We start from the raw sequence: 67,171 nt of genomic DNA, 5'->3' as shown, positions 1-67,171 counted from the left end.
TGGTAATAATTTTCAGATGAGAAGTTTGATTTCCACAAATGAGACCGGGGAGGAGGAGGAGTAAACTCCAGCATGGTCCTGTGCATCTAGTGCAGGGGTCAGCAACCTATGGCACGCATGCCAAAGACGGCACACGAGCCAATTTTTAATGGCATGCTGGAGCCTGCCAGGACTCCAGCATGCCAATAAAAAATCCTGCCCAGCCCGCTGTTCTCTGCCCTCTGCCCTCCACTCCCCCTCGCAGGGGCAGGGAGCAGAAGCATAGCTGTGCACACGGGGTGGGCAAATGGCCCCACTCTCCTGGCACGGCAAGCCGCTGGGTCTGCACTCCCAGGCCGGAGCGCAGCAAGCTGCTGGCCCCTCCCCTGCCTTCTCCCTTCCACTGGAGCCCTGCTGCCATGCGCAGTGCTCTGTGGGTTGGGGCTGCGCACTCCCGTGGGGCAGCGTTTCACTCTGCGGGGAGGCAGACACCTTTCCCGCTCAACCGGAGCTCTGCTGCCGCCACGCGCAGCTCTCTGAGGGGTGGGGCTGTGTGCTCCCGCAGAGCAGCATGTCTAGCTTTGTGTGGAGCCTCATGGTAAGGGGTCCAGGGCTGGGGTGGTTGGATAAGGGGTGGGGGCAGGCAGGGGACAGGGTGGGTTGGATGGGGAGGGTGGGTGGTTAGGGGTGGGGGTCTCTGGAAGGGGCACTCAGGGAGTAGAGGGGATTGGATGGGGCATGGGAGTCCCAGGGTCTGTCAGGGGGCACGGGGTGGATAGAGGTTAGGGCAGTCAGGGGACTGGGAGCAAGGAGGGTGGGGGGGGGGTCTCTGGAGCATGCAGTCAGGAGACAAGGAGCTGGGAGGGTTGGATGAGTTGAGAGTTCTGGGGGTCCTGTCAGGAGGCAGGGGTGTGGAGAGGGGTTGGGGCAGGCAGGGATCGGGGGCGGGTGGGGGTTTGGATGTGTTGGGAATTCTGGAGGTCCTGTCAGGGAGCGGTTGGATGGGGCATGGGAGTCCTGGGGATCTGGCTGGGGATGGGGGTGTGGTTAAGGGTCAGGGCAGTCGGGGGATAGGTAGGGTCCAGTCCGGGGACAAGGAACAGGGAGGCTTAGATAGGGGGTGGTGTCCTGGAGGGCAGTTGGGGGCAGGGTTTCCAGGAGGGGGTAGTCAGGAGACAAGGAGCAGGAGGGTTGGGAGTTCTTAGGGGGGCAGTCACCCAGCCCTTTCCCCTGAGCCCTGACCCCCCCCACACACACACTGCCCTCTGACCCGCACATACCCCAGGCCCCTGCCCTGAGCCCTGTACCTCCCTCATACACACTCAGCCCTCTGCTTGACTCCACATCCCCCCACCTCCCAACAACTCTAGCCCTGACTCTGGCACCCACACACATACCCAGGCTCCCCTCTGCCCTGACACCTGCACCCCCCCACATACCCAGCCCTCTGGGTCCTGGCCGCCGGCCCCGCACGGCCTGCTGCTGGTCTGGGGTTCTGGCTGCTGGACCCTTGCCAGCTGGTGTCCTGGCCACAGGCCTCGCTCAGCCCGCTGCTGGCCTAGGTGAACAGAACCCCCGACCAGCAGCGGGCTGTGCAGGCCGGCAGCATAAGATCAACATTTTAATTTCATTTTAAATGAAGCTTCTTAAACATTTTGAAAACCTTTGTTTATTTTACAATACAACACTAGTTTAGTTATATAATATATAGACTGAGACCTTCTAAAAAACGTTAAAATGTATGACCAGCACATGGAACCTTAAATTAGAGTGAATAAATGAAGACTCGGCACACCGCTTCTGAAAGGTTGCAGACCCCTGATCTAGTGCTTTATTTAAGCCTTCCGTTTGCAGGTCTCTTTCCTGAACCCATATAGGCTACACTGGGAGAGGAAAGGATATACTGAAAATACTTGCCAAGTAGTTAGAGGATAAACTTCTGAAGAGGTGTGGCTCCCAGCATGGACTGAGCACTGAAGATGCCGTGTTGTCTGCTTTGCATGTTTATGATGCATCCAGTGTAAAAGCTTGTCTGGCTTGTGTGGAGTTTGTTTAATTCCTTTGTTTTCCAAGGCTGCACCCGCAAAACCAGAATCATTGATGTGGTCTACAATGCTTCCAACAATGAGCTGGTGCGGACAAAGACCCTGGTGAAGAACTGCATCATTCTCATTGACAGTACCCCATTCCGACAGTGGTATGAATCCCACTATGCCTTGCCTCTCGGACGCAAGAAGGGCGCTAAACTGGTACGTGCTGGGCTGAGAAATCTGTTCTTGATGCTATGTGAATCATGCCAGTCTGCCTGCTGGGCAGGGATTGCAGAGTCTGCACTGTGCTCCTGCCTTGCTTAATACCAGTCACTGCTGTCCGTTCTCCTTAGCGGTTTTATACAAAATATCTCAGAATCACATTCCACCAATTCTAGCCTTTGAGATGTTCTCATTTGGAGTCGCATGGCCGTTCCAAAGGGAATGTTGGTTCCTTAAAACCGTTGTTCCAGAGAGCCATCCCCATGGATTTTGCACCTGGCAGAGTTAGATTAGTGGAGGGATCTGCCCCTGAGAGCTTCCTTGGTCTTCTGATGATGATAACTTTGTCCAGTTCTGCTGCTGAATGGAGAGCGATGACAACTTGTGACGCTGAAGAAGACTTTGCAGGGGCAAGTTGGGTCCTCGCTGCAGGGAACAAGCTTCTGCTTCTAGAGCAGATTCCTGCATGTTAGTCAGTTACATAGGAATTTGGGTCCTGCCTGCAATGGAGGGTTGGTTTTTGGGGGGGGGGGGTGGAAGGGGGGGGGGGTTTGGACTGTTCAGTTTATTGTTGGATAGTGGGTGAAGATTGGCCTGTTCTCATTGTCTGATTGATTGTTTGGAGACACATTCAGATCATTACTTCAGTCTGTGTGATTGGGGGAAGGGAGATTAAGTTGATTTTTGGGGAGGAGGATAGTTCAGACTTCCAAAAGGACAAACTGTAGAAAGAGTTTCATGTGCCTGTGTAGAGCATATCCCTTGTGGAGCCTGATCCTTGGCCCTGTCGTCAAACTGCAAAGGCTGGATGGAGTTGTAGTTGCATTCATGCCTCGTATCTAAGGGTTTTGGCTAGCAGAGGTTGCCTGTTCTATGTGCACGGACAATGACTAACAGCAGTCATTGCTGGGAGACGGGGGACAGTTGCTTTCACTCATTCACTGTCAGTAGCCACCTCTCCTACCCTGTGTTCTCCATACGTGATCAGGCATGTTTTGGGCTAGGACTGTAACCAAGGTTATTGCACTGTAGTGTTCACCAAAGTGGTACTGGCAATACAAATGGCTTCTGTCTGACGTGACAATTGAATACTGTGCTCTAAAATCATACCTTTTCCTGCATAAACCTTTCTGAACTTGGAAGGAACATACAGATTATGCCACTGAGCCGAAAAGGGGAATACAGTGGGAGGCCTCCAACAAAAAGGTGGACAGCTATACAGTTAAACACAGCCTATTCTCAGTCCTTTCTTTGGCTTTGTTTCAGACTCCTGAAGAGGAGGAAATCTTAAACAAAAAGCGTTCAAAGAAGATCCAGAAGAAATATGATGAGCGGAAGAAGAACGCCAAGATCAGCGGCCTCCTGGAGGAACAATTCCAGCAGGGAAAGCTGCTTGGTGAGTCCCCAGGGAGGGAGAACTCGGTGGACTATGCAGGCATAAAGAGAAGGTGCCAGAGCAGAAGCTGCTGTTCTTAGTGTTTCTAAAATCCTGTCTGAATTAGCCAGCCTGATAAAGCCATGCAGAGGTGCAGATTGAAAGTGATGGGGGAGTTCATCTGTTTTAAGTAGGCTTGGCAGAACTCGACTTTTATAATTTTGACAGTTATCTGTGTTTGTTTTTAAGTATTTTTATCTATTTTAAATTTTTCACAGTTGCAGGAAATTATGGGGGTGTTAGCCAGTAGTAATTATTTAATGACCGTAGATGGTGAGATTCATTAAAACACAAATTATGAGCATCATGTGTCAAAATCTACCAAGTAAATATCTTTAAATCAAACTGTTAAGAAGTTCTAAAATAGCACTAGCTGGAAATGTCGCTGGAAATGTTTGTTTCATCAGCTTGTGCTTGTATGGTGAAATGGACATCTACCGATTTTAAAAACACACATCCTTCCACGTCTAGCTGTAAAATGTTTTTACCGGATATTAGCCACAGCTTTCCTTTTGTGTGTCTGGATTCTGGAGGGTCCAGCAGTTTTGGCCTTGGCGGAAAGGAAAAATTTCCCACGTCACAGCTGGCATGTTTGTTCAGCTCCTGGAATTGCTCAGCCCTGGCTGGTGGTCATTCTCTATAAGCCTTTCTCTGGTAAGACTTGCCAGTGTTGTGAAAAGCCTAAGGCCGAGTCTGCACTACAGACCTGTATCGTTCTAACTATGTCACTCAGGGGTGTGAAAAATCCACACCCCTGAACAACGTAGTTATACCAATGTAACCCCCGGGGTAGACAGTGCTAAGTCAATGGGAGAAGCTCTCCTTTGGCTTAGTAGTGTATTCAGTACTGTGCTGAAGACAAGGCCGAAGGCTGCTTGCGCATCCTCTCTGTGGTGAGCAGCTTTCTTAGGTGAAAGGTGTTGCTTGTTAAGCCCATCTGCTGTTGTGCATGGGTGGCCTGGTTTTCTGAAGTCTTCTGGTGATGAGAACACTGTCCAGTTCTGCTACTGAATTTAAATGATGACAATTGGAAATCTGAAGAGGACTTCACTAGTGCATATCTTCCCCTCACACTTGCATAGCCCCACAGCTGTGCCTGAGTAGGATCCTTTCAGGGAGATGCTCACTAACATATTGAATTGTTTGAAGAGGCCAAGAAAGGTTGACCGTGGAGGGTAAGAAAGAGTCCAGTTTGTTTGAATGGACACTGTGATGTGAGAGTCCGTAGCAATGTAGCTCCTGTTTTTTTTTCCCTGACCTAATGACTGACTTCTCATTGCAGCTTGCATCTCCTCCAGACCTGGACAGTGTGGCCGAGCAGACGGCTATATTCTGGAAGGCAAGGAACTAGAATTCTACCTGAGGAAGATCAGGGCCAGGAAAGGCAAATGAATGTACGATACACAACTAAAAGACCGAATAAAACCCCAAGTCTTGTTATAAAAGGGTAGTGTGCTTATTTGTGTGTGGAGTGAGGCAGGGCTTGGGAAGCTCCTTTCTCTTGCAAAGACTTGAAAACAAAGGGGCTATAATCAGGACTTTCTGGTTGCTCCATGCTTTCAGCCCTAGGAAAGCGCGAACCTGCAAGCCCCAGTGCTAAGATAGCACCTAGCAGGAAATGTGTAGGAGTGACTTAATGGGGCAAACACAAGTGTGGAGAAAGGGGTATTGTTAGTGGCTTGGTTTGTGCAGCAGCTCGTAGTCTGCACCATTGATGTAATTCTAGTTGTTCTAGATTGCTGATGTAAAGGGGTGTTTCTGATACACGGGTATGTTTGCTGTAAATGGGGATTGCTGGACTGGAGCAGACCTGTGGTCTATCTAGTCTGTTCTATCTCCTGTACTTGATTCGTTGCAGGAGGTGTTAATAACCTGTAGCTGCTAACCCAATATGGCACCAATGGGATCTTTTTACTGGGTGCTGGGAAAATCTCCATTTGGAAACATTTCCCGTTTTGGACACTGGTTCTGATCTGTACATTGTATAAAATGTAAATCAGAGAGCTTTGGCTAACAGGGTTTATTTAAGAGAGACCTGCTGACTTGTTTTCCTTTCAGACATCCGTTTGTGGAACAGCTTAGACACTGCGACATGAGAATCGATAGCCAGGCATCTTTTTTTTTTTTTTCTCTACCCCCATCACTGTTATCTGGACATTGTAACTTCAGTTGTAGCAGGTGCAGTATGCTATTAACTTTCAAATATCAGAGGGGTAGCCGTGTTAGTGTGGAGCTGTAAAAGCAGCAAAGAGTTCTGTGGCACCTTATAGACTAACAGAAGTTTTGGAGCATGAGCTTTCGTGGGTGAATACCCACTTCGTCAGATATTCACCCACGAAAGCTCATGCTCCAAAACTTCTGTTAGTCTATAAGGTGCCACAGAACTCTCAAATGTAACTTTTAGAATCTTACTCAGCTGTTTCACTCAATATTCTGCAGCTGTAAGTGCTCTATAGTGCTCCTCCGAACGCCGCACACCCAGTACATATTTTGAACTAGTACATTTAACCAACATTTATGGTTTCCTGCTTGGTTGAGAAGTTACTTTGCAATTTCAGTTGGTTCTATTTCAAGTTAGCCTTTGGGTAGAGCTGGTGCAGCACTGCTGAGTGGCTGGTTGGTCTCCTCCTTGACCTGAGTCTCATTACAGTGCAAGATGAACTCCCTTCTAGCAGAGGGGCCAGACTATTTCAGTGGTCTGTCTCTTTAGATAGTTGGGTACAAACTTCCCTTTCTCTTCACCTACCATCCAGTGGGCAGGAGGTTGCTGTCAATTGCGCATCTGAGGTGCCAGACTCTGAACATGATTGAACAAAATTATTTTCCAACGTACAAATGTCTGTACTGGGTCAGGCCAATGGTCCATCTACCCCAGTAGCCTGTCTTCTGACAGTGGCTGATGCCAGATGATTCAGAGGGAATGAACAGAACAGGGCAATTTCAAGTGACCATTCTCTGTCATCCAGTCCCATTTCAGGCAGTTGGAGGCTTAGGGACACCTGGAAACTTAGGGACACCCAGAGCATGGGGTGGCATCCCTGACCTCATGGCTTGTAGCCATTGAGGGATCTATCCTCTGTGACCTTACCTAATTCTTTTTAAAATCTGGTTATACTTTTGGCCTTCACAACACCCCCAGGCAATGACTTCCACAGGCTTGACTGTGTTGTGTGAAGAAGTACTTCTTTGTGTGTGCTGCTTATTCATTTCATTGGGTGACCTTTGGTTCTTGTGTTATGTGAAGGGGTAAATAACACACCCCTATTCATGAATGGTGTAGAGAAAGTGATTTTATAGACTTCTGTCGTATCCTTCCTTAGCTGTCTCTTTTCTAAACATAAAGGTCCAGCCTTTAATTTCTCCTTGTATGGAAACTGTTCCTACCCCAGTCGCTTGTTGCCCTTCTTTACCTGTTTCAATTCTAACATCTTTTCTGATATTGGTTATAAGAACTGGACAAAGTGTCCAAGGCTTGGGCGTATCATGGGTTTCTATATTGGCATTACAATATTCTGTTTTTATCTGTTCTTTTCCTAGTGGTTCCTAACATAGTTAGCTTTTTTCACTGCTGCTGCACATTGAGTGGATGTTTTCAGAGAAATATGCAATATGACTTGTGGATATCCACACATGGTCTCTTTCTTGAGTGGAAACAGCTAATTTAGGCCACATCGTTTTGATGTATACTTGGGATATTTTCCAATGTGCATTACTTCGCACTTACCACATTGAATTCCATCTGCCATTTTGTTATCCAGTCTCGAGTTTAGTGAGACTGCTTTGTAATTCTTTGCAGTCAGCTTTCAACTTAACTGTCTTGAGTAATTTCATATTGTCTGCAGATTTTGCAACCTCGGAGTTCACCCCCTTTTTCAGATCACTTGTCAGTATGTTGAATAGCACTGGTCCCAGTACAGATCCTCACGGTACCCTGGTGTCACTTCTCCATGGTGAAAAGATGCACCCCTGCCTGTTGGTTTTCATTCCCTAATAAGGTCATTTTGGCTGAAGAAAACAACAATGTGAGACACAAGATTCTCATCTGCATCAAACTAAACAAGTCGTCTGCTTGAGCTTGCTTGTCTAAGTCTTCTGTAGGTTATCAGGCTGGAAATGCAACTCCGTGCTTGAAGAAAGGTGCAGACTTCTTTGATGCATAACTGGAATTCACCCAACAAGTGTTTTATGCTTTGCAAGTCTGTTCCTTTCTCCTTATTTCTTGGGTTTGCTCTTGTGTCCCAACAAGGTGACCACCACCTTCTTGGTGGTGAGCTATTCCATCCACTAGGGGGCAGTGGAGAAGGCACACAACTGGTGTCAAATGTCTGGGCTGCATAAAGCTTTTTATTTAGCCCATGTGCCAGAAGTCACAGCCCCTGTGGCTAGAGAAGCTACTAAACCAGTGTAGCTTGCTTGTATTGTTTTCCTGCTTGCAGACAAGCTGAAACAGCTCTAAGATGGGCTCTGGCTTTATTCCTCTCAAGGAGGTATTTTATCTTTGTCTCAGTGTGATACCGGACATCGCAGATCTTCATATAACTCCCCCATGTTAGTTGTGTAGCTAGTTACAGTAATGCAGTCGTCCCCAACCTTTTCATCTGGCACCCCCCACTGCGGCGGTGGAGTACCCACCGAAATGCTGCAAAATTTCAGCGGCATTTTGGCAGCGACGCCTCTCGATGACGCCGCTTGTCGACGGCAAGTGGCGTCATCGAGAGGCATCCCCGCCGAAATGCCGCTGATATTCGGCGACATTTTGGCTGGTGCTCTCCTGGGGACCAGGACGCGGGCTCATTAAGATGCCCCCACGGGCGCCATGTTGGGGACCACTGCAGTAACGTATGTACACAGAGGGAATAACTGCATGTGAACATGGCCGTATAAACAGTTGCTGGCATCACTTTCTTATTTTTTACCTATAAACTATAACAACACTCTTGGTCTTTGTACAAACCTCTGTTAGCACTGGGAGCACCCCAAAGCATGGAGCACTTACGTCCTTATTGCTAAACCCTGAAGGTCAGGATTGCAAATGTAGCTCGGCCATCCACAAAATGAGAAGTAATACTTTTAACCAGGAGGGAGCGGACAGTCACGAGCAGGGCTGAGCTGTTCTAACAGGATGCACAGATAGCTTGTAGAGGAAACTGCTGGCAGTGAAGAGTGTCCTCAAATCCAGTTGGAAATAGTGGCAGAGAAGAGTGGAGTAACCACTTGCATACCCTCAAGAAATTAGGGCTACATGGGGAAATAGCCTAGAAAAGCTATTGCCCTTTAAATTCACACCCCAGCTTGTTTTTCAGTAGACTAGTCCTTGGTTACATTATTTTCCCTTTCAAAGGTTGAATAGTTCAGAGAACTACTAATTCTCTCTACACAGATTTTTCTTTGGAATAGGGGCAAATGTATACACTGGGCTTAAACCACCTGTATTTTTAAACCAAAAACGTTTGTGTATGTGCTTAAGATGTTGCTTTTTAATGCAGTATAAAAGGTGATTGTACAACTTATTTCTCTAGAGTCCTTTTAGGTGCACAAGAACCAAGTCCTGTCGTGTGGAAGGAAAAAGGATTCTTGAGTATGTGCAAAAGAAGTGGCTGTGTCTCATGTAAACCCCAGCCAGTGTCCTCTGGGCCCAGCCTGCCACTGTCTGCTATGTGAGAGAGTAAGAAGTGCAGCTGGTTTTGGTGTGTCTAAACTCTAGTAGGACAGCATATTCGGCCATCTTTCCCTTAGCTGCAGCTGTCTGAGACGTGGCAGGCAATGGAGGATCAAATTTACTGTTGAGGTAACTGGGTACCTCTCCTGTGAAGTTAGTGGGTCTTGTGCCTGCCTACAGCAGACCTAAACTTGGCCTAGAGGTTTGCCATACAGTTTACACAAGCACTCTTCACCATATTGCATGAATCACCTTCCCCCACCAAAGAAATGCCAGAGGTGGGCTTAAGGTAATAAAAGGCATCCTGGAAAAATGTCAGCGCCAGTACCCCATCTCTTTTCTATGCAAGTGCAAATGGGTCAGAACATTCATGGGATATTCCCTATTGCACAGATGGGGAAACAGGCAACGATTTGTTTAAGATCACACAGCAATTCATCTGCCCACAATACCCCCACAGCGCTTCACTTCATTCCTCTGCTTATTTCCCGGTCTGAAACATGCTGGAGAGGGCTGCACTGACATGGCCCATTTGATTGTTGGCCATGTTTACAGAATGGGGGGACTGCTGGGGAGAAGTGGCTCTGGAAAAGATTTGACAGTTGTGGATAGTCAGCTGATCATGAACTCCCAGTGTGATGCTGTGGCCAAAAGAGCTAATGTGATCCTGAGATGTGTAAATGGGAATCTTGAATAGGAACAGAGAGGTTAGTTGTTTTCTCTCTTTGGCACTGGTGTGATCACTGCTGGACTCTTGTGTCCAGTTCAGATGCCCACAATTCAAGAATGATGCTGATAAATTGGAGCGGGTTCAGAGAAGAGCCATGAGAATGTTTAAAGGGTTAGAAAACCTGTCTGGTAGTGATAGACTCAAAAAGAGCTCAATTTATTTAGCCTAACAGAGAAAATTAAGCAGTGACTTGATTACAACCTGTCTCCAGGGGGAGCAAATATTAATGGGCTTTTCAGTCTAGCAGAGAAAGGTCTATCATGGGCCAATGGCTGGAAGTTGAAGCTAGACAAATTCAGACTGGAGATACGATGTACATATTTGACGGTAAGAATAATAAACCATTGGAACAATTTACCAAGGGTTTACCCAAGGCTGAAGCCCGTGGGCTTTGACTTCAGTCCTGGGTCCCAGCAAGTCTAATGCGAGGCCTGGTGACTCCATTACAATGGAGTCGCAACCTACTTTGGGGTCCTGACCCACAGTTTGAGAACCATTGTGCTAGAGGATCACAATGGTCCCTGCTGGCCTTGCAATCTCTGAATTAATGTGAAGTTGGCACTTGCTTAACTGGTCTCTTCGTTCACTGAGATGGAAGGTGTGACGAACTGGGACTGTTCTTACTGTGGTCTGTGAATGCTGAGTGGGGGGTGTTGGCCTGGGAGGACGATCTGCACTGGGGGATGGGAGACTGGCTGGAGGGAAAATGCCTGAGCATGTAACGTGAGAACCCAGGAAGGGGTTGGAGGCCAGGTGACACCTCTGCTCGGGAAGCTGAACAAAGGCTGGAGAGTGAGAGGGTTTCAGGAGGTGGCTGGGGAATAGAGGGAAGCACAAACAGCGCTCTGACCCGTTGTGGTGCTCCTGGGACCCCAAGATGGACCTAACTGAGGGGGTCCTGTTGTATGTAGTGGCAAGGCCTGCCTTGGACTGTGTTCCTGTCGTCTAAAACCTGATTTACTGGCTGGCTGAGAGTCACGGTGAATAGCAGGAAACCGGGCTGCAGGGTCCTGACTCCCCCACACTCCGTAATAGGAGGGTATACAGGAGAGACCATCTCAGATCCAACATGTGGGCTTACAAGTCTCCAAAGAGGCTGGGGCTTGGAAATTTGGAAGGGACCAGGCTGGGGTTGCTACTGTAGCAGCAGCCTGTAGGGGGCACACTACCTATGCGTTTCCCCAAAGTCGCACAATGTGTGTACCTTGTTGCAAACTGTAGGGGATGCTAGTTTATTAATAACGGAGCCTTGAAATAGCCCTGTACATGTACACAAAGCCTGGGAAAAGACAGCTGCCCTGAAATGCTCTATACTAGGAACCAAATGGAAATATTTTATCTTGTTACCTTTAAATGTTTGTAGCTTTTAAATGAATGAGCCAGTTTTCTTCAAACATGGCTTGTCTTTTGTAGATTTCATTGAGACTACAAAATCCCATTTGAAGATTCTGCCATATCACCCGTGTAGTGATATGTGGTTTGGGGGGGGGGGTGGTAATTCCATGCTAGAAAAATAGCTCATTTTAAGCTGGGGCGCGGGGGGGGGGGGATTTTCATCCTGGACTTTGCATTTCCAAATTTTGAAGGTTGATTTCTCATCCGTGATCACTGTGTTATTGTCATGGAACTTGATCTGATCACTGCATCATCCCATTACAAAAACACCAAATCGCTTAAACCAGGTTAAAAAGTTTGTTTTTTAAATTTAAACTTTAAATTGTTTTAAATCTATGGGCTGTAATCGTTTGGTCTCATTTTGGTTGTGAGGCTAGTGGGCGGGTGCAGGTGCTCATGCTAGATAGTGGTCCCTTCTGACCTTACCCTCTCAAACCTAACAACTGCGGAGGGAGGCGCAAGTCAGTCAAACGACGGCTCCAGCTGAAAGACTGAATGATTCATACGAGAATCCCTCTTCTCTGTCTTATTTTAGCCTCACTGCTCCCCGTGTGCCACACACGTGTGATGTCCTGAGTTTGTATTGTTGAAAGCGATTGACATCCGCAATAAATGATCACACAGGTGAGGCTAGGGAGAAATTTATTTACCCTCATGGGAGGCGTCTCACAGCGTTTTAAGTTTCCGGTATGAATATTTCTCCTGTGTCCCTCAGTTTGGTTCTTAGATTCAGTGGGTGACAAACAGCTGGGCTGTGGCAACCAGAAGGATGTGATGGGGAACTGGCAACGGGGCTTTCTGTAGAGCACGATCCTTATCGAACCCTTTGCAGCATTTGAGTTAATCACTACAGTCTGGCTTCCGGCCCTAGGGGCCTGCTCCAATGCCTACTGAGCCAGGGGGAGTCTTTCCCTTCATTTCAGTGGGTTTTGGATCAGGCCTTTAGCTGGCGGCACTATCACATGAGCTGCCAGGCCTAGAGGACAGGTGCCGGGGGCACAGCTCGCACTGAGAGTGGCGTGACGAGGCATGCTGAGCTTGCTGCCTCTAGGCAGCCGACTGGTCAATGTCGATGCTCTCGTCAGAGGGCTGCCTCACTCGGATCTGGGGGTTCTCCTTCCGCGGCCCCTGTGAGGCTTCCAGCCGGCTGGGTGCCTTGAGGCGGGTGCCAGGCGTGGGGGGCTCGCTGGCCTCATCTTCTGTCTCTTCCTCCTCGATGCGGCCCACTAATTCGGGGCCCTCGCCGCAGCGGGGGTTTGGAGAGGGGAAGCCGCCCTCGCCCCTCAGGCGCAAAAGGTGGTGGTGGGCCCGGTTGCTCCTCCCGAAATTCTTCAGGCTGACAGCGGGGGAGGCGGCTGCAGTCAGGAAGCGGTTGAGTAAGGGTGTGTGCATGCGGGGCAGGCTGGGTGAGGCCTCCACCTGCTGGCTCTGCTCCGGGTCATCACTCATCCTGGGGAAGGAGCGTGGGATTAGGGCACGAGGTCTGAGTCAGAGGCAGGGGAAAAGGTCCCATTGATCTGAAAGGGCTTCAGATCAGCGTCAAAAGTGCGCTCTGGGGACAAGCTGCTGGCCAAAGCATGTGACATGCCTGGAACAGGCTCCTGGGATCACAAGGCCCCACCCAGCACCGACCTTCAGCCAAGCTGCCCTGGACGCTCCTGGGAGCTTTGCCTCAGTAAGGGGGCTGAAAGGAAGTGTCCCTGACTAACACATGGCCAGTGCATCAGCATCCCCTGCTTTAATATCCGAGCTTGGCTTTGGCAACTGGAGCGAGGGCTGCTGTCGCCCCTCGCCTCACAAACCAAGTTCCCGAACGCAATTGAATGGGGTTAGTGTAAGAAAAATTGTTACTCGAAGTAGCCCCGTCTCCCTCACAGCCCTGCTCCTGTGCATCCTGGAGCCAGAGCTGCTGCCTCGGCGACAGTTTTTACTCCTGTTAGCTCAGCGCCGAGGGAGCTGGAGTCTCTTTTGGCTCATGCAGAACCAGATGATTCTGCACCAAATTTGCTTGGTAAAGTAAGAGATGTTTTCCCTGACTACAAGCCCTGCAATTTTACTGCAGGCTGGGTTCTTCCCAGTTCATGCAGCTTGGTAAATAATTCAGATTATTCAGGCCAGAGTCTTCCCTCATTTACCCTAGTGCACCCAATTGTCTTCATGTTCTGCCCTCAGTTACCCCTGCAGACAACGGTGTTCACTTAGGTGTAACTAAGGGCAGAATTTCACCTGCAGATCTTTACAAATGGATGAGGAACAAGCTAGAACTCCCCACCCCCCAGCTTGCCTCTTAGATTCCAGGATCAGTTTGTGACACAAGCAGTTATCAGAAAAATCACCTTCCTACTTGTAAACTGAGTAAATCTGATCTGGTGTGACTGAGAGGCAAGAAAGGGGAGCCCGCACGGCCCTTTTCAGAGTGGCTTTTCAGGTCCAAACCCCCCTTCAGAGCAATCCCAGAGGCTCTCGGCCATAGCTGCTGCTTCCGTTCTGAATGATCCCGCTGCCCTTACCGCATATCGAAGGTGGATCCCAGGAAGGAGGGCTTCAAGGTCTCGGCAGCTGTGGCGATGGTGTAAGGTGGCTGAGCTGTGGATTCATTCCAGTATTTGTCCTTCCCTGTTAGAGGCAGGTTCTGGTACATGTCATCTACGGAGAGCAGGGACACCTAAGGGCGGCAAAGGGCAGGCTCAGCTTCAAAAGGAGGAACAGAGCATGCCACAGGCTGGTTGGGACTTTAAGGGGAGTGGGACGCGGTCTTGCCTGTGAGGGATCAGCTGATCTGATGCTCTGGCATCAGGGGTTTCAATTCAGTTTTCAGAGCCAGCTGGGGAAGCATTGGTTGGTTTCCAGAAAGGGCTTGGGGGGTCGGGGGGAGATTGTCCTCTGTGAGGGAAGAGGGTAGCAGGAGGGAAAGAGGCTGCTGTGGCAGGCCTGGGAGTGGGCCAAACCCTAGGCAGGTGGCCTGGAGAGAGACTGGGAATAAGGATCTAGATTGGGGGAAAGACTCCGGGGAGGGATCCCTGAGGAGCAGCAGCTCAGGTAGGAGCTGGGTATCCCGGGAGGGTCAGCACTCAGAGCAGGCGGAAGGGGATTGCAGGAGGGGCAGAGACCCTTCTATTTTGCGTACCCCTTGGGACTATTGTCTGTTTGTTAGCAGTGCCCAGGCAGGGGTGCTGCGAGAGAAGGCAGGCCACGAGGCTGACCCTGACACATGTTTTGTGCATCGAAGGCAAAACTCCCCCTCACTCCAGTGAGGATGTTGCCTGAGTATAGAGTCAGACCTGGAGGCTGCATTTGCATAGGGTCTCATCCTGTACCCACTCCAGCCAAATGCAATGGGGGCAAAACTGGACACCAGGGAGAAGCATTCTGTGACAGAACAATCCTCCGGCTCCACACTTTCCTAGCGTTTCTCCTTTATTTGTTTCCATTTCTCCTGTGGATTTTTTTATGGCTGGTGCATGGTGCCAGCCTAATTAATCCCAAAGGCTCATGTCTGCCACCCACCGCATGGGTGTTAGCAGCGCTAGCTTCTCCCTGTCACACGGGCGCCATCCCCTGGGGCTCAGCTTCATCCCTGTTCTGGAGAGACCCCAAAGTTGAAGTTCAGATACAGCCCATTCATTCTGGGTCTTCTCCACTGCAATGCCAATGACGATCACTTGTGATGTCAGTTTTGTGATGTGGACATCTGCCTGCTGAGAGCCCCAGTTCACTGGATCTAGGAACCTCGGAACGCCTATACAAGGGCTGGATTTGAATCTGACTTGGAGGCAAAAGGCCCCCTGTCCAGCCCCTAATCCTGGCCTGTAGCATCTCTGTGCAGCCCTGATTATTCCAGTTTGATGGAACAGCCCCTGAGGCGTCGAAGATGTGCTCCCGGCCAGCACACCTGTCTCTACACCACAGCCTCTTTGGAGGGACGGACACACCTGCAAGTTCCTGTCGATCAGCTTGTTAGTTTCAAAGTCATCGTCGTCCTCTCCAAATGGGTTAATGATCTGTTCTGCTACCTGGAGAATGAAGGCAGAACACCCCATGAGACACACGCACTCAGACACCAGGCTAAGGGGTCTCTGATGCTTGTGAAACGCGCTGCACTGACAGCTGTTACTATGAATGGCCACTGGCGCATTAGGGGCTGCGTAGTCTGTACATACCCTGTCCCTTCCACAAAGAGATCACAGTACAAATGTGGATGAGGATGTGGACTATGCATCTGAACGCACACAGTGCAAGTCCAGCTGAAGGGCCAGTCTCAGAGCCATGGGCACTTGCTTTCTGGTCTTTTCTGTTTCTCCTCTCATTTCGGTGGTGGATTTTCACTTGAAGGCTTTATCGAAAAGGAGCCTCTTAAGCAGGGATTTGCAGCCCTGGAGGCCTCTGCTTGCCCGCAGAAGAGGTACAGATGGGAAGCAATGCTGTAATCTTCCCTGATGCTGAGATACATCTGCCCTGAGCTGGAGAGACCCCTTCTAGGGCAGAGAGGAGAGCTCAGTCCCAGGGGCCCATTCTGTCATTGCTCAAAGGGTCCACATGAGAGGGCCAGTCAGACAGAATTAAGTTGCGTGAGGGGGACACTTCTCTCACTAGGTTTGGGCCAAGATCCCAATTCATCTCTCACTGAGTCCATCAGATCGGAAAGACTCACTCACCTGGGTTGCATCCACACCTGTGACTGTGAGACACAAGCTCATTGCTGCCAGTTGGCAAAGGGTTCACTGCTCGGTGTCAGCAACTCCTAATGGCTGAAACACTCGCTGTGCCTAACAGATCACTTTCATAGGATTTATCCCTAAACTACGGGGCTTTGCAGGGCCGTCCCTAGCCATTTGGGTGCCCTATGCAGTCCCCAAGCCTCTCCCCCCCCCAAAGTCTGGGAGGCAGGAGCTGTGGGGGCCCAGCGTGGCCCAGAGGATTAGCGGGGGACCAGGTAAGAGACAGGGCGGAGGGAGTTGTTCAGGGCCCCACATCCCCCTAGTAATGGCCCTGCCCCTTGCAGGGGCAGGCCGGCCGAGGGATAGGGCTGGTCGCTGGGGCTGGTGCTGCCGCATATGCAGCATCCAGCTGCCTAGGGCACCATGAAATTTGGGGCAGTGGTGCCCTACGCAGCTGCATATGCCTAAGGACGTCCCTGGGGCCTTGCAAGGTCTCCAGTGAAAGCCAGGATCATGTTGGTCATTCATATCGTTGTGAAATGCATACACTGATGCGATTTTAGTCATTGTGCCTATATACTGAATATCTGACCTGGGCACGCTGGGAAATATCGTTGAAGATGAGAAACTACTTCAGACAAGGATGTGAGCTGTTAAAGTTAAGTTTTGACTCTGCTAAGCCTGTTATCCTGCTGTTTTCCACATAAAAGTTCTGCTGCTAATATTCTTGCTCATGATTCATTTGGCTCTTTGGACCTCGGCTCTTTGCCAATAAACGTATTTGTGTTAGAAATAACTCAGTGTTAAGTGAAGTGCGACTCCTCACTGGATTCATCGAGGTGACGTGCGCACTGTTCTCTTTCCGGGACAGCGAGCCTGGTGCCTAGAAGCGTCCAGGGGCAGGTGCTGCACACTGCAAGGAGCGCCGTGAGGACTTGGGGGTGGCTGTGTGTAACCTAGCACTAGCCTGCACAGAGAGGGTGAGTCTGTAGAGTCCCAGAAGCAAGGGCTTGCGGGGCCAGAGGTTGTTGGTTTCAGGGAGCTGAACCCCGGCAGAGACAGACAAAGCTGCTTCATGCTAAGGGCAGGCAGTGGGTGCCCCTGGGGAGCGTCACAGTGACCTAGAAGTGAAGTGCCCCTCATTGATTCCCCTGACATCCCCCAGTGCCCCACGTCATGTTCACAGGGGCGACAGGGGCTGCATGGGAGTCTGACAACCAGGGGCAAGGTCAGATCTCCCACCAAGCTGGTGCCCAGCAGGGTCCTGCGCCAGGAACGTGCTCACCTTCAGCCAGCCAGCATAGAAGAAGAACTGCAGGAGGGTGGTCAGAGGGACGTACAGATCCAGATCCTGGTCCTGATCTTGCTCTGGGTCCAGGGGCTCCAGAAACTGCCGCCCGATCACACAGAAGGCGAAGAAGGAATAGACAGCGATTGTGACTACCTGCAGCAGAGGCACTTCGTTAGCCAGAGCCGGGTGGGGAGGAGCCACTGGCTACTCCCAGTGCACATGGGAAATCCTAAAGCTGGAACTACTGCTTTGGAAAATGAGACTAGATAGAGTTTGACAGACAGAGATAGATGAGAGTAACACTCAGATCCCACCACTGGTGAGTGTGAAAGAGTCTGTGACACGTCTCACAAGAGTAGCTGTGCTGTGTAAGTTGGTGTCCTGGCCAAATTCCGACTCAGGGTGATTCCATGCTGCCACTCTACACCCTTCCTACAGTTTCATTAGGAAACGGGATTCTTCTTCCCTCCCTGTTTGAACCCCCACTTGTCCAATGTTGCTGTGTGCTGTTAAACAGCTGCTGCACCCTACCCCAGAGGTGGATGCAGTGTAGTGGTGGGTGAAGCGCCAAGTGCTTTGGGATGAAAAGTGATAGAGAAATTCAAGTTGTATCTAGGAAGACATAGATCTACCTCACCATGGGTCAGCCCCCAGGGCCCCACAAGTGCTCTGAAGATGCTGCATGTAAAAGGTCATCTCTACCTTGTAGAACTAGCCTGAAGCAGCTTACATGTGAAGGGTGTTTGGCTGGCAGGGAAGGGAGCTGTCGCTTTGATTCCCTTGCTGAGATGTGGCAGGCTGGAGGGGCCAGTTTCCATGGGCCATGTGGTTCCCACCTCCGGATCCCATTGGAGGTTTGGGAATGGAGGGTGAGTTGAAGGCCAGGCATGCACTGACCTGTGTGTACACCAGTGGGATGCTGATCCAGTCATAGTGGAACAACATGCTGCATTTGGCACGGTACAGATTCAGCTCCTACGCAGAGAGGGGAAAGGGGGGGTTATCACCTGGGTAACAGCAGCCTTGGACAAGCTCCCCCCACCAGCAGGTGACTGCCCAGATCCCAGCAACAAGCCCCCAGAGCCACACCCCCTCCCATCCCTTGACCTTCCAGTCCCCCCGAAACTTACATCTATGAGTAAGCGGAGGGCCACGTCGTCCCTGACCCGCCCATCTCGCCTCGCCTGGGCAGCCAGGTTGGTGAACCACACGCAGGGGATCCAGTACTTGTTAAAGTCTGAGTGGAGGCTCTCAAACTTCTTGCGCTCTTCCTGTGTCATGAAGCCTGCAGTGTGGGAGATGGCAGGTAAGGTAGAGATTCAGGGTCCCTTTTTCAACCCCTTTCTTGGCCCCTACTCAGCACTGGTGAGAGGGACCAGACTGTCTGGCCTGGTTGCAGCAGCCCTCAATCCTCAGAACAGATACGGCGCAGGCAGCAGCAGGGCAAGCTCCCCACACAGTCCCCAATCAAGGTGCATTCATCTTGAGATGGGGGACACCCTCTCCAGAAGGCAGATCAGCCTCCATGACCCACTCAGTCCTTGATCTCTCAGTGGGATGCTGGTGTACTGGGCCCACCACTGGTTCACCATCAGCGTGACGTAAAAATCTTGATCTCTCTGCCAGCAAGGGAGTTGGCTGTGTGGGGTGGGCTTTGTGATGGGCACCCCTGTTCTTATCAGGAAGTGGACTGAGACCAAAGCTCATTTCACACAGGCCACCAGGCAGCCATCAGCTGATAGCAACTCCCAGTTACTAAAGACTTGGGCTGGATCTGAGCTCTGCCTCCCAGCACCACCCCCAGAGCTGTCCAGCCCTCTTTCTGTGACTCAGCCAGCCATGGGGATCCTCTGGGACCAGTTCCATCCCTCTGCCTCAGTAACTGGTGATGAACTAGATGTGGTTTCACTATTAACCTGGCCTCCTAGTTGCCCAGGAAGGAGTCGCTCCAGGGTCACAGATTCCAGACCCCTGGAGAAATGGTCCCTAGAGTCTACGTTCAGTGGCAGGAGTAGGAGACTCCAAGGCCACCACTGAGCACATCATGGCCTGCTGCTGGGATAGGCTCAGGAGTGACCGTGCTCTTATTCCTGGTGGAGAACAGGCAGCATGGCCTCAGATGGGACTGTAGCAGGGGAGGCTGATTCCCAGCAGGAGCACCGAGATTTCCAATCCCACCCTGAAATCCTGGCCCCGTGGAAATCAAGGCTAGTTTTGCCATAAACTTCTGCCAGGCCCCACCCCCTCCCCATTGCTCCCTGGGCTAACAGGGGCAGGGTGCCCCTGTGGCTAGCATTCTGCTCAGCCACGGGGGGCACTGGATTCAGCTTACAGTCCCTGCTTGCTCCGAGTCTGCAGCTGCCACAGAGACTGCCTTGCGCTGCTCCAGGTTGCTGGCAGGAGTAAAATCAGGCCTCATGAGGGTACAAAGCAGAGGGAGAAGTGGGTCCCTTGGGATGGGAGGGGGACAGGAAATTGTCTGTGCAAGAAAACACCCTGCCAAGCTAGGCTTTCCCTGGACACTGATCTTAACTCCAGCCTTGGCTGCGCCTTAGCAGATAGTTGCTGGCTGTAGCCTGGAAACTAACCAATGCATCAGTGCTCTGCTCAGGCCCTGAGATGAGCTCACCTGCTTCTACCAAATGGTCCATGGTTGGAAACCTCTTGAGCACCCTGGTGCTGACAGAGCGCAGGATGAGCACGGAGGATAAGTTGGCATAACGGATGAGCGAGCGCCGCAGGATCCTCCCCTTTTCATCCTTCCCATGGACGGTGCTGGAGATGACGCACATCAGCTGGTCAGGCAGCGGGATGCTAGTGTACTGAGCCCACCACCGGTTCACGATCAGCGTGACGTAAAAACCTGCCCAAGGAGACAGCCCACGGGGGCACGGTTACTAGCTGGGGAGGCCCAGCAATGAGAGAGACAGGAGCAAATGGGTTCGTTAACTAGGGATGGCATCTGATGACGTGCAGGTTGTGCTGAGCGTGAGGGGCCAGCAGAGCTGCAGTGGGGGACGTTGCTGTGTTGCCTTGTCTAGATGGGATGTGAGTGTGCGGGAGCTCACGTGTGCTAACGGACAGGTTTTAAAAAACAAGTGCAGACAAGGCTCATGGAGCCCCATTTCCAAAGGAATCTAGGCACCTAGAGACTGACAAGTACTTCTGAAAATCCCACTAGGTCCCTCTCTCAAGCTCTTTGAAAATCTGTCCCATTGCCTTCAACATCTGCTAAACTGGGTGAGTGAAAACCTATCCCTCCTCCACTGGCCTTAACGGGACCTGTTCAGCATGTCTGAGGCCTTCACCCTAGAAGACTTCTCCAATGTATTAGTTGGAAGGTGTCAGCCCGCATGTTAACATCAGCCCTTTGAATCCAAGTTTAAGCCAAGCCTGAGCAACAGCAGGGCGAAAACTCTCTTTGTTCCCCCTTCACGTAAGAACCAAAAGGTCCACACGGAAGCCAGGGCAAAGCAGACCTCGCTTAGCTCATATTCCCAATGCAGAAACAAAGCTGGTGTTTGGGGGCAGGGCCAGGAATGCTCCACCCTTTCTACACACTGTAAAGAAGAGACAGATTTTCCCCTCGGCAGGCAGGAGACCTGTCAGTTTCCACCCGTGACTAACTGTACCAGCACTCTGATCACTGGACCACCAATTAATTCCATTGCTGTGGCAAAGCTGGGCCTAACGGAGGAGGGGCAGGAGATCACGACAAGGCTAATTAACCCATGAGCACAGAAAGTAGAAGAGGCATGGGAAGGAAGAGCAGGGGGATAGACTAGAGCAGAGAGAAGCAACATGACTGACCCACCCACCTACCCACTCTCAGAGCCAGAGCCCTCTTCCTCTCAGAAACCTTCTGTCTCCCGCCTCCATGGCTGTGCGCACTAAGGGTTGCATGCAGCTGTAAGTACAGAGCTGCACAAGTTTGTAAGGTTGGTGGGGAGAGCGCTGTATATAAATTGCACAAGGTAGGTAACCAGAAGACGGGCTCTAAGCGGTTCATGGCTAGAAAAGAGACAGGAGTGGGAAGACACCGGTCACCATGTTTGTCTGGTTTCTGTGGGAGACGGATTTCTCTGTGGCAGGAGAAATAAAGAGGAGCTGAGCTGTTTGGAGGGACATTGTGCTTTTCCTTTGACTCATTTCCCCTGGCAATAGCAGAAGGCTCAGGACTGACATCCGATAACCTACAGCTGGGCTTGAATGAACGGCTCAAGGATTTAGCCAGACTCTGGCTGAATTCCTTAGAAGAGATTTGTAAAGAGCAGTGAAAAGACCGGAATCCCTGAGGGAACAGCTGGTAGATCCATCAGCTGATCCCTTTCAGGGATGCTCAGACAGGGTGAAAGTAATTCACCCTGTTGGTGCGCACACCCTGTGCCAACCAGCTCTCTGCACAGGGGTGAATATCAGCCCTGGGCACCAGGGGGCAGCCCGAGGGCGGGCAGCCACCCAAGCTCATCAGGTTAGCAGCTGCAGGAGTCACCTCTCAGAAAGGAGCAAAGAAGTTCCTCATTTCTCCTGCACAAGGGAGGGGCGCGGGCACTAAATAATGTGCCAGTCATGTCAGAGATAAGACCGTTCCCAAGGCACGGTGGGGTGGGGAGAGCTGTTCAGGGGCACCACTGCATTCCCACAAACATCTCCCAGCAGGGGAAGCTTTGGCTGGGTGAGGGCTTGTTTTATCCGGTAACTGTCTAATCATTAACCCCTCGCTCCCGTTCTCCAGTTTCCCCACTCCTGCTCGGTGCCCTCTCCCACCCCTCCCTTCTATCCGTGCCCTCTGCTCACACATACAACCGTCTCTCATGTTTTTGCAGGACTTCTCTTCCCCAGAGGATCCTAAATGTGCTGCACTTATCCACAGGGGTCGCTGAAATGCAGCCACCTCTGGGGCAGAACAGCAGTGCTACGTAACAGCTCAGCAGAGCATGTGAAAGAGAATGCTGCAGGGGGACTAGAGAGGCCGAATGGACTATAGTGGGAGGAAGTGTGGTCAAGTGGCTGGAGGCAGGATGCCTGGGTTCTAGCCCTGGGTCTGCCTCTGATATGCTGTGCCGGGCGCTCGGTTTGCTGGTCTATAATATAATGGGGATGATAGTGCTGCCCCTCCTGTGGCAGGTGCTTTGAGATCCTGGGGTGAAAGGTGCAAACGATTATTGTCACCTGAACTGGAACTGGGCTAACTGCCCATGTGTTTCTGGGGCCTGGAGCCAAAGAATCAGGGTCCCTTCCACGACTCATGCCCTGGCCCATCTGATCCATTCGCTCCAGCCTTAACTGGGCACTAAGGATGGAAAAGAAAGAGGGTAGACCCAGGAGGGGGCACTTTACCCAAGACAAAGGACATGGGGATGAGGTCCGTGGAGCGGTTGCAGTACTGAGCCACTTTCACATAGACCCGCTTCTGCTCTTCAGTCAGCAGCCGCCTGCGGGGACACAAAGAGCCGGGATCAGGCGCTCACCCCGGTGTGCGTTATTGCCTGGAACCTCCAACTCCTCTGTGCTCATCTTTAGAGATTCCCCTTCCTCTCACTGCCCCTTCACAGGAGCCCTGCCTCCTCCCTGCTCTCTCGCTCCCCAAGTGACACCCCCGCCCCCGCCAGCCTGTGATGGATGGCTCCTTGTGGTTTATTTCCACTCCGGCTGTCATGTGCCAAGCCAGGGATCTTTCACTGATGGGGCCCTGCAGGATCTCTCCAGTGACAGGTTTTCCCTGAGACTAATATTTCCAGATGTTTTCCAGTTAAGTGGATGGATACTCTAATGGCAGGCACTGTCCATCAGCAGAAACGGGGTTAATAGAAGAGAATCAGCAACAGCAAGTGGGTAAAGGACACAGGTATTTCCAGCAAGTCCGTGTGCAAGTGAAACAGACTGACTGCTGCACGAGAAGGAACAGCCTACTACTGCTGCTGGCTCATGAAATCAATCCTTCTTCATAGGTCCTGGGTTCTGTCCCTGGAGTGTGGACAGCCCACGTGGGGAAGTCGTTCCGCATACTCACCGGTAAGTGATGCTCAGCATCGCGTACAGCATGACAAAGACAAAGAACTCCTTGTAGAGCAGTTTGTAGATGCTCCCCTTCCACCTGAAGAGCAGCTTGGAGAAGCCCCCAAACTGGGCGTTGGCCACCTTCAGCGTGTAGGAGACTGTCATGGCTGCCTGCCTCCACCCCCTCTGGGCTGCAGCGAGGAGAGACAGCATTAGAGTGAGCTTTACCCTCCGCCTCGCTGGAGCTCCACTTGTGAGTAGGAAGCTCTGTTGTCTCAAGTGCCATGGCTGGAGGTCACAGACCGAGACTGAGCCCACTTCGGGCCATCAGGCTGGGATCCAGCAGCCAGCACGCATCTCCAGTGCAGGCCTCATAATCATCCATGGCCGCAGACACCACACTCGTCAGCCAACTGCGAGCCCATGCTCGTTCAGCCACCAAGGGGCAGGCGTGCGCCTCGATGCACACCACCCGATACATCCCATATAGTGGGTGGTGCACGTGTAAGCCACGCTAGGTGCACACGTCTCTGTCGCCCTCTAGTCGTTGTTCCACATAAGAGGCCAAGAATCTACTACATCTTTTAGCTCAGGTAGTAGAGGCTCATGCTGAGGGTCCTATGTTCCATCCCTGGTGATGACCCACCATGATGTTGGTGGGGAAACCATACACGTGCAAGAGCATGCACACCCAGAGCACCAACTGTTACTAGATGGCACCAGCTGATCGATACCCAGGTGAGTGCACACACCTGCACGGCAGGACCTGTTGTTAGCAGACAGTACCAGCTGAGCAGATGCGTCTCTTCATAAGGCCAGTTTTATTAGTACAGATTGGTTCCAATTCAGCCCAGCTGTGATCAGATACAACTGGGCTGTGCTCAGTGGAGTTACAGCCACACACCCCAGGTCTGGATTCGCACTGTCCCACGTAACACAGCTATAATAGATAGCTCTAGGCTGCAGCCTGGCCATTACTGAAGTGACACTCTCCCTGCTTCACATGTAAACCCACAGCTGGTGCAGGGCCTGGTTTGGAGGGAGGCTGGTGGGCACAGAAGCCCCTACTCGGGGGTGGTCTCGCTCTGGGGAGTACCCATGCCGTATCGTGCAGTTGGGTGAGCACCTGCTCTTCAGGCAGGGTAAAAGTCAGCCCCTGCCTGGGATGGTTTAGCAGTATCCAGGGAAGGGGATGCAGCCCAAACAAGGGGGTGATCCCTCCACCTTCCCACCTTGCTTCGCAGAGTCCCTCTTAAAACCATTTAAGGAAAACAGTGCAGCTTCGGCTCAGACACTAGCATGGAGAATACACACTATTTGTTTCTGTTCCAAGAGCCGGTTAGTAGTAACAGCTGATTCTCCCACACGCTCCCCTACAAGACACTGCTAGTCCAGAACTACTTCAAGGGTGACATTCACAAATGAACAGCCCTCGGACCCCTGCTCCTACCCACACCAGTTGCTGCTCCCCTTGATGGGAGAACCTCTTACCTGCACCAGGAGTCCAGCCTGTCCCTTTTTGTCCCAACAGCGTGCAGGCAGCGGCAGAGCCTTTATGTTCTCCCTTTAAATACTTCCCCATGGCTCATAAACCGCATTCCTCAGGGTGATGGATTGGGGGTTATTGCCAGGCAGAGAACAGGGAACTCACAGGGAGGGTCACACCAGCCATGCCTCTTCCAGCTGTAGAGTTGTGTCCTGAATTTAACTGAGCCCCTCTGGCGAGGTGTAGCCAGCACTCTGCCTCACAACAGTCCCAGATCGTCCTGCTGTCCTCACGCAGGCCTGCCTGGCGCACGGCACATGGCCACTAACATCAAATGGGCATTGCCTGCTAACTCCTCTTGTAGCAGAGATTCAGGAGAGATCCATGCACAGATGCATCCTGGGCTTCCTGCTCAATCCCCCCCAGTAGCACCAGGCATTGCTGCCAGGAGCAGGGGCCTCTGTGTCATTTCCACACATGAACTGCTGCACTGTGGGATGGCGTTGGGAGGACCAACTGATCCTAATGCAGAGGCAATGCTTGTAGCTTCCATCCATGCTGGAGGGAACCCGGGGAAGATGGCTCTGGTTATAGGGAACCCAGGCCTGGAAAATGCCTGGTTTTGATTGCGTGTGTGGCAGGCCATGGTGTGCATTTAGTGCATGCTCAAGGCTTTCCAAGCAGGGTCATGCAGAGAGAGATCAGGCTGCTGCTCTGTGCCACTCTTTGCTCCCATAAGATTCAGCAGAATTTAAGATTTGGATTGTTTTTTTAAATAAAGTTTCTAGCCTTTCTTGTTGCAAAGAAACCTTGTGAAGGTAACCTGACACCCCCTCCAGTCTGCAAGGAGACAGAGACAATGGTTCTAAGGGTGTGAATGTGGGTTTATTCTGGAGCCTAACAACAACAGTGAACATTGGAACATTAACACTTTCATTACTGACTATTGTAGCCGAAGCATCCAGCTCCTCTGGGGCTGTGGTGGATTTTGGGATTAGGAGCAGAGCTGGAATAGGTGACCAGCCCAATTTCCACCCTACGCTGAGCCCTGGTTTTAAGCAATGATTTAAAATTGTGCCAGTATAACCTAAACTGAGAATTTCAATTGATTTCATTCAACTAGTACAAACCTCTTATTCCAGGCCAACCGTCTTGTGGTTGTTGCTGTTTGTTTTTTGTATTAGCTCAGGGGTTCTCAAACTTCACTGCACTGCACCCCCTTTCTGACAACAAAAATCACTACATGACCCCAGGAGGTGGGGACCAAAGCCTGAGCCCTCCCTGGGCAGGGGGGCCAGAGCCAAAGCCCAAGCCCCACCACCCCAGCTGGAGGGGTGGGGGCAAAACCATAGCCCATGGGCTTCAGCCCCAGGGAGGGGGCCTGTAACCCTAAGCCCCGCCACCACGGGCTGAAGTCCTCAGGCTGGGCTTTGGCCTCGGGCAGTGGGGCTTGGCCCTGGGCCCCAGCAAGTCTAATGTCAGCCCTGGCACCCCCATTAAAATGGGGTCATGAGTGACCCACTTTGGGGTCCCAACCCACAGCCAGAGAACTGCTGTATCAGTTTAATTCAAGTGCGAACAGGAATAAGCAAAAGCAAAATAAGTCCCTCTTATACTGAAGTAATTGTGTCCACACATGGCTTAAAAATGAGCTCAGCTAAACCGACAAGGCCCTAGAGAGAGAAAACATGCTAGCAGCATCCACAGCGTTAGCACTAAAGCACTAGGGCATATTCTTCCTCAACGTTGCCAACTCTCATGATTTTGTCAGGAGTCGCATGACAATTCTTGTTTTCCTTAAAGCCCCAGCGCCTGGAGTCAGGTGGATCTGTGATAGTTTCCACCTCCATTCTTTAAGAAAAAGTAACTTTTTAGCCCTCGTGGCTGAGGAGAAAGCTTCAAAATGTGACCCCCAGCACACCCTAAAGGCTCAAAAAGCAGAAGGCGAATAAAACAAACCCCAAATCAATTATTTTTACATAATCTCATGATTTTAAAGCCAATCTCATGATTTTTGGTGATCCCAATTCACCTCCCTTCGCTTCAGTGAACACAGGAGAAAAACTCCAGCCAACCTTTCCACTTCTCTACCCGGCAACCCTGAAGGCATTGAATTCTTCTGCACTGTGCTGGGGCAGCCTGGCCCTTTAAGAGCTGGACCAGGCCTGTGTAACTCATCTAATTAGCCCTGCCTGTCACACCTGGGCTGAGGTGTGGAGATTAATCAGTAGAACCAGCTGAGTCAGGAGGGGCTGGTTTCCCGATAAAGAACAGCAGGGAACTGCACAGAGGGGGCTGCCCAGGGGGAGAGAACTAGGGTGAGGGGGGTAGTGAGTAGGCTCCCCGCAGGGAGGCCTGAGTCTTCAGAAAGAGGCTGCAGACAGGGATAGCCTAGGTGACACCCCTCCACCCTTGTCATTATAGAAAAGATGGGGAGTGCAGACTTAATGGGGATTTTAAGAAACTTTGTTTTGGGAAATAGTTTTGTTCTTTTAAAAAACCCAGGCTGGGGAGCAGGGCAGTAGCTGAACCAGAGAAGAGTTTGTTGGGTAGCTTGAGTGAGTGAGTGAGCCCCAAAAGTGGGGAAACCAAGGCAGGGTGCCAGCAGAGTGACCTCAGCCCATGAAGTGGCTGCTCTGTTCACAGACACCCATTCTGGCTTTGAGAGTCTGAAGTTTGGCATCCCTCAAGCACATCTTTATTGAATGACTGAGTTGAGTGCTCTTTGGGGGAAAGTGACCATGTTTGTTCAATGCCAGGAAGAAGCCAGTTTCTCTCAGCACGGTGGATTTGAACTAACTCCCCTTGAGATTAAAAAGGAAAGTTGAAATGGAACATAAAATAGTTTCCAGCCTCTTGAGTGAGGATACCACACTGCTAAACTAGTTACAATGCTCTCTCTCTGCCGGGGGGTTGTGGGGGGAATAACAAAACACAATGTAATGAAGCAGGCCTGGTGGAAACCTAACATGTCAAGCTAGGATGACCAGCACTGCAGCTGCAGGCAGATGCACAAAGAATGTCCGGCCATCCCAGGAGCTTTCTGGGGTTTGCTTTCTAGCGTGGCATCCATGGCCCGGTAATGCTCTCACCTTCCTGCCTGGATGTGTCCTCCAGCTGCATTTCCTGCTGGAATCCTCACGGATCGCCCTCGGGGTACTGACCTGCTAGTCAGTGCATGTTAATGAAGATATTTTGAAACATGTTAGATCCCATTAAAGCCTGATGTGCAATTTCTTTGTTTAATTTACATATGCAGATTAAGTATATTTTTCTGCAGCCCCTGTGGGTCTTATATATTTAACTGGCATTGAGAAAACTAAATGCATTATCTTGTTAACCATTTTTTATTTCTGTGAGGTGGGCAGGGGAAGAGGCTGAGCTATCCAGGTGCTGTGGTTTAAAAGACTCTTCCGTTCCTCAAACCCTTCTGGAAGGAAACTGTATCGCCCAATCGTCTCTGCTGTTCTAATCCCTCTCACTTCCACACCCTGTTGGATATTGATCATGCCTTGGTGCTGAGTAATCACTAGTTTGCTGCTGCGTGTTTCGGACTTACCCTGAAGTAAACCCCTGGAGGAAAGCATTGATGGGATATAAATAAATGCTCAAATCAAAACAAAGCAACAACCTATGGGGTGGGAGCTCCTTGCCAAGCGGAGATTTCTGAGCACGTGGTCCTTGGATATTTCTCATCTCACAGCCCTGCCTTACCTCTAGTGCTGGTATGGCTGATAAGGCCAGTTGGAGTCAGCATCTTGCACCCCTTTCTTCCCCCTGTCCCCACTCAGATCTTTGCACCCGCTGAAGCTGTGGGAGCTAGGGGAGAATCCAGCTTGAGGGTTATGGGAGATCCAGGCCACGCTGGCACAGGTCCCCTTGGGAGCTAGTCGGTTCCCCGGGAGAGGGCTGCAGGTTTGGGGTGTGTCCGGTGAACCTGCTTGGCCTTCCAGTGCTGAGGCTGAGTGAATGTTAATGAAACGTTCCCCGTAACTCCGCCATTCCTTCCTGGGGCCAGTATGTCTCTCCACAGAGGGTTAACGCCAGCCTAGACCGCTCCTTTCCCTGGTGTCCTGGGACGTCTCAGTTCCCAGAGCCTGGTGCCCTTGGAGGAAGGAAGGAATTAACTCCCTGCCACCCACTGCTCCACAGGGCTGCCCAGAGGATTGAGGGGATCTTGGACAAAGCAATTTTGGGGGGCCTTTCCATAAAAAAAAGTTGCAATACTATAGAATACTATATTCTTGTGGGGGCCCCTGTGAGGCCCGGGGTCTGGGGCAAATTGCCCCACTTGCCCCCCCCTTTTGGGCAGCCCTGCTGCTCCATCTCCCGCACAGCCCTTGCTCTCTCCCCTGTCTCATTTCATCCTCTGCCTCCTTGAGCCTTTGCGTGCCCAGATTCTTTGCACTGGCTGCAGCGACTCTTCCAAAGAGGAGCCGTGGCAGCTGAAGTGAAGGACGGTGGGGTTCAGCCTATGCTCATGTCTTCCTCTGCTTGCAGGGGTCAGTGGACGTAGCCCTTGAACTCTGCCTTGGCCCTGCACTGGGTAGGGGATGATTTACAACCCCTCTGCTCCCATCTCCTCTTTCCCACTGGAGCACAGTTCAGAGAAGAGGTTGGTAAACAGCCCTTATTTACAGCAGGCCTGCTCTGGTGACAGCTTCCCTGTGCAAAGGGTGCAAATCACCCACTGCTGTGCCAGGCCGGGCAGGGCGGCCCAGGAGAAGTCCGCAGCGGTGGGAGAGATACGCAAACGCTGCTGACGCTGTCCCCGGCGAGGCTGTGAAAGCATCGGCCTGGCTCAAGACGTTGCCCTGCACAGAGTGATGTGGGCTGGCCCGAGTGGAAACGGGGTTCCTCCGCATGTCCCCAGGATAGGAGGCGGGACCCCAGCAGCGGCCGCGGCTGTTAGTGTCACAGGCCTCCTAAAGATAAGCTGTGGAGTCAATCGCCAAGAAAAGTTGGCTTCAGGTTGAAGCTATTATGGCTGCTCATAAAACCATCCTTCATCCTCAGCTGCTTTGCCTGCGGCCCTCGGGGAGGGGTCCCCTTTGCTGGCTTGCCCTGGCTCCAGCAGCATGCCAGCTGGCTTCAGGCAGGGTCAGTTCATGGCTGTCCCAGCGGGTGAGGTCTGCGCCCTGCGGCCCACGCTCAGTGCCAGGGGGCAGGGTGGGAGCTCTGAGCGTGTCTCTGGCTGGTTCCAGGGCAGCCTGAAGTGGCTCAACTGGGAATCCCATCCCACTGCATCCCCAACCGCTGGCAGGAAGGAAGTGGCAGCGAGGAGGGATGGGCATGCAGCTGGGGTTCAAAGGAGGAAAACCAGGAGATCCTCATTACTCCAACAAGGATAAAATACCCCTCACCAGCTGCCTGCCTCCCCACACAGCCTGCGGCCCTGACACAGCTCTGCACTGGGGCCCCTGGAAGCATGAGCCAGAGAGGCCAGACAAGGGTTTGGGGACTGGGTGGTTGTGGCTGGATCTGGCCCTTGTCTGAGGCCGACACCCATGTGGCCCAGCAGTAGGGCCAGCCAGCTGCAAAGCCTGCTTAGCTTGGCACTTCTCGGCTTCACGCTCTGCTCTGCACGCTGAATGAAGCCCCCCGGGGGCCATGTCAGCTTTACCCCACAGAGCAGCTTTACCCCACAGAGCAGCTGGGGCACAGAGAGGAGCAGACGTGCCCACAGCCCCCCAGACAGGAAGTGGCAGAAGAGGAATTAGAATGTGGTGTTCCTGGCTCCCACTCCTATGCTCCGGCCACTAGCCCACACCCCTGCCATGCTCAGGCTTAGGGAGCCCTGGAGCCACAGGATGTGGGGCTGATGTCAGCGACTCTTGTGGCAGCAGGGTGGGCGTGGTGACCGGCTGCCTCATAAACAACACACGCAGGGCCAAATCCTGAGCTCCTTAGCCTGAGCCAAGAGGAGCGGGGAGCTGGCTTGTCCTGCTTTGCATCTTTCCAGCATTTTACGTCCCTGCAGCAATAAATGACTCACCTGCCAGATGTTAAAGGGCCAGGAGCTGGGAGCTCAGCTCTGCTGCCACCCTCGTGCCCCAGGGCACTGTTCTATATTAGTGCCGTTGAGTTTGGGGTACCAGGAGCTGTGGCTGGTTTCCTCTCTGCCCTGCAGGGAAATGCAGCGACTCTTTGAAGCAGCACTGCCTGTCTCTGGACAGCAAGGGCTGTGAAGACACCTCACCGTTGGGTCTCTCTCCTCTTTCCCCCGTGACCCTGCTCTGTCCCCAGCAGCACAGCCTTGGATTTCCAGGGCCTGATTCTCCTCCCACTCATGCCAGTTTTGCTGCCGGGTCACCCTAGTGGCTTTGATGGAGATATTCCCGACCTGCATCCTGAAGGCAGGAGCAGAACCAGCGCCCTGGCCTCTACCCAGACCCCAGGCCACGGCTGGGAACCTGGCAGAGGCCTGCTTGGGTCTAATTTTCAAGCCTGAGGGAGACCAAAACCTGACCCAATCCGTCCCGTCAGTGCCACCACCTCGTTCTTGGGGCTCGGCCAGGCAAGGGCTTCCCGCTCCCCATGCCTGCGACCTGTCTCCGGCTGCCCCCTGCCCGCGGGGTCGTGCTGACGGCTCCGTGCCCCCTGCTTGGTGCGCGCGTGGTGGAGCAAGAGGTGCTGCGGCTCCTCGACATGCTCCCTGCACTGCGTGCCCAGGCTGGCAGGAGCAGGGCTCGCAGCTGCCACAGTGCCGACCCCCTCGTCAGGAGGAGGGGAGCTGCGCCGCACCTGAGAGGGTCGGATGGTTTTCCAGGCCATTCAGGGAGCAGCACAAAGCCCTGCTAAGGATGGCTGGCCCTGACTGCCAGTTGCAGGCAGCTGAGAGAGCCTATGATGGGGTGCTGAGACTCAGGCTCCGCATTTGGGACAGACAGTGTTATACACTCCTGCCTGGTGGGAGTGTGTGGGAAGACCGGGCTGTGACAGGCAAAGGGGGCGGGGGGATTTTGGAAGGCAGCACGTCCCGCTCTGCAATGAGCCAGCCTAAGTCATTTTCAGACGTTTATACCTCATGTACAATTGCTCTCACTCCAGTCCAATGGATCGACATGACAACAGTCGTTTGAGTGACAAGCTATCCATTCACTGCCCTCCAGCTGCATCCTGCCCTAGCTCCCACCCTCTCCCACCCCCAGGAGCACAGGATACGGCCCCAGGTTCCCAGGACACCCCTCACTCGCCAAGCCTCAGTGCAGGTCAATGTTCTCGTACTCCTGGTGGTCGGAGTCCTCCAGCTCAATGGCAGGCACCAGGTTGTAATAATCCACTGCCTGGCTCATGTAGAGCTTCTCTCGGTCCACCGAGTCCTTCAGCACGTCCGTCACGCTCACGGTCTCCGCTTCCGGGTCGCTGCCCGCCAGCTCCTGTGCTGCTGCCGCCACCGGCGGTGCCCCCTCGGGGCCCGTCTCCTGGCTGAGGCTCCCTTCGTTGACCAGCACAAAAGAATTGTCCAAGGCCCCCAGCTTGATTTCCACCTCTTCATAGAGGTCCCTGTTGCTCCCCAGCAGGGCGGTGGAGGGCTTCAGCAGGATCTGGTTCCTCAGCAGCGTGTTCTTCTCACTCTCGGTGGGGGCAGTGGGCAGCTCACACTGGATGTAGTGGTGAGGCTCTGCCAGCCCCTTGGCACTGTTCCTCTCCACCGTGGCCAGGTGGCACTCCAGCCTGCGACTGAGGGTGTAGCCCGTCTTTCTCTTCTGCCTGCAAAAGCACCAGGCGACCAGGGCTAAAATGACCACCAGGGGCAGGCAGATGAAGAGGGCGGTCAAGCTGTGTGCCCGGCAGAGCTCCTGCTTACGGATATCTCGGATGTCCATGCTGCGGTAACGCTCTGGGGTGCTGCACACCACGACAGGGCCCTGCATGTCCCTGCTGGATGGCTCTCGGGGATACTTCTCCAGGTCACCAAACAAGGCGCAGGTGCAATCCCAGCTATTGTTGGTGAGGCTGAGCCTGGTGAGAGAGGGCTTAAAGACACCTGAGGGAAGGGAGGCCAAGTCATTGAAGCCAAGGTTAATCTCTTGGATTTGAGTGGAAGCTCTCAGGAAGGATTTGGGCAGCTTGCGAAGCTTGTTGCTGTCCAAATGAAGGACCCTCAATCGCGGGGCATCTTCTAGGAAACTTTCTGGAAGCTTTTCCAACTGATTGTGATCCAAGTGCAAGATCTCCAGCATGACGGGCGCAGTGGATGCATTGACAATGTCCAACACGCCGCAGTGCGAGAGGTATATCTCTCTCAGGCCTGTTACTCCACCAAAGAGGCTCCAGTCCAGGGAGTCAATTTCAGTCCCGGTGAAGTTCAAACAGCATGTCTGGAGGGCTGGAGCTGCCTGAAACTCAGAGAAGGCCATGGGTGTACTGCAGTTGCAGCCTTCTTCCACAGTTCCTAGAGCAAGTTGTGTGGCAAGCAACAGCCGAGTCCAGAGTATGAATGCCCACAGCTCGCGACCTATAGCAAAGAGGAGAGGAAAACAGATTAGTGATTTGTTCTGAGTAAAAAGAGGTCTGTAACTAACTCACAACACTGATCACCGAGTGAGCCTGCAGTTCGACCCGTTTAATGCAGGGGTGGCCAACCTGGGGCTCCGGAGCCACATGTGGCTCTTCAGAAGTTAATATGCGGCTCCTTGTACAGGCACTGACTCCGGGGCTGGAGCTACAGGCACCAACTTTCCAATGTGCCGGGCGGTGCTCACTGCTCAACCCCTGGCTCTGCCACAGGCCCAGACCCCACTCCACTCCTTTCTGCCCCCTCCCCTGAGCCTGCCATGCCCTCACTCCTCCCCCCCAGAGCCTCCTGCATGCCTCGAAACAGCTGATTGGGAGGTGCGGGGAGGGAAAGGGAGGCGCTGATCCGTGGGGCTGCCAGCGGATGGGAGGCGAGGGACGAGGGGGGAGCTGAAGGGGAGGCTGCTGACGTGTTACTGTGGCTCTTTGGTAATGTACATTGGTAAATTCTCGCTCCTTCTCAGGCTCAGGTTGGCGTTTAATGGATCAATTTAACTATTGGAGAATAGTTTCTTCCTTCAAAAACTTTCCAAACTTTATCTGTACAAGATTCACTTCACCCAGCTCTGAAATGTGGGTGTCTCTGGGGTGGAACCCCACACCGTACAGCAATTCTGCAAAGCAACTTAAGCTAGGAGGTGAAAAAGACTCCTATCCTAACCGAAATACAGGGAAACAGCGTGCAGGTACCCAGATGAGAACTTAGCAAAGGCTGACCCACTCTGCTGCTTTTCTGAAATGTGCCACGGGATCTTTAACAACAATGAATGTTCAGTGCCTCCTTTGTACATGTCATTGGAAAGATGGCATCCCCCCAGCAGCACACCACCCCCTACTGGCAATGCATGTTTAGCTACTATCGCTACTTACAGGTAATTTGAGGGATACACTATTGGTCACATCTTCCAAATTGTGCCACCTTTAGCATCTCACATTAAAACATCCTGCAGCAGGGGAGAGGAAGGGGTTGGGGTGACCCCCTGTCCTTCTTCTGAGCCCTAAATATCTGTGACCCACTAGCATCTCCCAGGTGCATCTGGCACGAATGGGGGGAAGAGGTGAGGGGGAACTGGCTGATTGGGAGGGACTTTCCTTTTTCAGCCACTAACTAAATTCACCCACCTGCTCTAGCCCCTTCCCAAGAATGAAATCACCTGCCCCCAGCACACTGTGGCCATCTAAGACCTCCCTCTGACTGAGCACGAGACCCGGGCTGGTTCTGGCAGGCAGCTGATGTCAAGCGTCTAATACAGTTTCTGAAGCAGCCCAGCCCCGGCGCAAACAAACACAGGTAGGAGCCTTACCTCTGAGCTGGCCAGACACTGCTGCTCTGCGAAGAGTTACCTGCACCAGGTAATCAGCTCTGCGCTCAGGAGCACTGGGGAACACCCTGATTACACCTGCTCCAGAGGAGAGCAGTTCCCCAGGCAACGGCTGGGCAAATGTGAGCTCTCGTACTGGAAAGGGGCGTGTGTTGTTCAAACCACAAAGACAACGTGTAGGAATCACCCTCCCCAGGGCACAGAGATTGACTGGATACCCATGACCCTGCAATACTTGGCCAACGAGTGATCCAGATTCCTAGGACCAGTGGCCTGGGGTCATCGGCGTCTATGCTGCTCCGACAGGACCATGGACTCAAAGGGCTCATCCACACACACACAGTACATTGCAGAAAGATGCCAGGCTGAGTTAGATCCTGCTGGGAGAGAAGCCTGTGGTTTCAAGGAGTCTAGGGATTTCAGACTTGATGCCCTCCACTGTCCTCTCCAGAAGATCCAGAGCCCCAGCTATCTGCCTGTTCCTCTTCTAGCAGCCGCATAAACTCCGTCCCATGGCTATGGCCATTCTTTCAGGGAACCAGCTGACCTGAGACCCTTCCGTTCACACCGGTGGTTGGAGGCATTTCTCTAGGATACTTCCATACAGCACAGCCACTTCTCTGAATGACAGCCAGCCAGGGCTTCCCCACGCAGCCTACGGGGGCAAATCCTGCTTCCCTGCCTTTGGTGCAGAGGGCCTTCAATACAGTGGAATCAGTGTGATCCTGCTAGGCAGAGCCAGGGGCACAATATGGAGAACTGCATAGAGGGGTCTGCACCCCAAGAATATCCTGGATTGGGGGTCCCTGCGCCCCAGCATGCAGGAGCGAGGGCGTAGCGGCAGGGATCTGGAACAGGTGGGCTCTCCTCCGGAGGTGACCTCACACTGTCTGCATGTACAACAACAGGACCAGAGAAATTAACAAACTCATATAACGAAAAGCCACCCAGGACTCCAGTCTGACAGGTCGGACCTCAGTGACCCGGAGAAGAGCTTTGGGCAAGCTCGAAAGCTTGTCCCTCCTACCAGGCAGTTGGTCCCTTGAAAGAAATGACCTCACCCCTCTTGAATCTCCAATATCCTGGGACCGATAACACTGCAGACAGGTCTGACCCTACCTTCTCTTCCACTCCACGGCCTGTTAGGATCCCAGCTATCCCAGAATGCCCTGCTATGGACAAACGGCCAACTCAGCGGGCAGGACTTTGTACTGATGGGCCACGGCAGTGCAGCGGGGGTAGTGGGTGTTGAAATCTAGATGCCAGGCTTTAAAGAGGACAAATCAATTCAGTGAAGCTTTACTGGCGTGACAAGCTATGCAAGCATTGCTGCAGGGAAAGAAAAGATCAGTCCCACAGGTCTCTGCTGGAGAGTGGGTTCGATCCGCCCAGGAGACGGCTGTATGCAGCGCTTGGAGTTATATGGGCGCTGCTTGGGTCCCCTCGTCTGGAGTAACCGGCGAAACCTAGTGGGTCCACTGGTGCATTGCGATGGTTGTGGGGCTAGGGAGGCCCATGCCCTGGCCTGTTTCCCCATTTAAGGGTCAGACGTTTACTGAGGAAGCATTCAGGGGGCTTGGGTGACTCCAGCTCCAATCAATCCTGCCCAGATACCAGCACCTGGGCATTGGTACCTCCTGGTGACTGGTCAGCAGCTTGGGCAGAACAGATTGGTGGGTGTTAGTCCAGTGCCCAGGAGCCTGAACTCCCCCCTTGGGTCAGGGTCGAGGTTGGCTGGCAGAGGTGTGTGTGGAAAGCTCCTCCTGTCGCTACCTATGTCCTGGGGAGAAGCAGGTCTTCAGTTCCCTGGGCTGTCAGGCTGGGCTCTGGGGGAGAACGTGCCGAGGGAGGTTTCCGAATGCTTTACAATGTCCGAGATGCAGGAAAGGCTCAGGAGCCGAACGGCTGGAGGGCGAGGAGGGAGATCCTTGGGAATCAAAGCCCCAGGCAGCAGGACCTGTGGTGCATCCGCTCATTCTCCGGAGCCAGCAGCACAGCTGGGGCCAGGGTGTCAGTCCGAGGGCTGGAGACAAAGACCCATCACAGCTGCGGTGCTGAAGGTAACACGAGCCCCAAGCCACGGTCACTGTTTCCTCTCTCCCCGGCTCTCTCTCCGCCAGGCCACACCGGGATGGCCCTCAGCAGTGGGGTTATCAGAGACCCCACCACGTCACCCCCAAATCCATGACTCCCTAGGCTGGTGGGAAGGTGATTCTACCTGGCGGTCCTGGTTCCGCACCTGCCTCTCCCCTCCACCCCCACCCTGCAGTCTTCTCTCACCCCTTCTTTCTCTCCATCCACTCCCAGCGCTTCTCTTCTCCCTTTGCCCCCCCGTCAGTTCTCATTCCCTCCCCCTGGACTCTCTGCCATGATGCCTCCTTATGGCAAGGCTCAGAGACCCTGGCCCTGGCCGCCTCAAGGCACAACAGGCGGAGGGATGACGGCAGGTCCACGCATAATGTCTCTGCTACACACCCCGGCCTGTGTCTCCAGGCCCTCAGCAGAGGGGCTGCCCATACAAGCAAGCGTTCACATGAGGACCAGGGATTTCCCCCAGGCTGCCCCCTCACCCCGTGCTTAGGAGGAGCTCCCTGGGAACATCTGCAAAACAAACTCATTCTCCCCCTTTAGATCCCTCCCAGCTTGCCATTGCCATGATGCCTCCGGATGACAGCTAATTCGCTGGTGTGCAGGGAGCCCTGCCTGTCACACTGGCCAGTGTTTCCTTTGTTCACTTGTACCCCACCTGACGTCTCTTGTCTTACATTGTAAGCTCTCTGGGGCAGGGGCCATCTCTTTGCTCTGCGTCTGTACAGCTCCGAGCACCACGAGGTCCCAGTCCTAGATGCTACATGTAACATGTATAGGAATAATACTGTATGCTGGAGACATTACAGGGCCCCGGGCTCCATTCCCTGCCATTGTGCGGGACAGGAAACGGCAGCACTTTGGCCAGTGTTCCGGTTACCGTCAGCTGGTCTGAGCAGGGGTGGAACAATGAACAATCTCTGCTTATCAGGCACACCATCCCCAGCGGAACTCCTGCTCAGCCAGACACTCCCTGGGCCCTTCCTGGCCGCTGCCCATGACGTCGGCTTTACCTCTCCGCCCTGCTCTCCTTAAAGACCCAGGCCTGGTTTTTGACCAAGAGCCTCTTACGGCTTAAACCCTGAGCAGGCTTGTTCTGGAAGCCGGGGTGGCGAGTCCTCAGTCATTCGATGTGGGAAAACGGGGCTCTGGTCCCAGCTGTGGGAAGGACTCTTGTGAGCAGATCTCACAAGGGACCGTGTGTTACTCAGCAACTTTTCCCTCTGCTAATTAAGAGGCAGTGTGCACGAGGGGTGTGCGTTTTTGTGTGTGTGTGCCTGGGCGGGTGGATGGCTCAGGGGACCAGGATGGGAGGCAGAGACCTTCACCTCCAACGCCAGTCGAGCCTGAGGTTGGGGGACATGGGACTTAGGCCGGGGGCCCCAGGGGTCTTTCACCACTAGGTGGCTTGTTCCAATCCAGCACAAGCCAACTGGCAATAACGCCCCCACCTCGAGCTGGTAGCCCCAGCAAAAGGCCAAGGACAGCGACCGACGCTGTCGCGGCTGGCGGGAGCCCCCTGCCGATGCCCTGGCTGTACCTGGCCATGGATACACCGAGAGCCCCAGGCTGCCAGCAGAGCAGCTTTCACCGGCCGGAAATTCACACTGAAAGCAGCCGTGGGGATGGGCTCTGAAAGGGGCCCCTGAGCTGCCTTCCTGGTGTGTTTTCCCTGCCCCGTAAGAGAACCAGGCCCCATGGCCCAGCGCTGCTCTCTTCCTCTCTGGGCTGAATCTAACAGGCTGTGGTACAAATCTGTCAAAACTGAGGCTCTCCCAGGAAACGTGGGGCCCCTGGGTGGCCTGTTAGCAGCTTTTCAAGGCGAGGAGCTTTCCCGGGAGGGGAGGGGAGAGCCAGCGGCAGCGCTGGAATCCTTCTCAGCCACGAGGCAGGTCCCTTTCCTCGCACTGGCTTTCTGTTTGCTATAGTGACACTGTTGTGTTTGGCGAGGCCTGTCCCCAGGCAATGGCCCAGGGCCAAGCGCTGGCTTTGATCACCTGAACAGGACACTGTGCCAGCAGTGGACTGGTCACCCCGCTCAGCCGACAGATCCAAACCTGGCCCCTGGGATGCCAGCTGCACACCGGCCCCGCCTAGAAACATTGGTTTTCTGAGACTGTCCCAAACATGAGCTCTGTGCAGCTGGGACCCGGCCATGGCAGAGGCTGGCGCTGCGGCTTTCCAAGCAGTTACCACCAACAAACTTCAGCCTTAACTCACGTCCCCCCATCCCCAATTCACTCAAGGGAGACCGCGTTACACGGCGGGGGAGCTGTGTCCCCCCATGAATCGCTCGGCTGAGGCCTCCAAGCTCGTTTCACTGCTGATACAAAACAGACCTCCTGAAGGAAGGCTTTAGAATGAACCAGATACTGCAGGGAAATGGACGGGCGAAAGGTGCTTGTTACTGAGGATCTGGTCAGACCATCTGGGCAGCCCTCACCTGATTTTCTGCAATGCCGAGTGGCAGCTAAGCCTGCTCAGCAGCTCTCACCGAGTCCCCGCACCTAGTTTTGGTTCCTCTCTGAGCCCAGCCCATGAGAAGCCTAGAACTGCTATCCCCTCTCCCAGACCCAGTGACACCCCTGCCAATTCAACTCTTCCCCCTCTGCGTGGCACAGAGTGGCACACACACCCAGCAGGGTCGTGGATGGCAACAGCTACAAGCAGCTCGCTGACACAGCAGGGAAGAGTGCAGCAGCAACAGGGTATCCAACCCGAGTGCAGCTGGACCCCAGCTCATGGTGATCAGCACAACTCCTGCTCTGTTCACGGTCCCTTCTGCCTCTGTAGGCCCCATATGGGGCTGTGCCACTGCTACCTGACACAGCCAGCCGGCATGGCCAGAGCACGGGGAGTGGAGCCGACTCATGGTACCTTCCCTCCTGCCTCTGAAGCACCGACTGGAACTCCCACTCGCTATGTGCAACTGCAGAAGCGGTCCCTTCCGCAGCCCGTTCCCCTTGGCTGGTTACAGCATGCTGCACTGCTGCTCCTCTCGGATCCCGGGGGGCCTGGTCTCTGAGCTGAGGAAAGCACTTTTTGCACTGACTTTTCACTGCATCCCCTTCCACCCCAGGCGCGTACTCATTGTCACAAGGGCTCCAGAGAATACATGGATCCTGGGTTTGCACCAGAGTAACTGAGAGCAGCATTTGCTTGACTTGTGCATGGGTGTACATGAAAAATCATTAAGGCTGTCACCAGGTTAGAGTCAGATTTCACAGACACTGGGCAAGATTTTCAGCAGTGACCAGGCCAGGGGTTCAGAGCCGGCCTTAGGGGAAATGGTGCCCCTGGCTCTCCGGCTCCCCGGCCCCTGCTGGCTCCCTGGACTCCCCATTGCCCCAGGCTCTGCTGCCTTCCCCGCACATTGCCCCGAACTTCTTTCTGCTACCTCGGTCCCCAGGCCTGCCCTATTTCTTGCCTCTTGACCACAGTTCCCTGGACAGTCACTCACCCGTAAGGCCAGCCCAAACTTTTTACCAGCACTACCCTGTTGTAATTCATTATTTCCTCCCAAGACCCCAGACAGCATGGAGGGCGCCATTTTGTAGAGCAGAATGGTCTCCTCCGTGCACTGTGGTCTCACATGGATGGTGCGTGCAAGGTCACAAAATGGCATCCTACATACATGAGGGGTCACCGCCACCCCATCTGCTGGGAACTGCTGGACTAGTGATTTAGGCAGCCAAACTTGCAATTTCTTTTGAAGAGGCCAGTTTTTCACAGGGGGGTGCTCAGCACTTCCTGAGAAATAGGCCTAGGGTGACCAAATGTCTGGATTTTATAGGGACAGTCCTGATTTTTGGGTCTTTTTCTTATATAGGCTCCTATTACTCCCCCATCCCCTGTCCCGATTTTTGACATTTGCTGTCTGGTCGCTCTAAATAGGCCCCCTGATGTGTTTCACTTTGGGCTCCCAAAATCACTAGCCACTTTTGAAAATCTTGGCCTCTGACAGCTACATTCTTGCAGCCCCAAAGTCCTACATCCCTTTTCAGCAAAAATGCACTTTGCACATCGCCAGCACCTTCCACCCAAGGGTCTCAAGGCACTTTACAAACATTCCCGAATATAGCTTCAAATCTGCCTGTGACGTAGGAAATTAACAGACTTCCCACCTTACGGAGACTTGCTCAAAGTTACAAAATGAGTCAGCGGCAGAAGTGGGAATGGTGCTTCACTTGCAATGAAAGAGCTGCTGGGGCTCAAGCCATTTTTTTATTTTCATAACTGAACTACCAGGTCCAGAGATGCCAGACCCTGAACTGCCAGACTCTGAGCTGCCAGACCCAGAGGTGTCGGGGCTCTGAGCTGCTAGGCCCGGAGGTGCCGGGCTCTGAGCTGCCAGGCCCGGAGGTGCCGGGACTCTGAGCTGCCAGACCCAGAGGTGTCGGGGCTCTGAGCTGCTAGGCCCGGAGGTGCCGGGACTCTGAGCTGCCAGGCCCGGAGGCGCCGGGACTCTGAGCTGCCAGGCCCGGAGGCGCCGGGACTCTGAGCTGCCAGGCCCGGAGGCGCCGGGACTCTGAGCTGCCAGGCCCGGAGATGCCGGGACTCTGAGCTGCCAGGCCTAGAGGCACTGGGGCTCTGAGCTGCCAGGCCCTGGCACAAATTAAACCCTGCTGATGATCAGAACGATTTTTTCCCAGCTCCTCCCTAGCAGCAAAATACCCGCCAGCCCCCAGCTAGACTGGGGCCCTGAAGCCTATTGACCCCGGAGGAAGAGCGCCCCCTATTGAGTCACCAGCCCAAGCGCTGGGACACCCAACCCCAGTTCCCCAGGCAGGGACGGTGCAGAGAAGGCAGCTGGTGCTCGGCTTTGGCCGGGGGAGCGGGGTCCCGGACAGGGAGCCTCGGGGGGAGAGGGGTCTCCGCGCCCGGCTGCTGGAGGGACCAGGTGGCCCCTGCCCTCGCCGTCCCCTGTGAACGGAGCCCAGGGAACACGCAGGCCCCTGTCCCTGGACAGCCCGGATCACGGACCCAGCCAAGCCCGAGCGCACCCGCTCCCGGCAGCGGGCCAGGGCCGGGTCAGTCCGCTCCGCGCCCACGGAGCCCAGGGGGGCGCGTAGTCCCCGGGCAGCCGGGGCCGATGGGGCGGGCGGCGCAGAGGGGCTGGAGGGGGGCGGACCCCGGTCCCGGGACAGAGCCCCCGGGCGGCCCTCACTCACCTCCCGCGGCGGGTCCCATCCTCCCGCGGGGGCTCTCCGGGAGCCGAGCGGCGGGGCCCCGTCTCAGGTGTCCATGCCGGGCTGCGCTCCGCGCTCGCTCTGGCCGGCCCTCCCGGGGTGTGGCTCCGCCTGGGCTCGGGCCGCCTGCGGAACAGAGGCGAGTAACTCCCCGCCCTCCGGGATTTCCCAGGCCGGTGCCCCAGAGCTGGTTCCCTTCTCGCCAGCTGTTCTCCGCACTCCCCTTCCCAGCCTCCCCCCGCACTCCCCTTCACTCCAGCCCCTTCCCCTTCCCAGCCTCTTCTCCCCACTCCCCTTCTCTGCAGCCCCCATTCTCCTTCCCAGCCCCCTCTCTAGCCCTTCTCCATAGCCTCCCCATATCCACCCCTCATTCCCCAGCACCCCCTTTTCCAGCCCCCGCAGTATGCAGTCTTCCTCTGGTTCCCCAGCCCTTCAATATCCAGCCCCATCCCTAATCCACAGCCCCACCACCTTCCTTTTTCAGTCCCCCAATATCCTGCACCTTCTTTCTTCCCAGCCCCCAGCATTCTCCTCTTCCAGCCCCCAACCTCCGCCACCACCCCCCAGCCACCGGAATTCCTCAACTTCGGCCTCTAGCCCCCCAACTCTCCGGCCTCTCTCCCTCCAGCGCCCGTGGCCCTGCTAGGCATCTGGCTAAAGTCCCCGACCCCGTGGGTGGTGGAAAGCAGCTGTGTGTGTCTCTGTGGGTCTATTTCACCTTCAGTGGGAACCCACCCAGAGCCTGGAGACACCAGCCCAGGCAATGTGCACAACTCCGTGACTGACGGAGGGGTGTAAAAAACGGGAGCCCTGGAGAGAATCTGCCCTGGGGAGGGTAATTAACCCCTGGGGCCCCACTGCCATTTTTGTGTACACCGGTGCTCCTGTGCAAAGGGCCGTAACTAGGAACGATGGTGGTGGGGGGGAACGGCAGGGGAACTTACGATGGGATTTGGGGTGTGGCAGTCGCGGCCCTGGGGGAGGGCGTGGCTGGGACCCCATCACTTGGGATAGACCAGCTGGACAGAGCACTTGGAATTGCACTGTAGGGCCAGGAGGAGCTCCAAGGGGGTTTCTCCATCTCTAGTTCCCTCCATTCCTGGTTCTGGGAAATGCAGGGGGCAGGATCTGACTGGCTGCTGACCCAAGGGGTGTCCTTCTGTCTGTGGCCCTGATCCTGCAAACACCCACTTGCTTAACTTGATGTACACAAGTATTTCTGTTGAGTTCAGTGGGACTAAGGCCTCAGTGGTATTTAGGTGCTGAGTGGAGAGAGTTAGGCATCTAAATCCTTGTGAGGATCTGGGCCTAACTCCTTTGGGGAAAGTTAAATGTGAATGTAAACGCTTGCAGGATCGGGACCAAATAGATGAAAGATCCTTCCCTCCCATTGTGTCTATTGTGAATGTTCTTTTTTTCAGTATAAGCAAAAGCCCAGGAGCACTTGGAACTGGAGAGATAAAAGCCCCCCAGGTTGAGGAAACAAAGCAGAACAATAAGGAAGATTATTAATACGTAATAATGAATAAATCCTTGCTCCAGCAAGTAATAAAATGTTGATTCTCACCATGACTCTGGGTGGAGGCAGATAAAAATGACGGTACAGCTAGGTAAACCGAGGCTCAGGGTGCCCCAGCGCCCTGAACCTTTAAACCATCCTTTAAACCTGTGCAAAGCTTGTGCATCAAACCAGGAGCATTTGACACCCACTTTGAACATATGTAAGTGACTGTGCAAGACTGGAGGGAATCGGACCTCGGCTGACAAGCAGGAGAGTGTGTGTGTGTGATGGAGCCCATATAATACTGGTGTGGGTCTGACTGTACTCACAGGCCTTGTCTGCACCTTCCAAATCCTGCTAGTGTAGACACAGTTATACCAGCAAAAAGGAGCTTTTGTCGGCACAGCTCATCCCAGTTTGAAATTGGACAAAAGCGGGTTTTTGCCAGTATAACTGCGTCTACATGAGGGCTTTTGCTAGCCCAGCTACGTCATAAAAACAATGGTACCCAACCAGCACTGCACGCCAGCAAAACTTTCAAGTGGAGACCTGGCCTAACATGAGATCTGTGTCTGAGCAGGCTCAGTGCAAGCTAAATCTTTCCAGAAGCCTGAGGAGGCTTGGTGTGAGCTGACTGCTCCTATGGCCTTTTCTTCAAGCGTTCTGCCTCCTAAGCACCTATTAAGCATTCCAGAGATCACAGCACATGCCTGGAATAAACTGTGCCTTACTATGTGCTAAGAGGTTGTTATGGCTCATCATTTAAGACAAAAGTAGATAGGGACCAATATTTTAAAGGGTTTATTTATTTGACGTACGTGAGGTACCCCTGCAAATTTAGCACTTACACTGGTTTCTTCGTCTTTTGAGCCTTTTACAATTAAAGGAATGTGACCATTAAAAAGGTGCAGTACCTGGAGATTTTGTTCCGTGTGTGCACCACCTATCGCAGTGGGGCCATGGTCCATGGCTTCCCCCTTACTGCTGTTACAAGGGGCAGCTAAGATCACTATAACTGAAAGAGGTTAGGGGCGGGGGCAGAATCTCTCAGTTCTCCAGTGCGTTAGCTTTGTGCACTGGCCACATGTTGGGGCTAATCAGTTTCATGGTTTCCTTTGCAGAGGCAGGTGGTTTGTCAGTTTCCCATCTTGTCTGCCTGGTTCTTTTTCACAGCAGGGAGGGAGGGAAAAACACCTTTAAAAAACAGGAAAATGTGGTTGTCAAGCCACAGATATTGGCAGGGAGACCCCGGTCTTGAAACAGCTTTCAACTCATATTTGAAAAGTGACTGGGTTTCATTACTGAAGGAATCCACTGAACTAGACCCCACCTGCCTGTCCAGTGTTACTTCTCTTCCCGTTGCCTGAGTGACCCCGTGACTGTCCCCACGAGACACTGCCGACACATCCGATCTATCGCCTCGTGAGCTCAGGTGGGTCAGCAGCAAGAGCTGATGGTAGCAGATGAGCAACAGGCCTTGCGAAAAGGCAGCCAGGCTCTGTCTGCAGCAGGCAGCAAACAAAACAAACTCCATAGCAACCAAATGCCGAGCGAGCGTTCTCTTGACTTGGGATTTCAGAGCGGGTGAAACAGAAACAGCCACAGTTCCTTACTGGGTGTGATGCAGGAACGAGAGTTTGAAGGTTACAAGAAGAGGGTGCAGAGAGGAATGGTGGTGCATTAGGTAGGGCACTAGTGTGGGAAACCTGGTTTCAAGTCCCTGCTCTCCTACGGTCTTCCTGTGTGAGCCAGGGGATGTCCCTTAGTCTCTGTTCTCCATCTGTACAACGAGGTCATAGCCCTGCCCTCCCTCCTGGGGGCTCAGATATTATGGAGAAGGGGACCAGACAAGGGCTGCCGATGGACGGCTTTTGCTATGCAATGCTCAGTGCTGGAAGCAGAGAGGCCTTCCTCACAGCCCTGCAAACGTGGCCGAGTGGTTAGAGCCTGGCTGGGACTCCAGATCCTGGGTATTCCTAGAGTTTAAGGCCAGAAGGGACCATTCGGATCATCTCTTCTGACCTCCATGACAACACAGAGCTTAGAGCCTCGCCCGGCGATCCCTGCATCGAGCGCGAGGCGTGTGGCTGAGCTATCGCGGCTCTTTTAGAACAATATCTGGGCCTGACTTAAAGAATTAAAATGACAGAGGCTCCTCCCCACCCCTAGGTCAGCTGTTCTGATGGTTAATTACCATCACTGTTAGGAATCAGGCCTTATTTCTAGTCTGAATTTGCCTAGCTTCAGCTTCCAGCCACTGGATCTCATTCTGCCTTTTCCTGCGAGGTTAAAGAGCCCTTGGCTGTCTCGGAAACCGCCTCCCCTCTGAGATGCTTGTAGATCATGAGCAAGTCCCCTCTTGATTTTTTTTTAGATTAGATTGAGTTTCTTCAGACCCCCTTGGAAGGGAGGTTTTCCAGACTCAGATTGTCCTTGTAGCTCTTTCCTGACCCCTCTCTAATTGGTTACCATCCTTCTTGGAGTGCGGACACCAGGGCTGGACACAGCAGCCAGTAATGGCCTCGCAGATGCTGTATCCAGGGGTGATGCCCACCCCTCTACTCTGCCTGATCAGCCATTCCCAGCTCTGTTGCTGGGTGGCTCAGAAGAACTCACGCCCCAGCTGTGGAAGGGGGATAATGATCCTGCCCCAACTTTGCAAGGGATGCTGAGCTCCGGGAATGAAAAGCACTGCATGAGTCAGGGTACTACCCTCATTCTGTAGGCTGCCCTCCCACCCAGAAGGGTTCCTGCTCTGCTCTCTCCATGAGAGCTGGGCACTGGGACAGGGGCACTCCCTCCTGAAAACCTCAGCCCTGGTCTGGAATGCCCTGTGTCCTCCCCATGGAAACAGGTGCCTGGCGGGGGGCTCAGAGTGGCTGAAACCACATCCTCTCACCCTGGTGATGGCCCCGGCTGCCATTCTGCATGCACCAGGTGCGGGCAGTGTAGTGCTGTGTGCAGCTGTGGGTGGATCCCAGACATGCCAGGGAGGTGCACCCCCCCTTACCCGCTCCCTTGCTCTCACGGACACTTCACCTTTCCTGTTTTTTTGATATCCCCTGACTAAAATAAAAGCTGGTCCCTTCCTCCTTTCAACCTGTGCCTTGGGATATTTAGCTGCCCCCTGCATGGGCCCTGCCAGAAGCTGACAGGGTGGAGCTGGGCCCAAAGGCTCATCTCTCTCACTCCTCCTTTCTCCCTCCCCCTTGTTTCTGTTGCTGGCTTCGCCTGGGTCCCATGGTCTGGTGATGCTTGTGGCTCAGACGAGGCTCCCCCTTCCCCCTGTGTTATGTCCCAGCTCTCCTGCCACAAACTGATTGTAACACGGTTCTGCCCTCACGCCTTGGGGGCCGATGAACTGCAAGGGCCCTGCATGGGTTGGGGTGGACCATGTCCAGCAGAAGGAGCTAATATGGTCACTGACCCTGGGGCCGATGCATTGATGTGTGGAAACTGGTGAAGCAAGAGCAAAGGTGGGTTATGAAATGGGGGCCGTGCCGACCAGGCCACAGTCTGGGTCCAGCATACAACTTTGAAAACGCCCCTACCAGGCCCAGGTGCTGGAACTAGGGGGGCTGCCACACCCCCAGCTGGAAGTGGTCTCCATCATATATGGGGCTTACTGCTTAGTTCAATGGCTCTCAGCACCCTCAGGATACAAATTGTCCAGCCTCCCCGCTCCCCAGGGCACCTTCCAGCCAGTTGTTGATACGTCTGAATATAACATGGCCTGCTGACGTAATGTGCAGCCCCTCAACCTCACGCTGGGGTCTTGTCTGCTCTCACAGGCTAAGCCGGCCTGGGCAGGGGCAGCCTTTGGATGGAAGATGACCAGGAGAATATTCAGGCTGGTGACAGGAAGGGGGTGGGTGATGCAACAGGAGGCACTTTAGCCCCTCTGAATCAATACAGAACTTACTGCTCCAGTGTGATGCTGGTGAGGGGGGAAACCAAACCCAGCCTTCCCCGCCCAGCTGCTGGGGCACCTTCCAAACAAGATAGGAGCAGGACTCGCCGGGAGAAGAGCTCTGCGCAGCTCAAAGGCTGGTCTCTCTCCCCACCAGAACTCGGGCCAATTAAAGATATGACCCAACCCACCTGGTTTCTTTCGTGTCCTGGGACCAACACGGCGCCAGCAGCTCTGCAAACATATACACCCAGCAGGTCAGATTCCATCCAGCGCGGGTGGGAGGTGTGTGTGTGTGTGGGTGTGGGTGTGCGTGTGTGTGTACACGTCAGATCTGTGTCCCTCCACCAGCGGGCAGCAGTACCCACAAATCTAAAATATAAGCAAGGCAGCAGGTGTGTTTCCTGTACACAGGCACAGCCGGGGGAGGCTCCACACACAGGTCTGATTCTTTCTAGCAGAGGACAGTAATGCCTTGCACATTATCTGGTTTAATTCCTACCAGCTGGTGCCAGTAGCAAATACACCCATGCGGACACAGGAGCAGATTCCTCCCCGCACCAGGCAGCACGATGCCTATGTGTTGTCTCATGCATGCAATCACCTGCATGGTGTTATCCATATGATAAATTGCAAACCCCTACAGCAATGGAGATCACAGTCAGGTGCCTTTGGCCACCTCCTCTGCATCGCTGTGCCCACCCTTCCATTTCCTCTGGGACTTACTAACACCCCACGCCTCTGAGCAGCCTTAAAGAACGAAGTGCCCTCATGCCAAGGCAGCCCACCAAGGAAATGATTCCTTCTTTCCTCCTAATGCGGAATTTTATAGTTACCCGACACTCAGGCCATGGGCCAAATCCAAATCCTTACTGCAAATCTGGGCGAAAGACCTTGCTCCAAAGCCATGGTGTGACCTCTGACCTTGGGGGATTTACATGTGACCCTTCAAACACTCAGACATCACCTCCCAGTTCTGTGTTCTGGGTTCACTTAAAACATCACCAGATCTTTACACCTTCTGCTCTTGGGCTGTATGGGGAGGTGAGTCCTAGTGATGGGAGCCCAGGCCTGGCACTGGCTCCCACTTTGTCTTTGAGCAAATCACTTTATCTATTCATGCCTCATTTTCCCCTTCTGTAAAATGGAGACACTGATACTTATCTCCCAGGTGGCTGTGAGGTTTAATTATGCAACACTTGTTCGGTGCTGGGAAGGTGGAAAGTGCTTTGCAGGTGCTAGGCTCCGTGCTGGTACATGGATTTTATAGACTCTTGTCTTTTGTTCCCGTAGGACTCCTGGTTCAGCCATGTTTTGTCATGCGGAGTGTAACACAGTCCTGGGTTTATCGGAGCCTCCATCCAGTTTGATCAAAACCTCAGGAACTGAGCATTTGCATCAATAATAATACAAGCTCCATCCTCTGTTTTCATTGGCTTGGATTCCTTTGAGGAGGGGAGATTCAATCAGTGACCAGTTAATTAAATCTCTCTGTGGTCCCATCACCAGAGTAGCCAAATGCTTCATCATTTCTAATGTATTTATTCTACCACCACCCCAGGGAGGGAGGGCAGTGCTGTTATCCCCTTTGCACAGGCAGGGGGCTTGGCCGAGGGTGTCTGTGGCTAGCAAGGACTTGAATCAAGATCACTAGAGTCCTAGGCTACTGTTCTAACCTCTGGGCCACTCTTCCTCCCAGCCTTAATGCCCCTTGGCATGTAGCTAATGAAGAAGGGGCAAAGGTGCTGAATGAAAGGGTTCAACATAACCCAAGGGAAACTCTCCTCAGGAACGAAACTGCTGTCATGTTGTTGACACATGAGCACTGCCATGTGCCCTGCCAGCTGTGCCATGCACCCTGCTGGTGGGGTGGGTAACAACACGGCCCCTTAACTCGTGTAAATGGGAACGGATTGGAACAGTTTAAGGGGAGGCTTAAAAATGAATGAAAAATGGCTCCTAGAACAGAAAAAAACTATTGAATAAACTAGAGGCCATATGTTTAAAGTCACCACAGATTTCAGGGCTGCTCCCCACTCCACAGAGCTTGCTGCCTATCTCCTGGTTCAGTCCTATCCTGGCAGAGATCAGTGCAGTGACAGCTCCATTGGCCTAGGGCTCCCAGCTGAGCTCTGGTCTCCTGCTCTCAGGAGTGTTATCCTCACCCGAACCACCCCTTGTCCTCCAGCCAGGTTCCCAGTCCAAGGTGATCCATTGGCTAGTGTCTGCAGTGTCCCTCGTGGTGGAAAAGCATCAGGAGGCAGGTGGAGTGAATGCGAGAAGGGTTCTTTCCTGAGGCTGCTGGACACGGGCTGACCCTGTGGCGCTCTCTGAGGAGCCCATCTTGTGCTGCATGGCGACACCACACAGCCTCTCTAAGTCCTGGTCTGGCCTCTGCAGTCAAGAACCGGCCTACCCTAAATGAACCCAGTGCTGGCCTCTGGGCACAGCTGGCGTCTTTTAACTGGGGAGGCCACATTGCTGGGGGGCAGGAACTTCTCAGCCCTGGGGGGCGGCCCCAGACCTGCTCTCCTATCCTAGACTGTCCAGGGTGCTCCCAGGGGAATCACATGCCAGGGTCCCAGTGACACTCATGCACCGTCTCCAGCTTTCAACCCCCAAGGACAGGAGTGCAGAGGCAATGGCAAAACGCTGACACTAGGCTGTGTTATTGGGCCAGGCGGTCACAGATGCTGTTCTGGGCCCTGTCCTGCTGCCATTGATGTAAAGAATTGGGCCCTGGGGTTGGACACCCACTTCTGGCCGAGGCTTGTGGTTTCCAGGGACGACTGGGTGTGTGAAATTCTGCCGTCCTCTGGGCTAAGAAATTGCTTCCCCAGCCGTGGCCGGGAGGAGAAGGGGAGTGTCCCGACTGCAAGCCAGGATCAGCACCGACAGGCCAGTGGCTACGCAAGTGGGGCAAAGAGCAGAGCAGGGTGTTTCTTGGGTCCATGCACCCAGGAGGAAGGAGCCTGCCCCGAGCCCCCCGGGTGACTAGGAGGGAGGCAAACCCAGAGCACAGTGCTGGGCTCTGAGCAGCCAGCAGAGAGCACCCAAGGCCTGTGACTCAGACCCCAGCCCAGTTATGCCGGGGCCAGGAAACAAACAGGGGGATGGTATCAGGGTCACCCCCTCCTGCCAAGTGGCCAATTGATGAGCAGAGCAGACAGGAGCATTGGGGGCTGCAGGCACCTGGCCGGCCAGCCTATCTGGGGGGAGGTTCCTGGGCTGGGGCAATCCAGGGAGATCCAGTGGCACCTTTTGCATTTCCCAAATGCTGCGATGCGAGGCTGGCTGGGCCCCCTCCTCCTGCCTCCTTCCCAGGCCTGTGGGGCTCTGACCTGAGCCCAGTGCCCTGCTGAGCTGCACCCCTGCCCCGGAGGGAAGCTCAGTCTCCACGGCCCATTCAGTCCTTGATCTCTCTGCTAGGGACATTGGCGATCAAGCCTCCAGCTTAAGTACTTATCTGTGTACCCCCATTACTGGGGCATCTGAGCACCTAACAGCTGTTAACCCTCTCACACCCCCGTGAGGCAGGGCAGTGCTATAATTGCCAGGGGACAGATGGGGAACTGAGGCTAAACCCCAATGGGAGCTGGGCACCTAGTTACCTTGGAGGATCTGGGCTTAAGTGACTTGGCCAAGGTCACGCAGGAAGGCTGTGGCAGAGCAGGGATTTCAGCCCAGGTCTTCCCAGGCCTAGCTTAGTGCCCTAAGCACTGGGCCTTCCTTTCTGCTGCCCCTAGATGCTGGCCTGTGACCCCGGACTCCCATCCCCCACAGGCCACTGAGCAGCCACGGATATAGGCCCAACCTGATCGTAAGGATGAAAGGCTCCAGCCCCCTTACGGGCAATGAAGCTCTGCTGGGGCTCCTCCAGCGCTGGGGCTCTGTTGTCTTGTCAAGTCAGCTCCCTGTGGAGAACATTCCACGCAGCTGGGGCTTCCACTGGAAAGTCCAGGGTTGCCCCGTGACGCCTCCTGCCCCCTCCCGAGCCTGGAAACGGGCTGAGGGTGGTTACGGCTGGGTGGAGAGGGTTAGTTTCTGTGAAGTGGTGAAGGTCCCCTCAGCATCTGTTCTTATCGAGGGCGGGGCTCCCTCGTATTTGTTGTGGTGGTGGCTGGTATGTTCGTTTCCTGTGTGACAGCTGGAAATGTGAGAGAAACAGAGCAAGGGGGACAGACGGCGAAGAATCATTGCTAACGCTCAGTGCCTCCTTTTCTCCATCTTTAAAATGGAGGTGAGGCTAAATGCATCTGTGCTTGCGAAGTGCTGAGCTCCTTGGATGCTGGAGCTAGGCAGAAAGTCATTCTAGTATGTAGCTCTCTGCAGCCTCAAAGAGCATCCTACACTTTAAGTTAATGAAGCTTTCCTGTCCCCTCTGGGAGGTGGGTGGGTAACACGTCCCTTAGTGGATAGGTGGGGAAACTGAGGCACAGAGCAGGGAAGAGACTTCCCCAGAATCACACAGTGAGTCAGGGGCAGAGCCTGGGAAAGGCAAAGGAATTGGTTCTTCGCATTCGCTTGCACTAAGGGCCATTGACTCCTCCTCAGTTGCCCAGTGAGCTGTGGAGGCCACAACATTGGGTCCATTTCTTTGGAGGAGTTCCTTGGATGGAAAATTGGGGTGGTCCAGGAAAGCGAGGAGAACAGTGGGAGTGGGGAGGGGGGGTGAAGTAAGTGATGCTCCCTTGAGAAGTCTTGATTCTTTGAACCCTAGAAGAGAGATTCCTGGGACCCCACCAGCCCGCTTCCCATGTTGATACGTGACTGGGAAGCCAATTAAGCCCCTTTTGTGTCCTCTACATCCTGCCCCCCCTTTCCTAGCTCTGATTCCTTCTGGAGGGTAATTCATCTCGCAACCAGCTGTGGCAATTAGCAGTCCCACCAGGGGGCGAACTGCGGCAGCAGTGGTGGAAAACCAGCCTGCCTGGGAAAGGCAGCTCCTGATAGCAGGGAGGGCAATACCTTGACTCGCTAGTGGAGGGCAGCATCTGCTTACCATCGGCAGCTCAGTGCACTGGAAGAGTTGGTACTTGGGCCTCTAGCTTTGCTGGTGACAAAATCTTGGGCCAGGTAGAGTAAGAGCCCCACTGGAGATCTTGTACATCGGGAGCAACTCCCTAGCTGGAGAAGGAGGCGAGGAATCCTCTGCCCGCAGGTCACCAATGCTCACGCCGCCAAGAGATGTGTGATTCTGTTACTGAGCCGTCAATACAGGAATGGCAGCCAAGACCCGGCCCGTCTGTAACTCGGGATCCGCTATGGAGTGCTCAGGTGTCCCCTTCTCTGTACGTATTTGCCTTTCCTGAGTGATGTCTGGCATTTCCCCCGCAGGGGAGTCCTGCTGGCTGACATGGTACAGATAGGGAGGGGGCTGGGCGTTGTGGTGCAATGGCTGGCGGTGAGCCCTCAGAGACTCTTAGGACATGCAGGCTGGGCCCTGCGTCATTGGGAATAAAGGCAGGGATCTGACATGATGTCATTAGAGCTTTGTTGTCTTTCTTGGACAGGCTCCTTGAACAGCTTCATGCCCCAGTATCTGGCGACACCAGCGTTATGCTAGTACACGGTCAGAGAAGGAGTGGGAGCTGGGGTGGAGCTGAGATAAGTCTGCCAAGCACCATGTAAGCGGCTCGTTCTGTAAGATTGGATCAGGGTAACAGCATAATGCACCCACGTGGAATGCTTCTGCAGGGGGGTCAGCTCCCCAAGGCATCTTCATTCTGAAGCAGAGGTGATCCTGCAGTCCGACCCCCGAAGCAGCCCTTTGCCAGGGAATGGATCTGCAGCCTTTTTTGTGCTGGTTTCTTTGAAGTGGTTCAGCAGTTTCTAGGCCTGCCCTTGTGAACTGAATTTTCCTTCTTTGGGTTTAAAGGGGGTTGTCAGGTCAGATTTAATCCCCACCTGGAGGTTATTTGGTTTAATACTTTTTTTTAGCATGGCAGTGGAAATACCCAGCGGTTTTTGCCACCCAAACACCGCAGCAATTGCACCAGTGAGGGCAGGCGACCCCGAGCAGGGGATTCGCTGGTCTGATTTTACTCCCAATGGAAACTGAAATCTCAGCGGTTAAAATTCCCCCCAAATGTAATAGTCGCGGGCAGGGGCGGGGGATTTCTACGCTGCCCATGTCCCTCGAGCAATTCACTCGGTCGGAATTCGATGGAAGCGCCTCTCCCGCCCGAGACAAGCCTGCCAGGCCCCTCGGCCCTTGTCTGTGAGCGCAGCGGTCTCTTTAAGAGCCAACCCCAGTGGGGCGGGGTTACGGGGTGACGTCAGGTCCCTTCATTGATTAAAGACTCCGGGGTTCCCTGGCTGCGCGGCTACAGTGTGTGAAAGTTCCAGGGCGGCTCGCCACGTGTGAGGGGCTGGAGGCGGCTCGGCCGGCGCCCCCCATGGAGCTCGCCTGCTACACGCAGCATCACCCCTTCCACTGCAGCCTCATGGGCTCGGATCCGTACCAGTCTTTCCCCGCTGCCGGGGCCGCCCAGCCCAAGCCGAGCCGGGCCAGAGCCGAGCCCCAGCAGCCGGCACCGCCGCAACCCGGAGCGGCCGAGTCCACCCGGATGATAGCCGACCCGGTCAAGGGCAGGCTTTACTGCAAGGGGCGCCTGCTGGGCAAGGTACCGCCGGTCCCGGGGCGCTCGGCGAGGGGCGTGCGCGGGGGGGGGGGCTGCTGGAGAGGGGGTCCTGTGGCCGAGTCGGCGCCCATGGGGGCAGAGGGCCCTTCCCATGGCCTCTCCGTGCGGTCGCGGGGCGAAACTTTGGATCCATCCCCGAGGCCTGGCTGGGGCTCTGCTCTGCGATCCGGCCCCAGACCCCGCACGAGTAGGAGCTGCTCGTGGGCTGCCGGCCGATGGGGGGGTGGGTTGGAGCCCTCCATGGGCAGCCTGGCTCCGTTACCTGCGTGCTTGGCCCTGCGGGGGGTGCTGCGGCTGTGAGCGGGTGAGTCACCCCTTCTTTCCCGCCCCCCTCCCCGGCACTGGGCAGTGGGAGACTCGGGCTCTCCCCGGGCTCGGCTGCCCGCTGGTAGTTTTAGGGACTTGCTCTGGGGTGGGATCCTGCAAATCTCCCCCGGGCCTTCCCTGTCTCCCCCGCCCCCGAGGAGCCCCCGCAGTGCCTGGTCTCTTTCTGAGACGGCCTCCGGTTTCATTGCTCCGGGAGCCTTCTCAGGATCCAGGAGCTGGAGCAGGTGTTTGGCTGAGACGCACCCAGGTTCCACTGCCTGGGATGACCCCAGTTGGCATGTGGAGGGAGGTGTCCCCGGCTCAGTCCTCTCACTCGTATGACTCCATAGCTCATTATTTTTAGAGACACCCCCCTCCCGCGCGGCTTTTGCCCCAGGCGGAGCTAGCGGAGGCTTCTGGTGAAATGCTGCCTTCAGCATAGCTCCGCAAACTCCTCTTAGCACCTCCGTTTCAAAGCCCTGCCAGTGACCTCGCAGCCGCGGGGAGGGGAAGTACTGAACAGTGCTGTGTTCTTTGTTCACCCCTGGCCAGTGCCTCATGGTTGGGCCCCTTGGCTGCTGGTGCTATGGGGCAGAGGCCGATCCTCCGTGGAAGAGCCTCTTGCCCGCCTTCTCCTTGCCTTTCAGAGCATTGTTCCACCAATGGAAAGGCGGGCGCATGGTGTGGGAGTCTGTGGCTTTGTGCTTGCATCATTGCAGAAAAACCTGCCTGGATGGTTCTCTCTCTCCTGTGGTCTAAAATCTTGGCCTGTTCTCACTTCCCTCCCATGTGCAGGACTTTTCATTTGCTCTCAGGGAGAAGACTCACAGTATTGATAATGTGATGGGAGGCGAGGCATGATACAGGCTTTACAGGAACTGATTTTAGAAACTGGCCTGACTCAGGGCTGGCACTCCAGGTTTTAATAATGGGGCTTCTAGTATGACAGGAAACCAGATATTGTCTTTCTTCAAAGCCCATGTGTTCCTGAGAGAACCTCCAGGAAGTCAGATGGCAGTTGTTCTATCCTGACGGGTGGAGCTGTGACTAAGTGAGTCACTGGCATGTGTTGAGTGCTCTGGTGACTTCCCTGAGAGCAGAGGGGAGGATTGGGGAATGGGTGACCCATGGGTAATGACTGCCTCTTCCTTTGCAGGGCGGGTTTGCGAGATGCTATGAAATGACAGACGTCAACAGCAACAAAACCTATGCAGTGAAAGTTATTCCTCACAGCCGAGTGGCTAAACCACACCAGCGAGAGAAGGTATGCATGGAGGTGATGGCAGAGCCATCAGCTCTGGGGAGAGCAGAGATTTCAAGCTTGCTTGGAGCAAGGTCTTTGCATAGTGATGGGGCTGCTGGTTGATGGGCTGCTTCTTCCTTTTCAGATTATGAATGAGATCGAGCTGCACAGAGACCTGCATCACAAGCACATTGTCAAGTTCTCGCATCACTTTGAGGATTCAGAGAACATCTACATCTTCCTGGAACACTGCAGCAGGAAAGTAAGTGGTAGGCTTGCCCCGTGTGGCGCCAGGGCTGGCATGATGCTGTTGGGATCACTGAAGTGTGGATTTGAGGTGTCAGTCGTGTTGAGGGGGGACCGTGCAGCAAATCTACCTGATCTGTGTAGTGTAGACAAGGCCGTAGCTGTGTTTTTGTTCCCCAAGTCCCAGCAGGCCCCTATTGACTCAGCCATGCACGGATGCAGATCTCGCTTTCTAACGGATGCTTGAATTCACACTCAACTGCTTGTCAGACGTGCCCCTTTCGTTTTCCAGTCCTTGCCTCATGTGTCATCGGCTGGCTGACTGGTTAGCTAAACGCCACATGCCAGTCTTGCCTAACTACACTAACCCTGTGACTGGGCTGTTCGTAGATCCTGTACGTTGCTTGAACTGTTCTAGTCGGCTCTCTTGCCAGCAGCTCACTCCCTCCGTGGACTTTCTTGTAAACACCAGTGGGGCTGACCCAAAATCCTTCAGTACCCCAGAGCTGCTAAGGTGGCATCTTTGGGCCTGCCTGGACCAATTCAAGCTTTTCCCAGCCAGTTACGCTGGCAACTTCTCAGAACAGCCCCTGTGTAAAATGAGCAGCTCACGGCCACGGCTTCACCAGAGGCAGTACTGAAGGTCCTCCGGCCTGACAGAACATTGTGCTCCAGGAGCAGGTGGCACCTCTTGGTTCTAGAGCCTGAGGCCAGAAGAAATCGCTGGTGTGGTCTAGTCTGACCTCCTCCCATATAACATTGGCCAGAGAACAAACACTCGCATACGGGAATCGAACCCACAGCCTTGGTGGTACCAGAGCCAGATGAAATCAGGTGTCTGCACACTGCAAACTGTTGCTTGCACTAGAGTGTCTCAGGCCTCTGATAACGGCCTCCGTACCTTTCTGGCCCAGCGTCGCTAACTGCTTTGCTTTTCCTCTTCCAGTCCCTGGCTCACATCTGGAAAGCCCGGCACACGCTGCTGGAGCCAGAGGTGCGGTATTACCTCAGACAGATCATATCAGCCTTGAAGTACCTCCATCTCAAAGGCATCCTCCACCGGGACCTCAAACTGGGTGTGTACAGTGACCTCAGGCCCTGAGCGCCTGTTTGGGGGGCTGCGGGGGGGAGGAGAACCCTGGGTAGGGTCCGTCCCTGCGCTGGTGTCCTAACACCTCCCTTCTGTCGTAGGCAACTTCTTTGTCAATGACAACATGGAACTGAAAGTTGGAGACTTCGGCCTTGCTGCCCGGCGGGAGTCTATGGACCAGAAGAGAAAGTAAGTCCCCTAATGTGCCAGGCTTTCCTGCTCGCCTCCCCCGATACTTCTTTCTTCCTCCCGTACCCTGCCTGGGAAATTGACCACCACCCTCCAGCCCTTCCCTTGCTGCAATCAACTGCTGGCCCTGCCCGGCCAGAGGGGAGGGGAATGCGCAGGGAGGATGGTGCCTCCTTGTCCCGGCCCCATACTCAGGAGGCAGTGAGGGAAGCTGTGTGGGGGATCCGAGGCTGGAGGGAGCTTGGTGCTGGGTCAGTAGAGTGGGGAGGGGGAGAGGTGGCCTATGGATGCAGGGGGAGGGACCATGGGCGTTAAAGTGGACCCTGAAGGGATGGAGCGAGGTGCTTACTGCGTTCACTTGAGAATGGAGGTGATGGAGTCCTGCTGCTCTGGATGCAGAAGGTACGTGCTGGAGCCCAGGGCTTGCTCTCCTTCCCCATCGGACAGAGGGCTGCGTGGAGGAGGACGCCAGCCAGGGCAGAGCTGACTTGTGCTCTGGTTCGTTACTGTGCTGCTGACCGTGGTCTGCTCTCCCCATAGGACGATATGTGGCACCCCCAACTACCTCGCTCCTGAAGTGCTCCACCGGCAGGGTCATGGGCCGGAGTCGGATGTGTGGTCTCTGGGCTGTGTTGTGTAAGTTCCCAGCTCTCGTTGCAAAGCAGGGCAGGGCTGGCAGGAAAAGGGGCTGGAATGATGCTGTCCTGGGCAGCTCCCTGGGTAATCAGCCAGAGCCGCTCCCCAGCACAGATGAGCGAGCTGGTCTCTGCTCTGGCCTGCGGCTCAGCAGCAGAACGGTTTGCACCAGTACCGGTCAGATGCTACTGAGAGCAATGGGAGCTGCTCAGGCCTTGCTGAGGGCCGAGTTTAGCTTGCAGAGGTTTTATTACTGCCCATGGATTGGAAGCAAAGCCCAGCTGGACTGATCCTGGCACATCTGCAGGGCTGGCAGTTAAGGGGGGAACCGCTGTGCTTGTAAATGGCTGGCTTTTGGGGTGTCATCTGATGAGCCCAGCGACACAGGACCCCTGGGTGCCACAGAGTCTCCGTGTCACTGCAGACAACACCTCTCTTCAGAGGTGGAAACAATGGAAAATGTCAGGCGCGGGGGGCGGTCACCAATCTATTTATATGGGCGGCTATTGCTCCCCGCAGTGCAAATCGTAAACATCTCACGTGTGGCTGCTTACCCTGGTAAGCCACCGGCTTCCTGTTGAACTTTCCATTCACTCCGCGGCTTGGACAGATGCAGGCAGAAGGTGGGCTCTCACAGCAGTGAGCTCAGCTGCGGGGGGGCGGGACCCAGGCAGAGTTTAGCTCCGCCCCTGCTAAATATAGAGTGACTCAGCCGACATTCCTGGTTCCCAAGGCTCCCTTATCTCTGCTGCATAAAAGATTGCAGGGAGGCGGGCGCCTTCTGGATGTGACTGCAGCCTCTCGCTCCCCAGAGGGTGGCATTTGCTGGCATAGGTGGCACTTAAAGCCAGATGTGGCCTCTTGTCAGCGCCTGAATAACCTCTGGGCCTTGTAATTGCTGGGCTGGGGGTGAGTCAGGCCGGGGCGCGGTCAGGGGGCCGGGGGATGTGTGCCCAGCTCTCACCCCCACCACCTCTCTCCAGGTATACCTTGTTGTGTGGGAACCCTCCTTTTGAGACCTCGGACCTCAAGGAGACGTACAGGTGTATCAAGCAGGTGGAATACACCCTCCCGGCTTTCCTCTCCACGCCAGCGAAGCAGCTGATCACGGGCATCTTGAAACGCAACCCGCCCGACCGCCTCACGCTGGAGGAGATCCTGGACCACGAATTCTTCACCAAAGTGAGTGGCTCTGCTGCAGGCAGCTACCCTACCTCCCCACCCCGTCCAACCAGTCGGAGGAGAATGAAAGCAGGGTGGGCTTGGTCTCTGCCCGGGTGGCAAACCTCCCAGGGTGTGTCTCTGTACACTGTGCTCTTCCCATGACCCAGTGCCCCTGCAGGCTGCAACGGACACCAACCTGCAAGTGACAGCTGTCCCTAAGCCCAGCCCATTGGCCATTAACATCACTGGCTCTGTAGCCTTCATGTGCCTTCTAAATCCCCTTGTATCCATTTGAGCTGCATCGCTCTTGGCCGTTCTGCACTCCTGGCCCATGTGGCTGCACCACGTGAGTGGAGGCTGCGTCTCAGGGCTAGACGATTCCCAAGTGTAGCCCTTTCAATGCAGCTCCCCAGAAAAGTGAGCTGCCGCAGGCCATCGAACGAGCGAAGGTGGCCACTGCCAGCAAAGCAAGGGTGCTGTTGTCTTGCTGTATGACGTGTGATCCATTGAACCAGACAATGACGTTCTCTCTGTCTTCCCAGGGTTACACACCTGATAAGCTCCCACCCAGCAGCTGTGTGATGGTGCCCGAGCTGAGTCCTCCCAACCCGGCGAAGAGTCTGTTTGCAAAAGTCACCAAGACGCTGTTTGGGAAAAAGAAACCCAAAAGTAAGTTCTCTCCCTCGTCTGTCTTGGCTTTGGTTGCTGGGTAGCATGAAGCCTGTTAAACCTGATGGAGGATGGCAGGCCTCACATCTAGCTCCCTGGAGCTCAGCTGCTCTCTATGGAAATCTGGGGTCTGATCTTCCCTGGAAGCTTTTATTCCGGCGTTCTGCTGAACAGAGCACTGCTCCGAGCAGGCGAGGCCCCGTTCTGTAGGTTCTGCAGAATGTGCTCAGAGCTGAACTTTTCATTCCAATCCCTCTCCCTGGGGATGGAAATGTTCCCTTGCAACTTTGCAAGGTCAGCGGGTGCATGAGAACCAGGAAATGAAACTGACTAAAACTACCCAGCCTGGTTTTGCTGGCCCACCTGAGTGAAGTGCAAAACTGGAACGGAATCTGGGTGGGAGAAAGTAAACAAGATGTCAAACTGCTTCTGCTCTCGGCCAGGACCAGCGAAAGGACTCTAAATATCTATCCTCTGACCCACCAACTCTGCTGGCCTCCCTGACCATCTGTTGGATCTGCCCACTAAACGTCTCCTCCTTCCTTCTAGTTAAGAACGGCCCCTCTGAAGAGAAGGATGACATCTCCAAGTTGGTGGTTGGGCTCATGAAGACCTCTATCTGCAGGCAGATGAGCTACAAAACCATGGAAGGGAATGAGGTAAGAATGGAGGCTGTGAAAGGAGTAAGTCCTTGTCCAAGGAGCCAGCGAGTCTCCCCGAGGTACAAAGTGTCAGTGTCCTGGCAGGGCAGCAAGGTTGAGGTGGAATCTCAGTGGGAGGAGGTGGGGCTGCTCCTGGAGTGGGGCCCCAGGTGGGACAGTGTCAATATGCACAACCTTTCTCCAGGTGACCCTCTTGACATGTCAGAACGCCAGTTGCAGCCCTGTGGAGACGCTGGCAGAAGAGGGCTCACGGAAATCCATCTCCAGGTCCATTAGGGGGACAGCAGCCAGCAGCTGTGAAGGTGAGCGAGGCAGAAGCCTGCTTCCAGTGCCCCCTATATGTATAGCCATCCTGTGCAGAGGTTCTCGAGTGCCTTGCAGCTCCACCGCTGGCCTGCTGGGTGGGAGTGGCGGGGAGACCCAGGAACTGCACTGGGCTGGGGGAGGGACACTGATCCCAGTCTGCCCCACGGGGGGTGATGCTGACATTGCTCTTCCCAGCAAGGAGAGGGCCATGTCTAGAGAACACTTTGTGCCCAGCTGAGGGTGGAGGGGGTTTGAAGGACAAGTTACTGTAGACCCCAGATCTCTCCTCCCATGCTTGACTCCCTGGTTCCGGCTGATGTGGTTTCCTGTTGTGAAGACGGGGGCCTAAACTGAACCCCTCTATTCCCCTGTTGACCTCAGAGCTGTGAGTTCAAACAGAACAGTAGCTCTTTGTGGCAGCTCCATAAAATCCCACCTTTGCCTTGTCAGGATGGGACATCATCTTGTGTCTTGGAATCTCATTTGGCTTCAGACACAGCGCGCTCCTCGGCAGCAGCCGATCGGGCTACCTGTCCTTCAGCCTCTGAGCTGATGGGTAGCTCTCTGCAGGCTAGGAGGTGCCGTCAAGCTGCCTCCGGAGCTCAGGCGTTACTGATGGATCTTTCTCTTTCCCCACAGCATTTGAAGAGTGCGTCACAGCCTCTGCTGTCACTGAATCTGCCATCGGGCTTCTGAAGAGCTGCCTGTCCTCCATGCCGCCAGGTAACGCAGATTCTCAGAGCGTCCCCCTGCTACCCCTGCATATGGCTGGTGTTGGCATGGTCAGAAAAGGCTTCCATGGTTCTGGAGTGTGAACCCTGAGGCGGGGACAGGGGGGATGTGTCCCCATGGCTGCCCAGTGGTACTTGTGGGACTCCAATGTCTGTAAGACACTCAGAATGGAGACTAGTGCCTCCTATAGGGAACTAGCTACTTCCAGTGCGTCTTCAAGCCTGGGGTTGTTGCCTGGCCTAATAGACTTAGGGAGGAAGATGTCTGGGGTGGGTAATGTGGCTGGAGCAGAGGACTGGGCCTTTGGAGACCTGGCTGGCTCCAAATCCGCCTGCTGGGACCAGCAGAGGTTCAGGCCATCCAGTGCTTGCTACCATCCTCCTACATCCCGGGTGTCGCCCCGCTCACAATCCCTTTTTGCCCCCTGCAGCCCAGCGGAACCCTGCCTCTCTGGCTTGCCACGAGCACTTTGCCTGGGTGAGCAAGTGGGTGGACTACTCTAACAAATATGGCTTCGGCTACCAGCTGTCCAACCACCGCATCGGGGTCCTCTTCAATGACGGGACGCACATGGCTCTGTCAGCCGATCGGAAGTAAGTGGAGGCCATGGGATGCCTGGATGTCTCTGCTCCGTGGGGGTGGGGAGCGGGTCTCCTGGCTTTTGGCTGCTGGGCACTTAGAACTCAGTGAGAAGGGGAGAAGTAAGTGTGTGTGTGTGTGTGTGTGTGTGTGTGTGTGTGTGTGTGTGTGTGTGTTATATATAAGAGAGCGCTCTCTCTCTTCCCTCCCCCTGCCAGGGCTTTCCCTGCAGAACCGCAGCCTTCCCCTCCCCAGGGGCTAGGACGAGCATGGCTACAGGCCCATGGGGAGCGGGAGGCAGTAACTGTACATGCTGAAGGGTGTGAACTCCAAGGAGCGCATTCAGGTCCCAGGGGATATGACTGCTCCATCCAATGAGTCTCTTGGCTGCCAGAGACCTGGCTGGCTGTGAGCCTTGTTCCTAGTCTCCAAGCTGACTTGGGCTGGGCGAGAGGAACCGATGCGCTTCTCCACGGGTCTAAGATCTAACGGGGCTCTACCTCTAATGGGGCTGCCAGACTATTGCTGGCTCTGCTGCTTATGCTGGAACCCCCCCCACACACACACCAGCTGAGGGTGACTTGGGCTCCCCCCAGTCTGGAACCTGATGATGGAGCCCATGCACATTGCACTGGTGGCAGTACAGGGACTTGCTGCTGGAGATAGAACCTCACCTAGTCTACTCCCCCTTCCTAGGATGGTACATTACAACCTGACCAACAGCAAATACTTCGCCTTTCCCATGTTGGCCATCCCAGAGCAGCTGCAGAGCCAGACGAGCGTCCTGCGGTACTTTGCCTCTTACATGGAGCAGCATCTCATGAAGGTGAGTGGCCTCTGGGCTGTCTAGAAGCAGGTGGCCTCCTGGCAGAGCAAGCTGGCTTGCTGAAAGGGGAGCCTGTGGCTCTGCAGGCGGCATTGCATAACCACCCAGAGAAACAGCTGGGTGTGCTTTCCAGGAATGCGCTGTGGGCGTGCTCAGTGGGGAGCTCAGCCGGTGGCTCGTGCCTGGCCTGGGCGCTGTCTAAAGCCTCGCCGCAGTGCGTGGCTGAGACGCTCGCTGGTTTTTTGTCCTTGACCCAGCTTGCAGAGAGGCTCCTGCGCAGGCAGGAATTGGTGGCTAATGTGGATTCTTCTCCTAGGGGGGAGACCTGCCCAGCATAGACGAGATTGAGCATCCTGCACTGCTGCTCTTGCAGTGGGTGAAAACTGACCAGGCCTTGCTGATGCTCTTCAGCAACGGGACGCTCCAGGTACGTGTGGGGTCCTGTGGATAGAGGGGGGAAGATGGCGTCTGCCTGGCTCGCCGGTCCCTGGATCTCTGGGTAGGGTTCCCAAGGCTGACTCTACGGTGCTAGCCCCCACCCCTCTGCTGATGGCTGCTTTCCTCACCTGCAGGGAGCAGCTGCTTTCAGTGCTTCCACACTTACCCCGGAGAATCTGCTTCAGGGCTGCAGTTCTCACACCAGGGCTTAGGAACCAGTTCTAGTTATGGGCGATTTCTTAGTATTCCCCCAGAGCTCTGGGGCTCCTATCCAGAGACACCAGGCACAGTGCAACATCCGCTTGGTCTCTTCCAACCTCTTGATTGGAAACCTCTGTAAGGGGAAGCGGGCTCCTTGGCTGAGTAGCCAACCCAGGGCTTCCCAGCGTGGGACCCGTAGCCACATGTGTCCCTCCCAGCTTTCATTAGCCTGGAGGCTCCCCTGCTGCTCGGTCCAGTCATGGCACATGGGCTGCCCTCCTGATCATGGGATGGGGTGTGGAGCAGGCAAAGCTCCATCGCAGGTCAGGGAGAAGAGGCTGACTGAGGCCTGAGGCTGGAGAAGTAACTCGTCTGTCTCTCCTAGGTGAACTTTTACAATGATCACACCAAGGTGATCCTCAGCAAGCCAGACCATTCCTGTCTCCTGACCTACGTCACCAAGGACCGCAACTCCTACACGTACAAGCTGAGCAGCATCGGGGAGCTGGGCTGCTCTCCAGAGCTCCAGTACCGGCTCAAGTACGTCCTCAAGCTCCTTCAGGAGAGGGCTGACACCTAAGCTGGGGCCGTGGGAGAAGCCTCCTTGGATTCGAAAGCCTTCGCCTGTCGTGTCAATGGAATGAGTGACAGCTCTGGCTGCCCACTAGAACTTTCCTACCCCGCTAAATATGGCTGGGCGGAAGGAACTTAGATAGGGGCATCTGGATATTTTGGCTTATCAGCAGCTGGCCTCAGCGTCCTTCATCTTCTGATGCCTGCCAGCTGCTTATACTGAAATCATTGCCCTGGCATTTGTCAGCTGACTGCTTCAATCCATGGAGGAGAAGGGGAGGTGTGTAAGGGGTGAAGGTACATGTCACATTTACTCCTGTGTAATCTTTACACAGCTCAAGTTGTGCACGTGGTTGGGTAGGGGAATCTCCGGGGGACAGCTCTTCCTTCTCCTCCCAAGCTGAGGAGAGAAGGAACAAACCTGACTTTTAAGGGAGAGAAAAATCTTTGTCCAGTGTTTAAATGCCTAAACGTTAAGAGCCTCGTGCCTGTCCAGATTGGTGTCCTCTCCTGGCCTCTGAGCTGGGGCAGGGGGAGCGGAGAGCCACGCTCCATGTGGGCTTGGTGGAACCTCCCTGCTCCTGCCCTGCCTGGCTCATGTGGGGAAGGCTCCTAGTGAAACCTGCCCAGCCTGGGGGTGGCTGGAGTGAAGTGGACGCTGCTTTGAGCTCCTCAGCAGCTCTGCTGGCTTTATGCTGAGCTGCTACCCTTAGGGACTCGCCATGTCCCTGTCTGGCCCTGGGCTGGGCGTGGGATCTTAGCTAAAGCGAGCATCTTGCTTAAAGGCCTGAGAGCTGGATGGGGGCCAGGGCACCCAGGAGGGGTGGGAGAGCCTGCTGTACTGGGAGGCAGCCCAGCCTAGGCACAGTCAGCCCAGGAAATACTTTACTGAACTTGGAAAGATCTGAGCTTAATGCTCAGGGTGCAGCGGGAGCCTGATCACTGCGGCAGGAGGGGGGGAAGGATGGTGCCTGTGTGCTCGCTCGCTCTCTGTGGGAGGGCATAAGGTGCTGTCAACTTCCCACTGCCAAGAGCTCAAGGCAGAGCCTTTGTCAGCCCAGGCTGGCTCGCCTTCTGGCCATGTGTGGGGAACAGGAGTCCTGCAGAATTGTTACACTAATGAGGGGGCGGGGTCCCCCTCGTGCTGGGGCTCGGTGCGGACGCATCCCCTGCCTGTCTTACAGCTTGCACCAGGGAATGTGACTTGCTGCGGTACGGACCCGAAATGCTTTAACAAAGGACCCGACGATGCCTCGGCCAGCTGGGACCTAAACAGGGTTGATTTTTTTTTGGTCTTGTTTCCAAACATGGGTGTGTTGGCCTGATGAAATTATTTATGTATTTGTATTTATAGTGAATTATTTATTTCTCCCTTCCTTGGTCTGTGCAGGGCCCTGTGTGCTCCGTCCCTCGCTCAATAATAAACGGGTTCCTTTTATAAAACACGGTCTGCTGCCGCCCCTCTCTGTGCCTTCTTGGGGAGCTCAGCCCTGGCTGGGGCAGTGCCGTCTCTCTCGCTGCAGGGCAGCACCCTGCCAGGCAGCCCCTGGCTTGAAGATGGTTCCTGTCTGCATGTGCACTGAGGACATTAACCTTCCCTATGCGACTGACTCGCATGTATCCTCCAGTTCCTAGAGCTCCTGCTCCTGCTCTTGCCTGGGAAGTAGCCCTCAGGCTGCCTCCGGAAGAGGGTGAGCACAGCACCCAGGATGGGTGCAGGGTGCATTATAGCAGAGGAGCACTACCCTAGTGTGCTGTTTAGCAGCTGCTCTGTACGTGCTGCATCAATGCTGGGTGTAGTCGGAGCCTGGGGTAGGATTAGTGCTCCCATGGGAGGGGGCTGAGTAAGGGTGCTGGAGAGACCGCACCCTAAAATCAGTGCCATCCCAGTGCTGATTTTCAATGCTGTCTTACACACCCCACGGCCATGCTCACCTATGCAGGATTGATCGCTGCTGGACTTTGATCGTGCCACCACCCGCAAGGGGCTGTCATTGCTGGCAGAGATGAAAAACTGGTTTTAGGCCCCTCTTGCTTTAATGGTGGCAGAGTAAAGCTCAACTTCTGTCCCTCTAACCTGCTGGAGCAAAATCAATACAAAATGCTGCTCCAACCCCTGCTGTAGGATGCTGAACATGGGTCAGGCTGGGGGGACCTCACCTATGCTCATGGCCCCTACCAGGTGCAAATGGGCGCTGGAGGGAGGAGATCTCTTGGGCAGGAGGTTTCTCAGCTATTGCCTGCTAAAGAGTGCTGGTCAAAGTGCTCTCCAAAGCGGGGGCGGGGGAAGATTCTCGGATCTGGTCTGCTGGGATGGAGGACAGGGTGGATCTGGGTTTCTAGATACCTGCTCTGGCCTTTTGAGCCACTTGATGTTTTCAGAGCCCTCTCAATCCATGGCAGTGAGGTGAGCTGGCAGGCAGAGGGGACAGGGGTTGATGGGGACGAGGGGGGGCTGCTGTGGGAACTGCAAGGGTGCTTGGTGTGTTGGCAGGGCAGCGGGTGATGCTTGTCAGCCTGAGCTCTGCCTTGGTGGCAGGGCTAGGTAGTGACTTACTGCTGAGAGCTCGATGGGCTGGTTTCTGTGGCTCTAGGGGGGAGGGGGAGGTCTAGCCAGCCCCCCTCCATGGCTCATAGGGCTGGTAGGACACAACAGGGCCCCTGGGCCAGGGTTACCCTTTGTGAAAGCAGCTGGGAGAGGAGCCAAGAATGTGCAGTTCTTTAATCCCGTGCTGGGCTGCAGAGCAGTGACAACGGGCTGAGCCTCTGCTCCCCGGCCCCTGAGCTCTGAAAGCGAGAGGCCTGGGAGCAGCTGGCCTTGCATTAAATCCCTCAGCTGCTGGGTGTAACCGGGTTGAAGGTCCAGCTTCCAGGGGTGCTAGCTGCTCCCCCAAGGGAAGTAAAAACCTCCACCCCCCTAGGTCCAGTTTCCTTTGCTTAGTGCTTGCAGGGCAGTGAGTTTTGGGCAGCTGGCTACTGAGGGGGCTTCTCACCACTAGAATGCGAACACCTGCTGCTGATTAACGGCTTCACCCTGCAAGGCAGGGAAGAACTGCCCCATGGCGTGGAGTGGGAGCTGGGGTGTTCCCAGCGGAGAGCAGGTCACCAACCCCCCGCATTCAAAAACCCGGAGGTGGGCTTAACGTCCCAAGATTTCAGACCTGAGCCTGGCCTTCCGCTAGCTGAGCCGTAAGGTCCCCTCAGCTCCTTTCTCTGAGCTTCTCTCCATGCGCTTGAGGGCTGGGAATTAAC

The 67,171-nt window shown here is 54.4% G+C and overlaps 4 protein-coding genes and 3 non-coding genes across 9 annotated transcripts in view; 5 read left to right on the top strand and 2 right to left on the bottom strand.

Annotated features, from left to right (window-relative positions):
* Window positions 1–5,111, top strand: part of RPS8 (ribosomal protein S8) — a 7,647-nt gene extending 2,536 nt beyond the window's left edge. Inside the window, exons 4-6 of the mRNA XM_050961267.1 lie at window positions 2,053–2,228; window positions 3,498–3,627; window positions 4,949–5,111. Coding sequence (XP_050817224.1) covers window positions 2,053–2,228; window positions 3,498–3,627; window positions 4,949–5,058 — 416 coding nt within the window. The 3' untranslated portion in view covers window positions 5,059–5,111. The remainder of the gene's footprint in view (window positions 1–2,052; window positions 2,229–3,497; window positions 3,628–4,948) is intronic.
* On the top strand, window positions 2,558–2,630 carry LOC127056113 (small nucleolar RNA SNORD38). Its single transcript, XR_007775753.1, has one exon. It is a non-coding gene; the product is annotated as a small nucleolar RNA SNORD38 (small nucleolar RNA).
* LOC127056043 (small nucleolar RNA SNORD38) lies at window positions 4,640–4,710 on the top strand. Its single transcript, XR_007775687.1, has one exon. It is a non-coding gene; the product is annotated as a small nucleolar RNA SNORD38 (small nucleolar RNA).
* Window positions 5,112–6,263: 1,152 nt separating the features above from the next.
* LOC127056062 (small nucleolar RNA SNORA35) lies at window positions 6,264–6,392 on the top strand. The gene has a single exon (XR_007775705.1). It is a non-coding gene; the product is annotated as a small nucleolar RNA SNORA35 (small nucleolar RNA).
* Window positions 6,393–11,630: 5,238 nt separating this feature from the next.
* Window positions 11,631–27,976, bottom strand: BEST4 (bestrophin 4). Its single transcript, XM_050961166.1, has 10 exons — window positions 27,820–27,976; window positions 23,413–24,151; window positions 22,740–22,834; window positions 20,029–20,262; window positions 18,530–18,684; window positions 18,297–18,374; window positions 17,394–17,552; window positions 15,383–15,463; window positions 13,961–14,115; window positions 11,631–12,900 (listed from the first exon to the last, which is right to left on the bottom strand). The coding sequence occupies exons 2-10, from the start codon at window positions 23,610–23,612 to the stop codon at window positions 12,498–12,500; spliced, it is 1,560 nt and encodes a 519-aa protein (XP_050817123.1). The 5' UTR covers window positions 23,613–24,151; window positions 27,820–27,976; the 3' UTR covers window positions 11,631–12,497.
* Window positions 27,977–32,047: 4,071 nt separating this feature from the next.
* Window positions 32,048–42,077, bottom strand: LOC127054861 (chondroadherin-like). 3 transcript variants are annotated; one of them, XM_050961201.1, is made up of 2 exons: window positions 41,987–42,077; window positions 32,048–33,346 (listed from the first exon to the last, which is right to left on the bottom strand). In XM_050961201.1, the coding sequence occupies exons 1-2, from the start codon at window positions 42,003–42,005 to the stop codon at window positions 32,088–32,090; spliced, it is 1,278 nt and encodes a 425-aa protein (XP_050817158.1). In that variant the 5' UTR covers window positions 42,006–42,077; the 3' UTR covers window positions 32,048–32,087. The 3 variants fall into 3 exon arrangements, with proteins under 3 accessions (XP_050817158.1, XP_050817157.1, XP_050817159.1); XM_050961200.1 differs by lacking the exon at window positions 41,987–42,077 and adding an exon at window positions 37,493–37,557; XM_050961202.1 differs by lacking the exon at window positions 41,987–42,077 and adding an exon at window positions 36,501–36,834.
* Window positions 42,078–53,756: 11,679 nt separating this feature from the next.
* On the top strand, window positions 53,757–65,356 carry PLK3 (polo like kinase 3). The gene is made up of 15 exons (XM_050961147.1): window positions 53,757–54,041; window positions 55,522–55,629; window positions 55,754–55,870; window positions 56,801–56,930; window positions 57,046–57,133; window positions 57,674–57,769; window positions 58,753–58,951; window positions 59,476–59,602; window positions 60,152–60,261; window positions 60,449–60,566; window positions 61,210–61,293; window positions 61,733–61,895; window positions 62,578–62,707; window positions 63,024–63,134; window positions 63,732–65,356. The coding sequence occupies exons 1-15, from the start codon at window positions 53,814–53,816 to the stop codon at window positions 63,924–63,926; spliced, it is 2,004 nt and encodes a 667-aa protein (XP_050817104.1). The 5' UTR covers window positions 53,757–53,813; the 3' UTR covers window positions 63,927–65,356.
* Window positions 65,357–67,171: the final 1,815 nt, after the last annotated feature.

The sequence above is a fragment of the Gopherus flavomarginatus genome, chromosome 7, assembly GCF_025201925.1.
Source record: "Gopherus flavomarginatus isolate rGopFla2 chromosome 7, rGopFla2.mat.asm, whole genome shotgun sequence".
Lineage (NCBI taxonomy): Eukaryota > Metazoa > Chordata > Testudines > Testudinidae > Gopherus > Gopherus flavomarginatus.
Note: the sequence above shows the minus strand (reverse complement) of the source record. Positions and strands in the feature narration are given on the sequence as shown.

What these genes read in the sequence shown, in the direction of transcription:
- PLK3 (XM_050961147.1), top strand. Translation starts at nt 53,814, where the DNA reads ATGGAGCTCGCCTGCTACACGCAGCATCACCCCTTCCACTGCAGCCTC. An exon ending in CCACCGGGACCTCAAACTGG is followed by an intron (nt 56,931 to 57,045) that starts GTGTGTACAGTG and finishes CTTCTGTCGTAG; the next exon opens with GCAACTTCTTTGTCAATGAC. An exon ending in TCTATGGACCAGAAGAGAAA is followed by an intron (nt 57,134 to 57,673) that starts GTAAGTCCCCTA and finishes CTCTCCCCATAG; the next exon opens with GACGATATGTGGCACCCCCA.
- BEST4 (XM_050961166.1), bottom strand. Translation starts at nt 23,612, where the DNA reads ATGCTGTCTCTCCTCGCTGCAGCCCAGAGGGGGTGGAGGCAGGCAGCC. An exon ending in TGATCGACAGGAACTTGCAG is followed by an intron (nt 14,116 to 15,382) that starts GTGTGTCCGTCC and finishes TGCCGCCCTTAG; the next exon opens with GTGTCCCTGCTCTCCGTAGA. An exon ending in GGATCCACCTTCGATATGCG is followed by an intron (nt 12,901 to 13,960) that starts GTAAGGGCAGCG and finishes CTCCTTCCCCAG; the next exon opens with GATGAGTGATGACCCGGAGC.
- LOC127054861 (XM_050961200.1), bottom strand. Translation starts at nt 37,520, where the DNA reads ATGGCCCCTGCCCCAGAGAGCTTACAAT. An exon ending in TGCCCCAGAGAGCTTACAAT is followed by an intron (nt 33,347 to 37,492) that starts GTAAGACAAGAG and finishes TCTTTGCTATAG; the next exon opens with GTCGCGAGCTGTGGGCATTC.